Source organism: Notothenia rossii (genome assembly GCF_949606895.1).
Source record: "Notothenia rossii genome assembly, chromosome: 1".
NCBI lineage: Eukaryota > Metazoa > Chordata > Actinopteri > Perciformes > Nototheniidae > Notothenia > Notothenia rossii.
Window position 1 is genome coordinate 96,744,043 of NC_136912.1, and position 65,642 is coordinate 96,809,684.

General features: G+C 44.8%; 2 protein-coding genes and 1 long non-coding RNA gene across 5 annotated transcripts; 2 read left to right on the forward strand and 1 right to left on the reverse strand.

The window, feature by feature from the left end:
* Positions 1–12,060: 12,060 nt before the first annotated feature.
* Positions 12,061–17,900, reverse strand: LOC307024287 (mitochondrial import receptor subunit TOM70-like). The gene is made up of 2 exons (XM_079658318.1): positions 17,546–17,900; positions 12,061–12,489 (listed from the first exon to the last, which is right to left on the reverse strand). Exons 1-2 carry the CDS (start codon positions 17,777–17,779, stop codon positions 12,076–12,078), a joined length of 648 nt encoding a protein of 215 aa, XP_079514444.1. The 5' UTR covers positions 17,780–17,900; the 3' UTR covers positions 12,061–12,075.
* Positions 17,901–25,210: 7,310 nt separating this feature from the next.
* c1qtnf7 (C1q and TNF related 7) lies at positions 25,211–55,646 on the forward strand. 3 transcript variants are annotated; one of them, XM_079642872.1, is made up of 4 exons: positions 25,211–25,364; positions 45,912–46,145; positions 48,685–48,943; positions 52,569–55,646. In XM_079642872.1, the coding sequence occupies exons 1-4, from the start codon at positions 25,238–25,240 to the stop codon at positions 52,936–52,938; spliced, it is 990 nt and encodes a 329-aa protein (XP_079498998.1). In that variant the 5' UTR covers positions 25,211–25,237; the 3' UTR covers positions 52,939–55,646. The 3 variants fall into 3 exon arrangements, with proteins under 3 accessions (XP_079498998.1, XP_079499000.1, XP_079498999.1); XM_079642874.1 differs by having other exon boundaries at positions 25,226–25,364; positions 46,012–46,145; XM_079642873.1 differs by lacking the exon at positions 25,211–25,364 and adding an exon at positions 30,749–30,898.
* A 3,351-nt stretch (positions 55,647–58,997) lies between these two features.
* On the forward strand, positions 58,998–60,619 carry LOC307014768. The gene is made up of 2 exons (XR_013801313.1): positions 58,998–59,674; positions 59,788–60,619. It is a non-coding gene; the product is annotated as an uncharacterized lncRNA (long non-coding RNA).
* The last annotated feature ends 5,023 nt before the right edge of the window (positions 60,620–65,642 follow it).

The window sequence follows — 65,642 nt, forward strand, 5'->3', positions numbered from 1 at the left end:
GCTGTTAGCAGAGAGTCAGCCACACATTGACCACAGACTGCTGTTAGCTGAGAGTCAGCCACACATTGACCACAGACTGCTGTTAGCAGAGAGTCAGCCACACATTGACCACAGACTGCTGTTAACAGAGAGTCAGCCACACATTGACCACAGACTGCTGTTAACAGAGAGTCAGCCACACATTGACCACAGACTGCTGTTAGCAGAGAGTCAGCCACACATTGACCAGAGACTGCTGTTAGCTGAGAGTCAGCCACACATTGACCACAGACTGCTGTTAACAGAGAGTCAGCCACACATTGACCACAGACTGCTGTTAGCTGAGAGTCAGCCACACATTGACCACAGACTGCTGTTAGCAGAGAGTCAGCCACACATTGACCAGAGACTGCTGTTAGCTGAGAGTCAGCCACACATTGACCAGAGACTGCTGTTAGCAGAGAGTCAGCCACACATTGACCACAGACTGCTGTTAGCTGAGAGTCAGCCACACATTGACCAGAGACTGCTGTTAGCAGAGAGTCAGCCACACATTGACCACAGACTGCTGTTAGCAGAGAGTCAGCCACACATTGACCACAGACTGCTGTTAACAGAGAGTCAGCCACACATTGACCAGAGACTGCTGTTAGCAGAGAGTCAGCCACACATTGACCACAGACTGCTGTTAGCTGAGAGTCAGCCACACATTGACCAGAGACTGCTGTTAGCTGAGAGTCAGCCACACATTGACCAGAGACTGCTGTTAGCAGAGAGTCAGCCACACATTGACCACAGACTGCTGTTAGCTGAGAGTCAGCCACACATTGACCAGAGACTGCTGTTAGCTGAGAGTCAGCCACACATTGACCACAGACTGCTGTTAACAGAGAGTCAGCCACACATTGACCACAGACTGCTGTTAGCAGAGAGTCAGCCACACATTGACCACAGACTGCTGTTAGCTGAGAGTCAGCCACACATTGACCACAGACTGCTGTTAACAGAGAGTCAGCCACACATTGACCAGAGACTGCTGTTAGCTGAGAGTCAGCCACACATTGACCACAGACTGCTGTTAGCTGAGAGTCAGCCACACATTGACCACAGACTGCTGTTAGGAGAGAGTCAGCCACACATTGACCAGAGACTGCTGTTAGCTGAGAGTCAGCCACACATTGACCACAGACTGCTGTTAGCAGAGAGTCAGCCACACATTGACCACAGACTGCTGTTAGCTGAGAGTCAGCCACACATTGACCACAGACTGCTGTTAACAGAGAGTCAGCCACACATTGACCACAGACTGCTGTTAGCTGAGAGTCAGCCACACATTGACCACAGACTGCTGTTAGCTGAGAGTCAGCCACACATTGACCACAGACTGCTGTTAGCAGAGAGTCAGCCACACATTGACCACAGACTGCTGTTAGCTGAGAGTCAGCCACACATTGACCACAGACTGCTGTTAGCTGAGAGTCAGCCACACATTGACCACAGACTGCTGTTAACAGAGAGTCAGCCACACATTGACCACAGACTGCTGTTAGCTGAGAGTCAGCCACACATTGACCACAGACTGCTGTTAGCTGAGAGTCAGCCACACATTGACCAGAGACTGCTGTTAGCAGAGAGTCAGCCACACATTGACCAGAGACTGCTGTTAGCTGAGAGTCAGCCACACATTGACCAGAGACTGCTGTTAGCAGAGAGTCAGCCACACATTGACCACAGACTGCTGTTAACAGAGAGTCAGCCACACATTGACCAGAGACTGCTGTTAGCTGAGAGTCAGCCACACATTGACCACAGACTGCTGTTAGCTGAGAGTCAGCCACACATTGACCAGAGACTGCTGTTAGCAGAGAGTCAGCCACACATTGACCAGAGACTGCTGTTAGCAGAGAGTCAGCCACACATTGACCAGAGACTGCTGTTAGCAGAGAGTCAGCCACACATTGACCAGAGACTGCTGTTAGCAGAGAGTCAGCCACACATTGACCACAGACTGCTGTTAGCAGAGAGTCAGCCACACATTGACCAGAGACTGCTGTTAGCTGAGAGTCAGCCACACATTGACCACAGACTGCTGTTAGCAGAGAGTCAGCCACACATTGACCACAGACTGCTGTTAGCAGAGAGTCAGCCACACATTGACCACAGACTGCTGTTAGCTGAGAGTCAGCCACACATTGACCACAGATTGCTGTTAACAGAGAGTCAGCCACACATTGACCACAGACTGCTGTTAGGAGAGAGTCAGCCACACATTGACCACAGACTGCTGTTAGCAGAGAGTCAGCCACACATTGACTACAGACTGCTGTTAGCAGAGAGTCAGCCACACATTGACCACAGACTGCTGTTAGCAGAGAGTCAGCCACACATTGACCACAGACTGCTGTTAGCTGAGAGTCAGCCACACATTGACCACAGACTGCTGTTAGCAGAGAGTCAGCCACACATTGACCAGAGACTGCTGTTAGCAGAGAGTCAGCCACACATTGACCACAGACTGCTGTTAGCAGAGAGTCAGCCACACATTGACCACAGATTGCCGTTAGCTGAGAGTCAGCCACACATTGACCACAGACTGCTGTTAACAGAGAGTCAGCCACACATTGACCACAGATTGCTGTTAGCTGAGAGTCAGCCACACATTGACCACAGATTGCTGTTAGCTGAGAGTCAGCCACACATTGACCACAGACTGCTGTTAGCTGAGAGTCAGCCACACATTGACCACAGATTGCTGTTAGCTGAGAGTCAGCCACACATTGACCACAGACTGCTGTTAGCTGAGAGTCAGCCACACATTGACCACAGATTGCTGTTAGCTGAGAGTCAGCCACACATTGACCACAGACTGCTGTTAGCTGAGAGTCAGCCACACATTGACCACAGATTGCTGTTAGCTGAGAGTCAGCCACACATTGACCACAGACTGCTGTTAGCTGAGAGTCAGCCACACATTGACCACAGACTGCTGTTAGCAGAGAGTCAGCCACACATTGACCACAGACTGCTGTTAGCTGAGAGTCAGCCACACATTGACCACAGACTGCTGTTAGCTGAGAGTCAGCCACACATTGACCACAGATTGCTGTTAGGAGAGAGTCAGCCACACATTGACCACAGACTGCTGTTAGGAGAGAGTCAGCCACACATTGACCACAGACTGCTGTTAGGAGAGAGTCAGCCACACATTGACCAGAGACTGCTGTTAGCTGAGAGTCAGCCACACATTGACCACAGATTGCTGTTAGCAGAGAGTCAGCCACACATTGACCACAGACTGCTGTTAGCAGAGAGTCAGCCACACATTGACCACAGACTGCTGTTAGCTGAGAGTCAGCCACACATTGACCACAGACTGCTGTTAGCAGAGAGTCAGCCACACATTGACCACAGACTGCTGTTAGCTGAGAGTCAGCCACACATTGACCACAGATTGCTGTTAGCAGAGAGTCAGCCACACATTGACCAGAGACTGCTGTTAGGAGAGAGTCAGCCACACATTGACCACAGACTGCTGTTAGCAGAGAGTCAGCCACACATTGACCACAGACTGCTGTTAGCAGAGAGTCAGCCACACATTGACCACAGACTGCTGTTAGCTGAGAGTCAGCCACATATTGACCACAGATTGCTGTTAGCAGAGAGTCAGCCACACATTGACCACAGACTGCTGTTAGCTGAGAGTCAGCCACACATTGACCACAGACTGCTGTTAGCAGAGAGTCAGCCACACATTGACCACAGACTGCTGTTAGCAGAGAGTCAGCCACACATTGACCACAGACTGCTGTTAGCAGAGAGTCAGCCACACATTGACCACAGATTGCTGTTAGCTGAGAGTCAGCCACACATTGACCACAGACTGCTGTTAGCAGAGAGTCAGCCACACATTGACCAGAGACTGCTGTTAGCAGAGAGTCAGCCACACATTGACCACAGACTGCTGTTAGCAGAGAGTCAGCCACACATTGACCACAGACTGCTGTTAGCTGAGTCAGCCACACATTGACCACAGACTGCTGTTAGCTGAGAGTCAGCCACACATTGACCAGAGACTGCTGTTAGCAGAGAGTCAGCCACACATTGACCAGAGACTGCTGTTAGCAGAGAGTCAGCCACACATTGACCACAGACTGCTGTTAGCAGAGAGTCAGCCACACATTGACCACAGACTGCTGTTAGCAGAGAGTCAGCCACACATTGACCAGAGACTGCTGTTAGCAGAGAGTCAGCCACACATTGACCACAGACTGCTGTTAGCAGAGAGTCAGCCACACATTGACCAGAGACTGCTGTTAGGAGAGAGTCAGCCACACATTGACCAGAGACTGCTGTTAGCTGAGAGTCAGCCACACATTGACCACAGACTGCTGTTAGCAGAGAGTCAGCCACACATTGACCACAGACTGCTGTTAGCTGAGAGTCAGCCACACATTGACCAGAGACTGCTGTTAGCAGAGAGTCAGCCACACATTGACCACAGACTGCTGTTAGCAGAGAGTCAGCCACACATTGACCAGAGACTGCTGTTAGGAGAGAGTCAGCCACACATTGACCAGAGACTGCTGTTAGCTGAGAGTCAGCCACACATTGACCACAGACTGCTGTTAGCTGAGAGTCAGCCACACATTGACCACAGACTGCTGTTAGCAGAGAGTCAGCCACACATTGACCACAGACTGCTGTTAGCAGAGAGTCAGCCACACATTGACCACAGACTGCTGTTAGCAGAGAGTCAGCCACACATTGACCACAGACTGCTGTTAGCTGAGAGTCAGCCACACATTGACCAGAGACTGCTGTTAGCAGAGAGTCAGCCACACATTGACCACAGACTGCTGTTAGCAGAGAGTCAGCCACACATTGACCACAGACTGCTGTTAGCAGAGAGTCAGCCACACATTGACCAGAGACTGCTGTTAGCAGAGAGTCAGCCACACATTGACCACAGACTGCTGTTAGCAGAGAGTCAGCCACACATTGACCACAGACTGCTGTTAGCAGAGAGTCAGCCACACATTGACCAGAGACTGCTGTTAGCAGAGAGTCAGCCACACATTGACCACAGACTGCTGTTAGCAGAGAGTCAGCCACACATTGACCACAGACTGCTGTTAGCAGAGAGTCAGCCACACATTGACCAGAGACTGCTGTTAGCAGAGAGTCAGCCACACATTGACCACAGACTGCTGTTAGCAGAGAGTCAGCCACACATTGACCACAGACTGCTGTTAGCAGAGAGTCAGCCACACATTGACCAGAGACTGCTGTTAGCAGAGAGTCAGCCACACATTGACCACAGACTGCTGTTAGCAGAGAGTCAGCCACACATTGACCAGAGACTGCTGTTAGGAGAGAGTCAGCCACACATTGACCACAGACTGCTGTTAGCAGAGAGTCAGCCACACATTGACCACAGACTGCTGTTAGGAGAGAGTCAGCCACACATTGACCACAGACTGCTGTTAGCAGAGAGTCAGCCACACATTGACCAGAGACTGCTGTTAGCAGAGAGTCAGCCACACATTGACCACAGACTGCTGTTAGCAGAGAGTCAGCCACACATTGACCACAGACTGCTGTTAGCAGAGAGTCAGCCACACATTGACCACAGACTGCTGTTAGGAGAGAGTCAGCCACACATTGACCACAGACTGCTGTTAGCAGAGAGTCAGCCACACATTGACCAGAGACTGCTGTTAGCAGAGAGTCAGCCACACATTGACCACAGACTGCTGTTAGCAGAGAGTCAGCCACACATTGACCACAGACTGCTGTTAGGAGAGAGTCAGCCACACATTGACCACAGACTGCTGTTAGCAGAGAGTCAGCCACACATTGACCACAGACTGCTGTTAGCAGAGAGTCAGCCACACATTGACCAGAGACTGCTGTTAGCAGAGAGTCAGCCACACATTGACCAGAGACTGCTGTTAGCAGAGAGTCAGCCACACATTGACCACAGACTGCTGTTAGCTGAGAGTCAGCCACACATTGACCACAGACTGCTGTTAGCAGAGAGTCAGCCACACATTGACCACAGACTGCTGTTAGCAGAGAGTCAGCCACACATTGACCACAGACTGCTGTTAGCAGAGAGTCAGCCACACATTGACCAGAGACTGCTGTTAGCAGAGAGTCAGCCACACATTGACCACAGACTGCTGTTAGCTGAGAGTCAGCCACACATTGACCACAGACTGCTGTTAGCTGAGAGTCAGCCACACATTGACCACAGACTGCTGTTAGCAGAGAGTCAGCCACACATTGACCAGAGACTGCTGTTAGCAGAGAGTCAGCCACACATTGACCACAGACTGCTGTTAGCAGAGAGTCAGCCACACATTGACCAGAGACTGCTGTTAGCAGAGAGTCAGCCACACATTGACCACAGACTGCTGTTAGCTGAGAGTCAGCCACACATTGACCACAGACTGCTGTTAGCTGAGAGTCAGCCACACATTGACCACAGACTGCTGTTAGCAGAGAGTCAGCCACACATTGACCACAGACTGCTGTTAGCAGAGAGTCAGCCACACATTGACCACAGACTGCTGTTAGCAGAGAGTCAGCCACACATTGACCACAGACTGCTGTTAGCTGAGAGTCAGCCACACATTGACCACAGACTGCTGTTAGCTGAGAGTCAGCCACACATTGACCACAGACTGCTGTTAGCTGAGAGTCAGCCACACATTGACCACAGACTGCTGTTAGCTGAGAGTCAGCCACACATTGACCACAGACTGCTGTTAGCTGAGAGTCAGCCACACATTGACCACAGACTGCTGTTAGCTGAGAGTCAGCCACACATTGACCAGAGACTGCTGTTAGCTGAGAGTCAGCCACACATTGACCAGAGACTGCTGTTAGCAGAGAGTCAGCCACACATTGACCACAGACTGCTGTTAGCAGAGAGTCAGCCACACATTGACCACAGACTGCTGTTAGCTGAGTCAGCCACACATTGACCACAGACTGCTGTTAGCTGAGAGTCAGCCACACATTGACCAGAGACTGCTGTTAGCAGAGAGTCAGCCACACATTGACCAGAGACTGCTGTTAGGAGAGAGTCAGCCACACATTGACCACAGACTGCTGTTAGCAGAGAGTCAGCCACACATTGACCAGAGACTGCTGTTAGCAGAGAGTCAGCCACACATTGACCACAGACTGCTGTTAGCAGAGAGTCAGCCACACATTGACCAGAGACTGCTGTTAGGAGAGAGTCAGCCACACATTGACCAGAGACTGCTGTTAGCTGAGAGTCAGCCACACATTGACCACAGACTGCTGTTAGCTGAGAGTCAGCCACACATTGACCACAGACTGCTGTTAGCAGAGAGTCAGCCACACATTGACCACAGACTGCTGTTAGCAGAGAGTCAGCCACACATTGACCACAGACTGCTGTTAGCTGAGAGTCAGCCACACATTGACCACAGACTGCTGTTAGCAGAGAGTCAGCCACACATTGACCACAGACTGCTGTTAGCTGAGAGTCAGCCACACATTGACCACAGACTGCTGTTAGCTGAGAGTCAGCCACACATTGACCACAGACTGCTGTTAGCAGAGAGTCAGCCACACATTGACCACAGACTGCTGTTAGCAGAGAGTCAGCCACACATTGACCACAGACTGCTGTTAGCTGAGAGTCAGCCACACATTGACCACAGACTGCTGTTAGCAGAGAGTCAGCCACACATTGACCACAGACTGCTGTTAGCAGAGAGTCAGCCACACATTGACCACAGACTGCTGTTAGCTGAGAGTCAGCCACACATTGACCACAGACTGCTGTTAGGAGAGAGTCAGCCACACATTGACCACAGACTGCTGTTAGCAGAGAGTCAGCCACACATTGACCACAGACTGCTGTTAGCTGAGAGTCAGCCACACATTGACCACAGACTGCTGTTAGCAGAGAGTCAGCCACACATTGACCAGAGACTGCTGTTAGCAGAGAGTCAGCCACACATTGACCACAGACTGCTGTTAGCAGAGAGTCAGCCACACATTGACCAGAGACTGCTGTTAGCAGAGAGTCAGCCACACATTGACCAGAGACTGCTGTTAGCAGAGAGTCAGCCACACATTGACCACAGACTGCTGTTAGCAGAGAGTCAGCCACACATTGACCACAGACTGCTGTTAGCAGAGAGTCAGCCACACATTGACCAGAGACTGCTGTTAGCAGAGAGTCAGCCACACATTGACCACAGACTGCTGTTAGCAGAGAGTCAGCCACACATTGACCACAGACTGCTGTTAGCAGAGAGTCAGCCACACATTGACCAGAGACTGCTGTTAGCAGAGAGTCAGCCACACATTGACCACAGACTGCTGTTAGCAGAGAGTCAGCCACACATTGACCACAGACTGCTGTTAGCAGAGAGTCAGCCACACATTGACCAGAGACTGCTGTTAGCAGAGAGTCAGCCACACATTGACCACAGACTGCTGTTAGCAGAGAGTCAGCCACACATTGACCACAGACTGCTGTTAGCAGAGAGTCAGCCACACATTGACCAGAGACTGCTGTTAGCAGAGAGTCAGCCACACATTGACCACAGACTGCTGTTAGCAGAGAGTCAGCCACACATTGACCACAGACTGCTGTTAGCAGAGAGTCAGCCACACATTGACCAGAGACTGCTGTTAGCAGAGAGTCAGCCACACATTGACCACAGACTGCTGTTAGCAGAGAGTCAGCCACACATTGACCAGAGACTGCTGTTAGGAGAGAGTCAGCCACACATTGACCACAGACTGCTGTTAGCAGAGAGTCAGCCACACATTGACCAGAGACTGCTGTTAGGAGAGAGTCAGCCACACATTGACCACAGACTGCTGTTAGCAGAGAGTCAGCCACACATTGACCACAGACTGCTGTTAGCAGAGAGTCAGCCACACATTGACCACAGACTGCTGTTAGCAGAGAGTCAGCCACACATTGACCAGAGACTGCTGTTAGCAGAGAGTCAGCCACACATTGACCACAGACTGCTGTTAGCTGAGAGTCAGCCACACATTGACCACAGACTGCTGTTAGCTGAGAGTCAGCCACACATTGACCACAGACTGCTGTTAGCAGAGAGTCAGCCACACATTGACCAGAGACTGCTGTTAGCAGAGAGTCAGCCACACATTGACCACAGACTGCTGTTAGCAGAGAGTCAGCCACACATTGACCAGAGACTGCTGTTAGCAGAGAGTCAGCCACACATTGACCACAGACTGCTGTTAGCTGAGAGTCAGCCACACATTGACCACAGACTGCTGTTAGCTGAGAGTCAGCCACACATTGACCACAGACTGCTGTTAGCAGAGAGTCAGCCACACATTGACCAGAGACTGCTGTTAGCAGAGAGTCAGCCACACATTGACCAGAGACTGCTGTTAGCAGAGAGTCAGCCACACATTGACCACAGACCGCTGTTAGCTGAGAGTCAGCCACACATTGACCACAGACTGCTGTTAGCAGAGAGTCAGCCACACATTGACCACAGACTGCTGTTAGCTGAGAGTCAGCCACACATTGACCAGAGACTGCTGTTAGCTGAGAGTCAGCCACACATTGACCAGAGACTGCTTTTAGCTGAGAGTCAGCCACACATTGACCACAGACTGCTGTTAGCAGAGAGTCAGCCACACATTGACCACAGACTGCTGTTAGCTGCTCGGGCTTCCAAACAAGAGAGAGCCCAAACCCTGAACATACTCTGAGGATCTGATAACGTTTGTCACACTGCAATCATCTTCACTAAGTCACTTTTCCCAATGTTCTTTATTGACTTGTGAGCGTCTGAAACCAGTACATGTTCCCACTGAGGGATCAATAAACAGGTTATACGAATAACTGAAACATTCACTGCACAACTGCTAACATCACTTCCTTATCTCTGAACCTGTTGAGCCCTGAGCCTGCTTTTCAGGTCTCAGGCTCCAAAATCACATTCCCAGAACCAAAGACCATATCTTCTAAAAAGGGGAAAATTAATAATCTTTTTTCTCAAAGTAATGATAAACCTTTGAGTTGGATGTAGAAGAGTCAGAATCAATATAGATGTTTTTATTTTAAAGTAAATTCAGATTGAACGTAGTAAAAAAAAAATGTAAATGATTGTGTCGGTCCAAAAATAAAACGTGACTCTTTAGGGATGGGTACCGAGCCCCGGTATTAAACGGGCCCCGGGGCTGAATTAGTAAAGACCGTGGTACCGTTCAGCTCCGATGATATCGGTCTTTTTATCGGTACTGGAGACATTTAAAAAATATATGTTATGTATTATTGCAGTTTTAGTGTCGCCAACTCAGTTTCTAATACGCAAAAAGACTGCAAAATGCGTCCATGATTATTTTTAGTATTTTCGATCTTTCCAATCCAGACGAGAGATCTCTCTCCCCCTCTGTGTGTGAGGGGGTGGGACGGACACACACACACACACACACACACACACACACACACACACACACACACACACACACACACACACACAGTGTTAGTCTAGCAGGAAGGCCCCTCAGATTTTGAGATACCCCTACCCGAGGTAGAACAAATGACATCAATGATTTTTCTTATCTTTAGGGTCTCCCATTAATGAAATTGATTGTTGTCAAATTTTATTTTGGGGGAAAAAATGTTTTTTGGTTGTTCTTTAGAACTACCCCAATCCCTGAAAAAGAGCCAAATTAGACCAGGCCGAATGGGGATGGTGACTAAAAAGCCCATAACTTGAGAATGACAACTCCTATGAACCAGGTGGCTGTCCTACATCACCAAATAGTCAGACAATTATTTAACTAAAAAATACTGAATTATAGTTCTGTAAACTTAGCTTTAGTTTAGACGGAAATTGTACTTTTTGGTGATAGGAACATGGGACTCCATCACTTTTCTCTCATTTATCAGAAAAACTGAAATCCTGTCTAGGGTGCTATTGAACACTAACCAGTGGTTGTTTGGAAATATCTGGAACAGTTCTATTGAAAATTAGATTTCTTTAGACATAGGCCTTCCTCTTCTCTGAGACACTCACATTCAGAATGGGGGAGAAGTGGCAAAATAGCCTATAAGTTAAGAATGCTCACTCTGATGGTCATTATATTTGGAGAGGGAAATACCGGGTGGCTGAACTACATCACCAAATAGTCAGAATAAGAGTAACCCAATACAATAAAGTGTATTAGTTCTAAATTGCAAGCCTCCAAAACATAGGTGTAAATAGTACAGGTGTTATTGAAACTGGAACCTTAATTCAAAGTACAGAATACAAATCAACAAATAATTCAGTGAGAGGTCAGGTATATAGATACCAGAATATAATGTTAAACGTCAGGTTCCTCAGAAACGTTAGGGCACACATTTTGACATTCTGCACAGCAGGTGCAGAGCTCCTATACAGGGAAGGCCAACAGAGAGGCACTTTCCACTCTCTCCACACTTTGCACCTTTGCAATACAAGTGAGTAATGTCTCTCTCTTTTGTAGGTGCTGGGGGTTTTGTAAATAGCAATGGTTGAATGGCCCCATCTCTGACAATCCACCCCCTGCCAACAGGACTCCATAACAAGGGTTTGGGTTCGGCTGCGACACCATATCGCTGTCTGAAACATTGCTCTTTACATGTTGTTGAAATGCATCCTCTGTTGGCAGCAGATTTTCTGAGGCTGCATCTGTTGTTGATGCAGTTATGAACCTCAGTTCATCCAAGTGTGCACATCAGTCCAATTTCCTTTTTTCCATATAGCAGAAGCGCCAATTCTCTTGCGACTGTCGAAGACTCTTCCAAGCTGGCAGAGAGTCCACAATGGGCCAGATCTTTGAGCTCGCTGAGATGGGTCTGGAGTTTGGTGAATGCTGTTGTCTTTCCTATTCTGTACAAACTACTTGTTGTGCCACAGCCAGTGAGAGCACCACATGCTGGTTGACAGGTAGACATGGATTTTTTTCAATTTTCTCACATATGGTGTTGATGGGGACATGTCTCTCTCATTCCATGACCTGCATGCATGTACACTAGAGATGAACCAAACAAAGCTTCCTAATGTGATCTAATGGGGAGAAGCCTGCGAGCTAGTTCAGGCTGTCAACCGAGCACCAATGATGCATTTCCATTACTGTGAAGCCCTGGTCACTCCCTAATGTTCGAACTTTACTGTTTTTATTTGATCTTTGTGTAAAAAAAAGAAAAAGGCCTTTCGGACAGACAAACTTAAGATGTACAATTACTAAGTCTTGAAGAAACCCTGTAATTGCTGCCAAATGTAAATAAAAAACATAACAAGGCTTTAGTGTGAGTTTAGAGTGTCTGACCTGCTGCTCGTAGGCGGCCGCTCTGTTCTGGTAGAAGGTGGACAGGTCGGTCTTCTGCTCGGTGGGGCACAGCGCGATGGCCTCTGTGTAGCACTGGATGGCGTTCTCATACTTCCCAGCCTTGAAGTATTTGTTGCCTTTATTCTTCGCTGCCTGGGCGCGGTCCAACGGGCTCTGAGCGAGAGGAGGAAAGAAACAGTTTCATCAGAACCAGGTTTATCTCCAGGTGGGTTCACACGTACGAGGAATCTGACTTGGTGTCGTGGTGCTTAAAAGTAAAACAAAATAAAATGAAACACAGATAGAGAACATTATTAACAACACATTACAAAAAATATATAATTAACGCACAAGACGAAACACCGAAGCAGCCATCTTAGCTTATTATATCGACTGGGTGTTTGACAAAATAAAAAAATGGTATGTCAGGATTATTCTGGCTGTAGTAGGAGCTAATAACAAATGATCCTGATCAGGGGTTTTTCTAGAAGAATATAGCATGAGGGCGCTGACGTCACTTTGGTCTAAATAACGGAAACTCTGCTACACAACTCTTATCATTATTGAAACATGACCGGTAAGTTTCAAATTTGTCCGGTAAAATAAATTCTGTCCGGACATTTGACCCTGAAACCCACCAAGAATCAAAGCTGTCTCTGGCGTCTGACGCTCTGCTTGATGCTCATAGTACAGCGTCATAGTAAAACATATATAACCAGGGTCTACGCAGGAATCCTGAAGTCACATGGACGACCTTTTAAGACCTTTGAAGACCTTTCCATACATGTTAAGAGCTCATCTCCACTTGGAGTTTTAACCGGTTACCTTGGCGACGCACTTTACCTCACATTGACTCTATACAGTATTGATTGTCCTTCCTCCTTATCTTCCAACCATTTGGACGCAGACTTGCATTTCCCCATAACGATGTTGTTTAACAACCGGCGTAAACGGAGCTTCGCGCTGTCAAGCAGTGAGCGTGAGATGTCCTGTTCAGATGACGTCACACCCAACGGGATGCCGTCAATAAACTCCACAGAATCACACTACACACCAACGCCATGATTACATTCAGGCAGACTGTCGAACACAACCTCTCTGGACCATTTAGATACTTATTGAACACAAGCTACAAAATGTAACACCTTGGGAAATTATGTTTAATACTTTTTAATAGCCTTCATTTTCGCTAAATTGATTTATCAACTTTGAATACTTTGTAAGACCCCGCGGACCCCCTGCTACCATCTGATGCTCAGATTCCTGGATTAAAAAATATCCAAATCTAAAAAATATATTAAAAAGTATATCCAAAGCTGTCTCTGCGTCTGACGCTCCGTTTGATTCTCAGATTTCTGGAGGAATTAAACCGTTTCTGAGGAACAGACAATCTGCATTTTGGAGCCCCTGCTGATCATCCTCAAGCATGCTAAACACTCTTCGTCACACTGGCTTTATGTAGCCGTAGATTTAGTGGGAAATACCTTTTTTTTTATTGCAGATCGGACACATCTGTTCTGAGAGAATCTAATTTCCTCTGAGAAAACAAGCAAACTTAAAGAGGCTCTAATCTGCTTTCTGTGGCGCTCCCTCTCCTGTAGTGCTCTATAGGTGTTAGTGCATGTCAACGGTCTGCTACGTGTAATATTCCAACATTAAAGCATGGAAACATGTCACAGTAGAGGCACTCATATCAACCTGAACATGAGCAGATGATGTCCTCTTTAACTTCTCTCCTGCATTTTGTCCAAGTAATGTAGAAAAGCACTTTATAAACTAAACTATAATCACAATATTAGTCCTGATTTTGGCTTTCCACAACTACCCGTGCATGACTGATACCCCATTCACACCAACACAACTCCGGTTCAAGCTCCGTGCTAGAGCTTTTCAGGTTCAGAACCGGTTCTTCGGTCTAGCTCCGGCTCTTTTCACACTGCCCAGAGTCCGACTGGTGCTGCGTCATTGCGTCATCGTTTGCGTCATGACGTAAGCGTTTGCGTGCCTGCTTCATAAAGCCAAACCGCGCGGAAACCCCTCACAGCTGACACCCACAACAACAACAATGGCCGATTGTGTTCCAGCTTCCTCTGCACCTCTTCAGAAGACCAGATCCCCAGCAGGTAGCTGGTCTCTCCAGTGGACCACTGCTGCTTGTTAACTTTCTCCATCGTTGTACAAACTGGATAAAACGCAGGCTTCTTGTTGTTGTTCACGAGTTGATCCCGCCCCTGGCCCCGCCCCGCCTCTACCTAAGCGTGACGTATGTGGTGCTTTAGCTCTGGCCGGACAATTTTTTGGTGCTCGAAATGAACTGAATTCCGGAGCTAAGAGGCTGCTCCGCTGCGGTGTGAACAGGAAAACCCGGTGCTTTTTAAGCTCCAGCTCCGCCACAAATAAATCAATGTATGGGAAACACTGCAATAGTAGAAGAGTAGTGCACAATAGGGCTGTTGCCGAATATTCGGTCGTTGGCCTACTATTCGGTTTTCAGTTTTTCGTTATTCGTTTATTATTTTTAAACGTTATAGACTTAGGGTGCATTCACACCAGCCTTGTTTAGTCCGGTTGAATCGAACCATTGTTTGAATTACCCATTTGCTTTCGGGGGAGCCCTATTTTTCCGTGCACATCCTGCTACTAAATATATCACACGCGCGCTCTGTTGACTGGCGCAGCAGCGCGGATTCGATCAATTGCTAAAAAAATCACTGTTACTACTACAGACAGGGTCACCACGTTGGCGGCTGTGGCCATTGTTGAAGCCTCTTCAGGCTCCGCATCGGCAGGCCTCTCCCTCGGTGTGGAGCTTTCAAACTCGACCCTAACTCCGCTCACAGCCGGCCAACTAAAAGTTGTTCCGTTCACGTTGTCATTTTTAGACTCCTTCCCTTCTTTGCTTGTGAATCCAAAAGCTGCGACGCTTGGCTGTTTTCGTTTTGCCATATTTTTTTATTACAAAGACAGAGTTAAAAAATATATCAATATGAACATTTCAAATACCACGCCGGCATCGACGCCGTAACCATAGCAACGTAAGTAGCGTAAAGAATGAAGCGCCGCCACGTACAGATGGCAACACCCAGACATATTCAGAAACTGTAATGAACGACAACTATTATTTATTTCAAGAACTGTTATTTACAGAAACTCAACATTTCTAATCTGTGTGACACAAATATGCACAATTGTTTTGGGCTCCCCCTATTTATCTCAAAGTCGGCACTCAGGGGAGCTCCCTCCCTCTTCGGGGGAGCCAAGCTCCCCCTGGCTCCCCCCCCATTTCCAACAGTGAATCGAACCCTGCTGCGTTTAGCCGCTTGGTGCGGTTTGTTTGGGTCGGTGTGAACGCAGTCCGAGACCTCTTAAGTGAACTAAACAACCGGACTCTGGTCCACCTAAAGGAGGTGGTCTCGGAGCACTTGCTAGTGAACTCTGGAGCAGTTCATCTCTGGTGTGAACGCAGTCCGCACCAAAACATAGGAAGCGTAGTATTTACGCGTCACAAGAACGCGGATGTCTTCAAAATCTTTAGCGAAAGAGTGAAGCAGAATGAAGTGTTGAACAGTGTTGTGTAAAGTAAAAATGCTCCTTCAACTATACATTAAAGTCAGAGCCAGCTGTCGTCGGTGAAACGCCCTCCTGACTGCAGAACGTCTCTCATATGGGTTATTATGTTTGTTATCGCACGTTGTCTGATTGTATACTCATATGCGCCGTTGCTAGAGTCTGTTGATCTCCAGATTAACCGCAGCATGAAAATAACCTGCCGATGCTCCATGGCGGAGGCTCCGGTAGAAATTGCCGGGATTTGCCTTTTTAACCTTTAATGTCTGACCAATGGTTGAACAGCATTTCCGTGCACATGACTTGTGTTTAAAGTCCGTTTGAATTTTGCCCGTGTGAACGCAAACCGAACCTTCTGAAAAATTAAGGCACGCACCGAATATCCGGAGCCCGAAAAAATGGTATTCGGGACAGCCCTAGTGCACAATACATAACATTAAACAACTAAGAACAGACGAGAAATCTCTCAAACTGAATTCAAGTGAACATGAAACCTAGTTAGAGGCTAATTATGAAGCTAACTGTTGGGCAATAGGAATGTTGAAGAACCGGCACTAAGAGGATTATTTGTGGTTATTGTCCTGTCTACTGTAGATATGTATATGTACTAACTGCTATTCATTGTTTTCATTTTAATGTATTATGTTCAAACCAACATTTAATTATGTGAATGCCTGAACTCATTGATGCTGTTACTAAATCATTTCCCAATTTAGTAAAAATAAATATCTCTTCTGACAGAATAACAATATCTAACATTACATTAACAAAGGTACAGATTAACAAGTATTACCATGTTCCATGTTAGCATCTGGAGATATGCATGTGATGGTTTAACAGGTAATAAAGGCAATTTGTAAACAGGTTAGTTAGCCTAGCTAGCTGCTAACCTAGCTAATCCGGTGCTAGCTCAGTAAACTAGCTGTCACTGGGGGTAAAGGTTGAAATACTCCTGTCAATATATTGCTTTATTTTAATGTTATAATCGTTTTATTTGTTGGTCTTTTTATTACAATTGGTTTTCTTTACTGTGTTAATCCTGCTCCACGCGACCTTTGTAATCTGTTTAGATCTAGACTTTCATAAACTATTTGTCATATTTTATATCTCACTGAATTATATGTTGTGTAAATATTGTCTTCATTTACAATAGTTACAATAGTGTTTAAAATAGTAGCTTCTACAATAGTACTTATTTCTGTGTGTTTGTATGCAGTATTTATACCAAAACTAATTCCTCTCAACCTAACCATATTCTGTATCTAATTAGCCTAGCTAGCTGCTAACCTAGCTAATCCGGTGCTAGCTCAGTAGGCTAGCTGTCACTGGTGGTAAAGGTTGAAATACTTCTGTATATATTGCTTTAATTTAATGTTATAATAGTTGTATTGTTGGTCTCTTTTTTTACAATTGGTCTTCTTTACTGTGTTAATCCTGTGTGTTTGTAAGCAGCATTGATACCAATGCTAACCATAATTCTGTATCTAGTTAGCCTAGCTAGGTGCTAACCTATCTAATCCGGTGCTAGCTCAGTAAGCTAGCTGTCAGTAACGGTTGGTGTCCTTGAGGAAAACGACAGCTTTAGCCAGAAACCCCTCGGTGCTCCTCTCCCACAGGTAACACCCCCGTGATGGTTAAAATGCTATAGTGGTGTTGATGTTACCATGCTGTCCTGCTCCTGGCCCCGGGCCTCAGGGCTCGCGCTGCCCTCTGGTGTCTTCCTCTCCCCGGAGCTCCTCTCCCCGGAGCCGGGCTCTCTATCCCCGGAGCCGCTACCCTCCGACCGGCTGCGGTTCCACAGGTACACCGCCCCGACCCCCAGCACCAGCGGGGTCCCCACCAGCAGGGCCAGCTGCCAGCGGGGCATCTGGGTCTCCACTGGCTTAGAAGAAGCCATGATGTCCAACACAGCGACAGTGTTTTAGCCACAAACAGGCGGACAGAAAGCAGCAGCGTGAGAGGAGGAGGGCAGCTTCTTCTTATTCTTCTTCCGGATCGGAGAGGAGGTCACAGGGAAGGAAGAGCGCCGGCAGTGGAAGCAGGTTCTTAGTGGTCAGACGGTGGTACTACATCGTCCAGAAAATGTTTTATAGATAGATAGATAGATAGATAGATAGATAGATAGATAGATAGATAGATAGATAGATAGATAGATAGATAGATAGAGAGATAGAGAGATAGATAATAGAGAGATAGAGAGATAGAGAGAGATAGATAATAGATAATAGAGAGAGAGAGAGATAGATAGATAGATAGAGAGAGAGAGAGAGATAGATAGAGAGATAGATAATAGATAGATAGAGAGATAGATAGAGAGATAGATAATAGATAATAGATAGATAGAGAGATAGATAGATAGATAGATAGATAGAGAGATAGATAGAGAGATAGATAATAGAGAGATAGAGAGATAGAGAGAGATAGATAATAGATAATAGAGAGAGAGAGATAGATAGAGAGAGAGATAGATAGATAGATAGAGAGATAGATAATAGATAATAGATAGATAGAGAGATAGATAGAGAGATAGATAATAGATAATAGATAGATAGAGAGATAGATAGATAGATAGATAGATAGATAGATAGATAGATAGATAGATAGATAATAAATAGATAGATAGATAGATAGATAGATAGATAGAGAGATAGATAGATAGATAATAGAGAGAGAAATTGTTTTGTTTTGAGTAAGCTGCATCAGAAATGAGCTCCTGAACAAAAAATCGAAATTGGACCTAAAAAGTGAGACATTTTATAGGAAAATCTGCAGAATTAACTCCAAAGAAGAGTTAACGACATTGATCGACAGAAACCAGAGGAAGAAACGCAATTTTTGGATGTATTTTTGAGTTGAAACTACAAACTAGCTTTCAACTACCAATTGACAACTGTCAACCGTCTAGCTGTGGGCTGCTAGCTGTGGGCTGGCAGCTGTGGGCTGCTAGCTGTGGGCTGCCAGCTGTGGGCTGCCAGCTGTGGGCTGCTAGCTGTGGGCTGCTAGCTGTGGGCTGCCAGCTGTTACCTGCCACTGTTGGAAGGAGCTGCACCAAAGAAGGTAGAGGAACATTATAAACTGTGAATTATTTCATGAAGATAAAAAGAAAGGAAAAGAAAAGTATTTGTAAGCTAATTAATTAGCCTAGCCTCTCTTTGGAACAAAACAAGTGGTCGCCATGGAAACTGTCCAGCAGGCAAAAAAGAACTTCTCAGCTCTCAGAGCAGAGGGAAGAGAGATTGAATATCCTGCTAAATGCAAGAGTGTAAATGCGAAGGACAAACACAAGGAGAAGACACTGTGTGGAAACCCAGAGGTCCTCTTCACTGACTATGCCCAACAAAAAGGAGGAAAGAAGAAGAACAACCTCATATTCTTCACTGATTCCATCTACATCTGGAAAGATACTCTGTGCAGGAATTATGCATACGTATCCAGAGAGGGCATCGGCTCAGGAGGCAGATTAAAAATCTGTAAAGATGAACACCTTGACAAAGATGACCCTCTGCTCACCATCACATACTACACCAAAGGAAAGGTCATGGTCCAAGGGAATGAAGCCAACCTGGAGTCATTCCAAGAGGCATTCCCCCTGTTGAAAGCTGAGGTGGACACAAAGAGGATCAATGTCCCCTCTGATGTCCCCTCTGATGTCCCCTCTGACAGCGAAGGTGATGAGAGCCCAATAGAGAACCCCAACACCTTGTCCATCTCTGCCCCTCCCACACCGGCCAGCTCCAACAATCGGCTGAAGGAGAGTATGGCCCTGCTGGAGCTGGACTTTGCAGAATTCAAAGAGCGGACCCAGGCCAGGCAGTCTGGTCCCCCAGACAACACTCTGCAGCAGCTTAAAGAGGAACTCCAGCAGCTCAAGAGCGACAACGAGGCTTTGGCATCTGAGCTCAGAGGAAGTGTAGAGGCACTCAAACAGGAGAACAGTGTGCTCCGTGTTCAGTTAGCCAAGGTGAGGGAGGATGCTGAGTGTAGAGAGAAGAGCTTCACCAGGCAGGTCCAGCACCTGACAGAGAAACTCTCATCAGTCCTCACAATGACGAGTAGAGAGACAGACTCTTCCTGCCAGTGTCCCTGGCCCACCCTCTCTGCTCAGCACCCAGCCCAACAACACCCTGGCCCGTCCTGATACACCCACACAGCCAGCTGCCCACAGCCAGCTCTGCCCATCCCAGCCTCCCTCTACTCAGCAGGAAGAACAAGACCCACAAGTGGTCCTGCTGGCTGACTCAAACGGGAAGTTCCTGGACCCAAGAAAGCTTTTCCCTGATAAAAAGGTGCTGTCTAAACACTGCAGCCCCCCAGGCCAGGCCATGAAGCTGTTGAAAAAGGAGACCCTCAGGAGCCCTCAGTACCTGGTGATCCACACGGGAACAAATGACCTGCACACCCTCCGTAGGGACACTGCTGAGGCAGTGAGGAAAATGGCGGAGCAGGCCAGTAAGGAATTCCCTGACACCCGCATTGTGGTCTCCACCCTGCTGCCAAGGACAGACACCCCTCCTCATGTCATCCATGACATTAATATGGAGATCAGAAAAGGATGTGCCACCTTACCAAATGTCCACCTGGCCCTCCACTCAACCATTGGCCCCTGGGACCTCTATGATGGACTCCACCTACACAGAGAGAGGGTGGGGATATTTGCAAAGACCCTCAAAGATGCAGCCCTGGGACGCAGTCCTCCCACCCCCTCCTCTAGAGGCCTTATAGACCCTCCCACACCGCTTCCTCCCCATCACCACCCCAGGATCACCACCCCTGCTGTGAGGAGACACAACAGCTCAGCCTGGACCTCCCACTCCCCACGCCCCCAACACACCCAGAGGAGGCTGCTTTCACCCAGCTCAACACCTGCACAACATCAGCAGCAGAGATATGCAGCAACAGCTGCTCCTTGTCTCCCTCCCCGCCTACAGCAGCGGAGCTATGCTGCAGTTGTAGCCCAGCCTGCTGCCCCCCTCCCTCCCCCTGCTACCTCTGAACTGGGAGACATCAGGATGATGCTGCACACCCTGTGCACCCGACTTCTGTCCAGCTAAGACATTACATTTATATGTTATCGTAGTAATCAGTACAATAGCAATATTAGTGAAAATAGTTGTTTTATTTGTTGTTGTTTTTTTTTTTTTTTTTATATATTTGTCTCACTATACAGGTTCATTTTGATTGTTTTGTATTTTTTAAAAGATGCGTTCTTTTCATATAAGCTGTTGGAATATTCAGGGACTCCACTCCTCAACCTTTGAGGTTAAGAGTGAGAATCCAGAGTTCTTAGAATCTATCAAAGATGTTGATCTAATTATATTAACAGAAACATGGTGTAAAAATGATCTGCTCACTCACTGTCCTCCAGGTTATAATGAAGTCATGGTGCCCTCTATAAAATCAAAAAACATACGCAAGGGCAGAACATCGGGGGGGATCTTGGTGTGGTATAAAGGAGATCTTTGCCATCAGATCTCAGAAGTAAAACAAGGTAAATCACACATTTGGCTAAGGTTAGATCAAGCCCTGGGCATAACTGACAGGAATCTATACATGTGTGCTATTTATATACCCCCAGTAGATTCTCCTTATTCTGAAGAAGACATTTTTGAAACTCTCCATTCAGAAATAGCCTACTTTCAGGCCCAGGGAAATGTGCTTCTAACTGGAGATCTGAACGGACGAACAGGAATTGAACCTGATGTCATAGACCCACAGGGCAGCCACCATGTATTTGGTGAGCCCCCCCTGTTTACCACACCAACCGTCAGCCATCGGAACAGCCTTGACTCTGAAATCAATCAGAATGGCAAAGAGATAGTGCATCTCTGTCGGGCCTTAGGCCTGTACATAGTGAACGGGAGGTTCAGAGGGGACTCTTTAGGGAGATTCACATACTCCTCAGCTCTAGGGTCTAGTGTAGTAGACTATGCAATCACTGACATGGACCCCTCCACTATCAGTGCATTCACTGTCAGACAGCAATCCCCCTTTTCAGACCACAACCAAATCAATGTGTTCTTTAAAGTCTCAGGTCCAATGAGTGACACAACAAGGGGACCCAGTAAGCTGTATACATTAAATCCTACTTACAGATGGGCCCCAGACAGTGGAGACAAATTCACCATGGCCTTGAACTCACCTGATCTGATGAATGACATGTCACTATTTGACCAAAATCAATATGTTCCTACCAAAGATGGTGTGAACATGGCCATTGATTATATCAATATGATATTTCACAAGGCAGCTATTAAAGCTGACCTTGTAAAACAAAAGTGGAAGCCTGTTAAAAGGCAAAACGCTGACAAATGGTTTGACCAGGAATGACCATCAGAAAAGACCTGAGAAAAATAGCAAATGAAAAACATCGGCAACCAAACAACCCAGCCTTACGCATTAGATACAATGACCTTTTAAACAAATATAAATGTACAATAAGGAACAAAAAACAAAATTATACCCACATGAAACTTGAGGATATTGAGAAAGCCATTGATCAAAATCAATTCTGGGATCTGTGGAGCAACTTCAACACAAAACAACCGCAAGCATTACCCATCCAAAACGGTGACATCTGGAGAGAACATTTAGAAAGTTTGTACAAAGACATACCAATAAATCTAATGAATTCAGATCAATGTATTACAAAAGAGAAACTCCAAACATTAGAAGAAACTATTAAAGACCACCAGGACCCCCTTGATTTCCCAATGACTTGGGAAGAGTTGACCACACAGACACAATCTCTCCGGCCAAGGAAAGCTTGTGGCCCAGACAACATTAAAAACGAAATGCTCAGATGCAGCAGCCCAGAGATGCAGGGTACAGTATTAAAGCTGTTCAGTATCATATTGCAGTCAGGATGTTTCCATCTGGTGCAAAGGGCTCATCTCCCCCATTCATAAGAGTGGAGACAAATCAGACCCTAATAACTACCGTGGCATCTGTGTCAGCAGCTGTCTGGGGAAATTATTCTGTAGTATTCTAAATAAAAGAATACAAGATTTCCTTAACCGACAATCCATCTTGAGTCAAAATCAAATTGGCTTCCTTCCAAAACACCGCACCACCGACCATGTATATACCCTTCACACTTTAGTGAACAAACATGTACACCAAACAAAACATGGTAAGATATTCACTTGTTTCATTGATTTCAAAAAAGCTTTGGACTCTATTTGGCACGAAGGGCTCTATTATAGACTTCTACATTGTGGTATAGGGGGCAAAATGTACCATCTGGTTAAATCAATGTATTTAGGGAATAAGTGTGCTGTTAAAATTGGAGACAAACAAACTGAATTCTTCACCCAGAGAAGAGGTGTTCGTCAGGGTTGCAATTTAAGTCCCACTTTATTTAATATATATATAAATGAACTTGCTGTTCAGTTGGATCACTGTGCTGCTCCTGGCCTCTCCCTCCTAGAGAGAGAGGTGAAGTGTCTGCTTTATGCTGATGACCTTGTTCTGCTGTCTCCTACTGAACAAGGACTACAACAACAGCTGGACATAGTAGACCAGTACTGTAAGAACTGGGCCCTGGCAGTCAATATGAAGAAAACTAACGTCATGGTTTTCCAAAAACGCCCCAGATGTCAGGAGAACAAATACCAGTTTACCATAAATAATCATATCATGGAACATAGTATGAGTTACACCTACCTCGGTTTAACCATAACAGCATCAGGAAGTTTCAACATGGCAGTGAATGCACTCAAAGAAAAAGCCAGAAGAGCTCTTAATGCAATTTAAGAGAACATTTTATAATGTCCAAATTCCAATTCAAATCTGGCTCAAAATCTTTGATAGTGTGATCCAGCCCATTGCGCTGTACGGTAGTGAAGTATGGGGTCCACTCAGTCACCAGAGCTATACCCGCTGGGACAAACATCCAACAGAGTCTTTCCATGCAGAATTCTGCAGATACATTTTACGTGTTCAGAGAAAAACACCAACAAATGCATGTAGAGCAGAATTAGGCAGATACCCACTGATCATTAACACTCAAAAGAGAGCACTGACATTCTTTAACCACCTTAGATCCAGCCCCCGAGACACCCTCCACTCCAAAGCCCTCCAAAGCCAAGAGCTAACCCCAGAGAAGAGTCCCCTATGTCAGCTGGTGCTGAGGCTAACTGCCCCCTCTCAGAGCCACTCTGACCAGTCTCTCAACAACACTGCTCTCCAAACACCAATCACAGTCAAACGCATTATAACACAATGTAAAGACAACTATTTACAACATTGGGAAGAAGAAACTAAAAGCCAAAGTAGATTAGAATGTTACCTGGCTCTAAACAGAGAGTATGAGCTGGCAGAGTATCTCTCTACTGTCAGCGATAGAAAGCAGAGACAGATCCTAACCAAGTACAGGCTCAGTGACCACAAACTGCCAATCGAAACAGGAAGACTCAAAAGATCCTGGCAACCAAAAGAGAACAGAACATGTGGTCACTGTACGACAGGTGAGACTGAGACAGAGATGCACTTCCTCCTGAAGTGCCAAACATTCAACGAAGTAAGGAGCATTTATTGGAACAAGTTGAACTCTGTAATCCCAGGTTTCAAGGAGGTTGATGACCTCTCAAGACTGAGAGTACTCCTAGGAGAAGGAGACAAGGCACACCTTGCTGCCCAATATGTATACACATGCCACAACCTGAGGGACAGTGAATGAGACTCACACACACACACACACACACACACACACACACACACACACACACACACACACACACACACACACACACACACACACACACGTGTTGAAATGTAATTGTATCACTGTATATATATATCATCAATAATATGTAAAAATTTGAAATGTCTGTTAATGTTGTTAATTATTTTGTATTGTGATGCTTTGGCAACATTGTTTAATTTAACTTTCATGCCAATAAAGCCCCTTTGAATTGAATTGAATTGAATTGATAATAAATAGAGAGAGAGAGAGAGAGAGAGAGAGATAGATAGATAGATAATAAATAGAGAGAGAGAGAGAGAGAGAGAGAGAGAGATAGATAGATAGATAGATAGATAATAAATAGATAGATAGATAGATAGTAGGGCTGTACCCGAATATTTGACTATTCGAATATTCGGGTTTCAATTTCATTATTCGGATATTCGTTTTTTTTGGTTTTTTTCAACAAATTTTTTTTTTTCCTGTATGCTATAAATAAAGGCGAATTGCCATATTCTTATACTATATTTATACTTTTGAATTGCACTGTTAAAATGCAGAAATATATACAATCTCAGCCTAGGTGCTCCTGACATCGCGTTCACTCGCAGTCACGATCGCAAACGGCACGCTTCACCTCGCTTCACCTCGCTTCACACACCTGAACACAAAATGCTGAAGACTTCAGCTGTGTGGGACCATTTTAAATTGGACGACGGTAAGAAGAATATGTGCCAAATGCGACAAGAAACTGGCCTACCACGGTGGCACAACAACTCTGAAAAGTTACCTGGATGCTGTAAGTAGTAGCCTAGCTTAGCTTAGCTGTTGTCAAGTTGCCATGATGAAGCTGCTTTATCCGCCGTTTAAACAGTAACGTTACACATGATAAAATCGTGCTCTTACTTTGCTTGGAAAATAGTTTCAAGCAAATTCTTTTTTGTGACCAACTTTTTATTGTTGTTTTTTTGTTTTCTTTGCCCTCACAAAAGGGACTTATACAGATACAAATGATATAGACAATATGGACAATACAAAAAGAAAAAGAAAAGACAAAGAAAGAAAAAATATAGGGACTCCCTTTCCCATGCCACCCCGTCCCCCCCTCTTCCCACCCATCTTGTCATTTCACAGAAAATCCTACCTGATGTTTTTTAGCAATCGTCTGAGTTCATCTATATATTATATATATTATAGCATAACAATTTATAGCATAACAATTTATCCACATAAAATACATTCATACCTTTTTATTTTCCACATAACATTTCATCTGTTTAAGCTGAATTGAGTTTAACTCCTAATAATCCACAATTGCACCAAGGTGTGCGTATATGTACAATCATCATTTACATGAATGATATGACCAGATCAGCAGCTCTTTGAACAGCCTCTAATGTTTCCCCCTCAGCCTTATTAGCAGAAACGATTGACAGCTCTGAGATCAGTAGGTCATGGAAGGATGATATCCATTGCTTAATAAATAAAGTATGTGGGGGTTTCCATCGTATTACAATTATTTGTTTGGCTGCTGTTAGACCAGCGAAAAGCACCCTTTTCTGATGGTTCTGTAGGTCAAGAGAAGAATCATCATCCAACAATACAATATTTGGGAGACAGGGTGTGTGAACTCCAATAATCTCAGATACAATGTCAATAACCTGTTTCCAGAACGTTCTTACTGCAGTACATTCATAAACCATGTGTACGTGCCAACAGTCTTTTGGATACAGAGAAGGCATGGGGCTTGGAATCGTCCTTGATTGACAGCATGTTCTGGTGCTTTCATCGATCCAGTTTCTCAACGCTCGAAGCGTGAAGGAATAACCCTAACCCATTAAGGCCTCCACTGTTTTTGTCATATTGTAGAACTTTGTATCTGATTCCTGGGTATTGGTTTTTCCAAATATATTTTGAAATCCTATTCTGAAGTTTGTCCCAGAAAACCCCTGGTGGAGATAAAGGTACCATACTAGCTAAGAAATGGACTCTTGGTAGAACATTCATCTTTATGTTTGAAATTCGTCCTGCTAAAGACATTGTTATATTAATCCACTTTTTCAGGTCATCTTTAATTGTTGTATAGATTCTTTTGTAGTTCTTTGCTACCATTGTGTCTAATGAGGCATATCTATCGATTCCCAAATACTTAAAGTGTTGGACGATCTGCAATTCTGTATTTAGGTTTAGTTCAACCACGGCATTATTGAGGGGTAAAAGACATGATTTATTCAAATTGATCTTGTAACCATATATTGAACTAAATTGGGTAAAGATATGTAACAGCTTAGGAAGCGTAGTTGGTACCTCGTCCAAGTACAGAAGCAGATCATCCGCATATAACGAAACGTTGTGGTCTGTCTCTTTTACAACTATATGTTTTACTTCTTTGGATAGTCTTATTTTCTGTGCAAGCGGTTCTAGAGAAATTGCAAACAGAATCGCGGAGACAGGGCAGCCTTGCCATGTGCCACGTAGAATTTTAAATCTAGGTGTTTTAGGTGAATTGTTTTTGTGTGGGAACATCTGGGGCTAAGGCAATTATTGGCATACAGTTCATTCATTTACTTTTCGTTCTTCATTTATTTAAATCGATAACAAGTATTACACTGTTAGGCCTACTGTTACGGCTGTGTTATTAAAATAATTGTTGTTATAACAGAAATATGTGTTTTGTATCTTCAGGTTGTAAAACGTTATAGAGCAGACCGGGCGCTGCACTGCGGCTGGGTTAAATGCAGAGGACACATTTAGTTTTAATGTATGCGAGTACTGAGACAATACATACATATGCTCTTTCTGAGCTTCTGCTTAACAGCGTGTTGTCAGGTGTCTCGGATTCGGAGCGTGTTGTGAAACCTTTTGGAAAAAAAAACGTTATTTTAAAAAAAAAAAAAAAAAAAAAAACTCTCCGCAGGGAATATTCTAATAATAGCCTAGAAATGTATTCCTATCAAATAGTTATGGACAGTGCAGTTAGCAGAATACATACATGATGACAAGTTTGTGCAGACCACGATAATGACGTTGTATATGCACGTTAAAGAGAGAGAGAGCAAACAATACAAATACGTAAATTGCATTAAATCAAGGAGGCAATTAAAAGCACCCCGCAAACTATTATCCAGTGAGCATATTTCCAGCACGTAAACACTTTCAATAACAGCCCATACCGCCGTTCAAGTCCCCCTATCATGATGAATGAAAACAATCTGCGTGTTGATGGAATGTACTTTCTTTCTATTGACGAACACGTCCTCATCTTTTGATGGCGCAATTATTTTTATGTGCGTCCCGTCAATAGCACCGACCACACCGGGCATACCTGCATTGCCATGAAGTTGGCTTTGATCCTGTGTAGTTGTTGATTGTCCAAAGGAAACCGGATAAACTGTTGGATGATATGTGGTCTAGAGAGCGCGTTGATGGTTTGGTTTATGGCACGGCTGACTGATGGTTGCGATATCCCTAAATCGTGGGCATTGCAAAGTTGCATTTTCCCTGTTGCTAAATATCGTAGTGTTGCCAAACATTTTATTTCCGGACTAATCGGGTTATTCCTGTTAGTCGGGGATGTTATTGCATCCCGCACTAATTCCACAACAAGTCTGATACCCTCACGATTTAGCCTATATCTCTTGATCAATTCACAGTCTTCCATTGTCTCCAAAACATTTCGTCTAGCAGCCATTTTCAGATTCTTTGTGAATAGGTCTTACTGAGTTAGGAGTCCTCTCGAGGACTTTTAAGCTCTCCTAAACTTAGGTGCTACTTTTAGGCCTAAAATACTTTGTGAATTGCTCTTAGTGAATACAATTAGGAGTCCTAAATTTAAGACTGACACGCCCATTATGTTTAGGAGTTTCTCCTAAATTCGCCAGTTAGGAGCTACTTTTAGCCCAAAGATCCTTTGTGAATACGGCCCCTGAACATCAGCAGGAGAGGACTCTTTAAAGTAGAGACACTACATACTGATATACACCTGAACATCAGCAGGAGAGGACTCTTTAAAGTAGAGACACTACATACTGATATACACCTGAACATCAGCAGGAGAGGACTCTTTAAAGTAGAGACACTACATACTGATATACACCTGAACATCAGCAGGAGAGGACTCTTTAAAGTAGAGACACTACATACTGATATACACCTGAACATCAGCAGGAGAGGACTCTTTAAAGTAGAGACACTACATACTGATATACACCTGAACATCAGCAGGAGAGGACTCTTTAAAGTAGAGACACTACATACTGATATACACCTGAACATCAGCAGGAGAGGACTCTTTAAAGTAGAGACACTACATACTGATATAAACCTGAACATCAGCAGGAGAGGACTCTTTAAAGTAGAGACACTACATACTGATATAAACCTGAACATCAGCAGGAGAGGACTCTTTAAAGTAGAGACACTACATACTGATATAAACCTGAACATCAGCAGGAGAGGACTCTTTAAAGTAGAGACAATACATACTGATATACACCTGAACATCAGCAGGAGAGGACTCTTTAAAGTAGAGACACTACATACTGATATACACCTGAACATCAGCAGGAGAGGACTCTTTAAAGTAGAGACAATACATACTGATATACACCTGAACATCAGCAGGAGAGGACTCTTTAAAGTAGAGACACTACATACTGATATACACCTGAACATCAGCAGGAGAGGACTCTTTAAAGTAGAGACAATACATACTGATATACACCTGAACATCAGCAGGAGAGGACTCTTTAAAGTAGAGACACTACATACTGATATACACCTGAACATCAGCAGGAGAGGACTCTTTAAAGTAGAGACACTACATACTGATATAAACCTGAACATCAGCAGGAGAGGACTCTTTAAAGTAGAGACACTACATACTGATATAAACCTGAACATCAGCAGGAGAGAACTCTTTAAAGTAGAGACACTACATACTGATATACTGTACACCTGAACATCAGCAGGAGAGGACTCTTTAAAGTAGAGACACTACATACTGATATAAACCTGAACATCAGCAGGAGAGAACTCTTTAAAGTAGAGACACTACATACTGATATACACCTGAACATCAGCAGGAGAGGACTCTTTAAAGTAGAGACACTACATACTGATATACACCTGAACATCAGCAGGAGAGGACTCTTTAAAGTAGAGACACTACATACTGATATACACCTGAACATCAGCAGGAGAGGACTCTTTAAAGTAGAGACACTACATACTGATATATACCTGAACATCAGCAGGAGAGGACTCTTTAAAGTAGAGACACTACATACTGATATACACCTGAACATCAGCAGGAGAGGACTCTTTAAAGTAGAGACACTACATACTGATATACACCTGAACATCAGCAGGAGAGGACTCTTTAAAGTAGAGACACTACACACTGATATACACCTGAACATCAGCAGGAGAGGACTCTTTAAAGTAGAGACACTACATACTGATATACACCTGAACATCAGCAGGAGAGGACTCTTTAAAGTAGAGACACTACATACTGATATACACCTGAACATCAGCAGGAGAGGACTCTTTAAAGTAGAGACACTACATACTGATATAAACCTGAACATCAGCAGGAGAAGACTCTTTAAAGTAGAGACACTACATACTGATATGCACCTGAACATCAGCAGGAGAGGACTCTTTAAAGTAGAGACACTACATACTGATATACACCTGAACATCAGCAGGAGAGGACTCTTTAAAGTAGAGACACTACATACTGATATAAACCTGAACATCAGCAGGAGAAGACTCTTTAAAGTAGAGACACTACATACTGATATGCACCTGAACATCAGCAGGAGAGGACTCTTTAAAGTAGAGACACTACATACTGATATACACCTGAACATCAGCAGGAGAAGACTCTTTAAAGTAGAGACACTACATACTGATATACACCTGAACATCAGCAGGAGAGGACTCTTTAAAGTAGAGACACTACATACTGATATACACCTGAACATCAGCAGGAGAGGACTCTTTAAAGTGGCTCTAGCTTTCTACAGGATCCAGCTGCTTTGAATGACTCATTAAAGCAATTTTCTCACATGACATCATGCAGTTTGTTCTGAATGATTGCTGTTAGTGAGGCGGAGAGAAGGGAGTGGATATACAGAGGAAGAGGAGGAGGAGGAGGAGGAGGAGGAAGAGTGGAAACAGCTGCATTACACAACACTTCATGCAGACATCTGAGAGCTGAGAGGATTCATAAAAATGTTGAAAACTAACGAGAGAACTCCCGATGAAGACCTGAGCGGATAACACAGACTTTATCAGGCGTGGAGATGAACCGCTGCCGGCTGAGGGGTAAGACCTTCTCTTAACGCTCGATCAATAACTCAATGCTGATTAGACAGAGTTTCTTTAACGGAGAGTATTAACAACAAGTCATTTTTAAGGTTGCAGAGTGAATCCCTGGCTGAGGGTGTCAGTGTGGGACTTCTCAGTGTGGACATGAGAGGTCTAAAAAAAGTCTTATTTACTTAAAAAACTCCTAACTTGAGGACCTGCTGCGAGAAACATCTAAACTACAGAGTTCAGTGACGCCAGAACACAACGCGGAGGCCACACACACACACACACACACACACACACACACACACACACACACACACACACACACACACACACACACACACACACACACACACACACACACACACACACACACAGAACACACACACACACAGAACACACACACACACACACACACACACAGAACACACACACACACACACACACACACACACACACACACACACACACACACACACACACAGAACACACACACACACAGAACACACACACAGTTACATACACACAGTTACACACACACACACACACACACACACACACACACACACACAGAACACACACACACACACAGAACACACACACACACACACACACACACAGAACACACACACACACACACACAGTTACATACACACACACACACACACACACACACACACACACACACACACACACACACACACACACACACACAGAACACACACACACAGTTACACACACACACACACACACACACACCCACACACACACACACACACACACACACACACACACACACACACACACACACACACACACACAGGAAGTTTTTATGTATTTCTCGTTTTAAGAATGAAGTCAAACATTTCTAAATAAAGTGGAACATTTCAGAATACAGTCAAAAAACATTTTGAGATAAAGTTAAATGTTGAGAAGTTTAAATGTGGAGAATAAAGTTAAATATATTCTAATAAAACATTCAGCATAATGTCGACAAGTCTAAATGTGTAAATTCAGGATTCATGTTTCCTGACTGGGATCGAACGCCTTCAGACGAAAGACGATCTACTTCTCAAGAGGAGAAATCGCTCTCACTGAAATGTTTTAAGTCCCAGACGGGGATCATCTCATCTTTCATTAAGTCTTACAGAGGGGCTCATGTTGGTCTCATCCCTCAACTCTTCAAAACTTTTATTTTTACAGTAAATCTTAAAGAAAGGTAAATATTGAGGGATTTCAGGATGTCACTTCAAATCTGTCAACTATTTTTCTGTAGCTGTTCCAAATGTCCAACTATGAGTTTAGGAAAGATTTGGATTTTCAAATACCTGGTGGTCTTTAAGGTGTTTGCATCACCTGACCTGAGTCAAGGATGTGAGGCTGGAGGAAGTCAGAGAGACAGGGAGGGGCAGGATGTTGAAGGTGAGGAGTGAAGTGGGGAGTATTGGAGTACAAATACTTCGTTACCTAAGTACATGTTTCTGGTATCAGTACTTTACTCCACTGCTTATTTTGAACACAAATACCTGTACTTTCTACTTCTCACATGTTGAACACAAATACCTGTACTTTCTACTTCTTACATGTTGAACTCAAATACCTGTACTTTCTACTTCTTACATGTTGAACTCTAATACCTGTACTTTCTACTTCTTACATGTTGAACTCAAATACCTGTACTTTCTACTTCTCACATGTTGAACTCAAATACCTGTACTTTCTACTTCTCACATGTTGAACTCAAATACCTGTACTTTCTACTTCTCACATGTTGAACTCAAATACCTGTACTTTCTACTTCTCACATGTTGAACTCAAATACCTGTACTTTCTACTTCTTACATGTTGAACTCTAATACCTGTACTTTCTACTTCTTACATGTTGAACTCAAATACCTGTACTTTCTACTTCTTACATGTTGAACTCTAATACCTGTACTTTCTACTTCTCACATGTTGAACTCAAATACCTGTACTTTCTACTTCTTACATGTTGAACACAAATACCTGTACTTTCTACTTCTTACATGTTGAACTCAAATACCTGTACTTTCTACTTCTTACATGTTGAACTCAAATACCTGTACTTTCTACTTCTCACATGTTGAACTCAAATACCTGTACTTTCTACTTCTTACATGTTGAACTCAAATACCTGTACTTTCTACTTCTTACATGTTGAACTCAAATACCTGTACTTTCTACTTCTTACATGTTGAACTCTAATACCTGTACTTTCTACTTCTTACATGTTGAACTCAAATACCTGTACTTTCTACTTCTCACATGTTGAACTCAAATACCTGTACTTTCTACTTCTTACATGTTGAACTCAAATACCTGTACTTTCTACTTCTTACATGTTGAACTCAAATACCTGTACTTTCTACTTCTTACATGTTGAACTCAAATACCTGTACTTTCTACTTCTTACATGTTGAACTCAAATACCTGTACTTTCTACTTCTCACATGTTGAACTCAAATACCTGTACTTTCTACTTCTCACATGTTGAACTCAAATACCTGTACTTTCTACTTCTCACATGTTGAACTCAAATACCTGTACTTTCTACTTCTCACATGTTGAACTCAAATACCTGAACTTTCTACTTCTTACATGTTGAACTCAAATACCTGTACTTTCTACTTCTCACATGTTGAACTCAAATACCTGTACTTTCTACTTCTCACATGTTGAACTCAAATACCTGTACTTTCTACTTCTCACATGTTGAACTCAAATACCTGTACTTTCTACTTCTTACATGTTGAACTCAAATACCTGTACTTTCTACTTCTCACATGTTGAACTCAAATACCTGTACTTTCTACTTCTCACATGTTGAACTCAAATACCTGTACTTTCTACTTCTCACATGTTGAACTCAAATACCTGTACTTTCTACTTCTCACATGTTGAACTCAAATACCTGTACTTTCTACTTCTTACATGTTGAACTCAAATACCTGTACTTTCTACTTCTTACATGTTGAACACAAATACCTGTACTTTCTACTTCTTACATGTTGAACTCAAATACCTGTACTTTCTACTTCTTACATGTTGAACTCAAATACCTGTACTTTCTACTTCTCACATGTTGAACTCAAATACCTGTACTTTCTACTTCTTACATGTTGAACACAAATACCTGTACTTTCTACTTCTTACATGTTGAACTCAAATACCTGTACTTTCTACTTCTTACATGTTGAACACAAATACCTGTACTTTCTACTTCTTACATGTTGAACACAAATACCTGTACTTTCTACTTCTCACATGTTGAACTCAAATACCTGTACTTTCTACTTCTCACATGTTGAACTCAAATACCTGTACTTTCTACTTCTTACATGTTGAACTCAAATACCTGTACTTTCTACTTCTTACATGTTGAACCCAAATACCTGTACTTTCTACTTCTCACATGTTGAACTCAAATACCTGTACTTTCTACTTCTCACATGTTGAACTCAAATACCTGTACTTTCTACTTCTTACATGTTGAACTCAAATACCTGTACTTTCTACTTCTTACATGTTGAACTCAAATACCTGTACTTTCTACTTCTTACATGTTGAACTCAAATACCTGTACTTTCTACTTCTTACATGTTGAACTCAAATACCTGTACTTTCTACTTCTTACATGTTGAACCCAAATACCTGTACTTTCTACTTCTCTCATTTTCCAAACAGGCTGGTTCCTTTAGTCTGAATGTGTGTTTGGTGGCGTGATCATTATTATTTAGAGTCATTGCGTGCCTATTGATTTGAACACGATCCGTGTATCCATCATTTCCTGGTCTTCTCTAAAGAAGAGGGACCAATGGAAACGTTGTCATGTTGCCGTTGGTCACCATGGAAACATTCATTAGCTAACAATGACATTATTGTTCTATTAATATAAAGGGAGGTCAGGTACTCTTTAAAACAGCTGCTAGTTATGGGTACTTTTTACTGAAGTACATTTCAAAGCCTCTTTACTTTGACTTGAGGAAAGAAGTTTAGTCAGTACTTCTACTTTCACCAGAGTATTTTTAAACACGAGTATGTGTACTTCTACTTGAGTAAAGGATGTGTGTACTTCTACTTAAGTAAAGGATGTGTGTACTTCTACTTGAGTAAAGGATGTGTGTACTTCTACTTGAGTAAAGGATGTGTGTACTTCTACCTGAGTAAAGGGTGTGTGTACTTCTACTTGAGTAAAGGGTGTGTGTACTTCTACTTGAGTAAAGGGTGTGTGTACTTCTACTTGAGTAAAGGATGTGTGTACTCCTACTTGAGTAAAGGATGTGTGTACTTCTACCTGAGTAAAGGGTGTGTGTACTTCTACTTGAGTAAAGGATGTGTGTACTTCTACTTGAGTAAAGGATGTGTGTACTTCTACTTGAGTACAGGATGTGTGTGCTTCTACTTGAGTAAAGGATGTGTGTACTTCTACTGGAGTAAAGGATGTGTGTACTTCTACTGGAGTAAAGGATGTCTGTACTTGTACTTGAGTAAAGGGTGTGTGTACTTCTACTGGAGTAAAGGATGTGTGTACTTCTACCTGAGTAAAGGATGTGTGTACTTCTAGTGGAGTAAAGGATGTGTGTACTTCTACTTGAGTAAAGGATGTGTGTACTTCTACTTGAGTAAAGGATGTGTGTACTTCTGCTTGAGTAAAGGATGTGTGTACTTCTAGTGGAGTAAAGGATGTGTGTACTTCTACCTGAGTAAAGGATGTGTGTACTTCTAGTGGAGTAAAGGATGTGTGTACTTCTACTTGAGTAAAGGATGTGTGTACTTCTACTTGAGTAAAGGATGTGTGTACTTCTGCTTGAGTAAAGGATGTGTGTACTTCTACTTGAGTAAAGGATGTGTGTACTTCTACTTGAGTAAAGGATGTGTGTACTCTGGTATCTCTGTGGGGAGGGATGTTTTGATTCTGTATTCGACTGGGAGCCAGTGGAGATTGAGGACTGGAGGGATGCTTTCTCGGCAGGTGGAGGTGAGCAGGAGGAGGTGAGCAGGTGGAGGTGAGCAGGTGGAGGTGAGCAGGAGGAGGTGAGCAGGTGGAGGTGAGCAGGTGGAGGTGAGGAGGTGGAGGTGAGGAGGTGGAGGTGAGCAGGTGGAGGTGAGCAGGTGGAGGTGAGCAGGAGGAGGTGAGCAGGTGGAGGTGAGCAGGAGGAGGTGAGCAGGTGGAGGTGAGCAGGTGGAGGTGTGGAGGTGAGGAGGTGGAGGTGAGCAGGTGGAGGTGAGGAGGTGAGCAGGAGGAGGTGAGCAGGTGGAGGTGAGCAGGTGGAGGTGAGGAGGTGAGCAGGTGGAGGTGAGCAGGTGGAGGTGAGGAGGTGGAGGTGAGGAGGTGAGCAGGTGGAGGTGAGCAGGAGGAGGTGAGCAGGTGGAGGTGAGGAGGTGAGCAGGTGGAGGTGAGCAGGTGGAGGTGAGGAGGTGAGCAGGTGGAGGTGAGCAGGTGGAGGTGAGGAGGTGGAGGTGAGCAGGTGGAGGTGAGCAGGTGGAGGTGAGCAGGTGGAGGTGAGCAGGTGGAGGTGAGGAGGTGAGCAGGTGGAGGTGAGCAGGTGGAGGTGAGGAGGTGAGCAGGTGGAGGTGAGCAGGAGGAGGTGAGGAGGTGAGCAGGTGGAGGTGAGCAGGTGGAGGTGAGCAGGTGGAGGTGAGCAGGTGGAGGTGAGCAGGTGGAGGTGAGCAGGTGGAGGGTGTTCATGAGTTGGTCAAGAGACCGTTTTGGGGATGTGGTTTGCTACATGTTTGATTTATTCTAAAACTCTGACAGTATTTCATTTCCCCCTGGCTCCTCATGCTCCCCCTGGCTCCTCATGCTCCCCCTGGCTCCTCATGCTCCCCCCTGGCTCCTCATGCCCCCCCTGGCTCCTCATGCTCCCCCTGGCTCCTCATGCTCCCCCTGGCTCCTCATGCTCCCCCTGGCTCCTCATGCTCCCCCTGGCTCCTCATGCCCCCCCTGGCTCCTCATGCCCCCCCTGGCTCCTCATGCTTCCCCTGGCTCCTCATGCTCCTCCTGGCTCCTCATGCTCCCCCTGGCTCCTCATGCCCCCCCTGGCTCCTCATGCCCCCCCTGGCTCCTCATGCCCCCCCTGGCTCCTCATGCTCCTCCTGGCTCCTCATGCTCCCCCTGGCTCCTCATGCCCCCCCTGGCTCCTCATGCCCCCCCTGGCTCCTCATGCTCCCCCTGGCTCCTCATGCTCCCCCTGGCTCCTCATGCTTCCCCCTGGCTCCTCATGCTCCCCCTGGCTCCTCATGCTTCCCCCTGGCTCCTCATGCTTCCCCCTGGCTCCTCATGCTCCCCCTGGCTCCTCATGCTTCCTGCTGGCTCCTCATGCTTCCCCCTGGCTCCTCATGCCCCTCCTGGCTCCTCATGCTCCCCCTGGCTCCTCATGCTCCCCCTGGCTCCTCATGCTTCCCCCTGGCTCCTCATGCCCCCCCTGGCTCCTCATGCTCCTCCTGGCTCCTCATGCTTCCCCTGGTTCCTCCGTGTCTCCTCCTTGTTTCCTCCGTGTCCCCTCCGTGTCTCCTCCTTGTGTCCTCCATCTTTCTTCTGTGTCTCCTCCTTGTGTCCTCCGTGTCTCCTCCCTGTCTCCTCCGTGTCTCCTCTGTGTCTCCTCCGTGTCTCCTCCGTGTTTCCTCCGTGTCTCCTCATTGTTTACTCCGTGTCTCCTCCGTGTCTCCTCCGTGTTTCCTCCCTGTCTCCTCCTTGTTTCCTCCGTGTCTCTTCCATGTTTCCTCTGTGTCTCCTCCCTGTTTCCTCCCTGTTTCCTCCGTATCTCCTCCTTGTTTCCTCCGTGTCTCCTCCTTGTTTCCTCCGTGTCCCCTCCGTGTCTCCTCCTTGTGTCCTCCATCTTTCTTCTGTGTCTCCTCCTTGTGTCCTCCATCTTTCTTCTGTGTCTCCTCCTTGTGTCCTCCATCTTTCTTCTGTGTCTCCTCCTTGTGTCCTCCGTGTTTCCTCCCTGTTTCCTCTGTGTCTCCTCCCTGTCTCCTCCGTGTCTCCTCCGTGTCTCCTCCGTGTTTCCTCCGTGTCTCCTGCTTGTTTCCTCCTTGTCTCCTCCGTGTCTCCTCCGTGTTTCTTCCCTGTCTCCTCCTTGTTTCCTCCGTGTCTCCTCCATGTTTCCTCTGTGTCTCCTCCTTGTGTCCTCCCTGTTTCCTCCCTGTTTCCTCCGTGTCCCCTCCGTGTCTCCTCCGTCTCTCCTCCTTTTTTCCTCCTCGTCTCCTCCTTGTTTCCCCCGTTCCCCTCTGTGTCTCCTCCGTGTTTCCTCCGTGTCTCCTCCATGTTTCCTCCATGTTTCCCCCGTGTCTCCTCCATGTTTCCTCCGTGTCTCCTCCATGTTTCCTTCGTGTCTCCTCCATGTTTCCTCCATGTCTCCTCCATGTTTCCTCCATGTTTCCTCATTGTCTCCTCCGTGTTTCCTCCGTGTCTCCTCCGTGTTTCCTCCGTGTCTCCTCCGTGTCTCCTCCGTGTCTCCTCCGTGTATCCTCCGTGTCTCCTCCGTGTTTCCTCCGTGTCTCCTCCGTGTTTCCTCCGTGTCCCCTCCGTGTCTCCTCCGTGTCTCCTCCGTGTCTCCTCCTTGTTTCCTCCGTGTATCTTCCTTGTTTCCCCCGTGTCCCCTCTGTGTCTCCTCCGTGTCTCCTTTTTGTGTCCTCCGTGTTTCCTCCGTGTCTCCTCCATGTTTCCTCCGTGTCTCCTCCTTGTTTCCTCCGTGTCTCCTCCTTGTTTCCTCTGTGTCTCTTCCTTGTTTCCTCCGTGTCCCCTCTGTGTCCCCTCTGTGTCTCCTCCGTGTCTCCTCCGTGTTTCCTCCGTGTCTCCTCCGTGTCTCCTCCGTGTCTCCTCCATATTTCCTCCGTGTCTCCTCCGTGTCTCCTCCATGTTTCCTCCGTGTCTCCTCCATGTTTCCTCCGTGTCTCCTCCATGTTTCCTCCGTGTCTCCTCCATGTTTCCTCCTTGTTTCCTCCGTGTCTCCTCCATGTCTCCTCCGTATCTCCTCCATGTTTCCTCCTTGTTTCCTCCGTGTCTCCTCCATGTCTCCTCCGTGTCTCCTCCTTGTGTCCTCCGTGTTTCCTCCGTGTCTCCTCCGTGTCTCCTCCGTGTCTCCTCCATATTTCCTCCGTGTCTCCTCCATGTTTCCTCCGTGTCTCCTCCATGTTTCCTCCGTGTCTCCTCCATGTTTCCTCCTTGTTTCCTCCGTGTCTCCTCCATGTCTCCTCTATGTCTCCTCCATGTTTCCTCCTTGTTTCCTCGATCTTCCCCTGACGCTGTTTTGTCAGATCGGAGGAATGTTTCTGGGAGTGTTTCGGAGAGGAAGAGCAGGGTGTGAAAGGATGAAGAGTCACATCTGGCCTCCTGCTGCAGATCTATCCAGTAATGATTCAGTCTGCAGCCATGGCAACAGTGCTGTTTACAAACTGGAGATATCTGCACAGACGAGAACTCTGATAGAGGATGGATATCCTCGTGGATTCATCTTCTTCTTACAGACTCATGCATTTCCTAACATCTGGTCTTTCCTAACATCTGGTCTTTCCTAACATCTGGTCTACCGACGCTGTAAATCTTTTATCTCTTGATTTCCACACGGCATCTACTGCACGTCTGTCCGTCCTGGGAGAGGGATCCCTCCTCTGCTGCTCTCCCTGAGGTTTCTCCATGTTCCCCTTTAAACTGTGGGTTTCTCTGGAAGTGTTTCCTTGTACGATGTGAGGGTCTAAGGACAGAGGGTCTGAGGACAGAGGGTCTAAGGACAGAGGGTCTGAGACAGAGGGTCTAAGGACAGAGGGTCTGAGGACAGAGGGTCTAAGGACAGAGGGTCTAAGGACAGAGGGTCTAAGGACAGAGGGTGTCGTATTGTCATACTGATATTCTGTACAAACTGTGAAGTCCACTGAGACAAATGTAACATTTGTGATATTGGGCTATATAAATAAACATTGATTGATTGATTGATCGATTGATAGATTGATCGATTGATTGATAGCAGCTGATCGCTCACTTTCATGTCTCTCTCCGTCACTCTGAAACATCAGCACACAAAATGATTCATAAATTAAAGAGTCCTTAAAGACACTAAAGGACTACAGAGAGACACTAAGGGACTACATAGAGACACTAAAGGACTACATAGAGACACTAAGGGACTACAGAGAGACACTAAAGGACTACAGAGAGACACTAAAGGACTACAGAGAGACACTAAAGGACTACAGAGAGACACTAAAGGACTACATAGAGACACTAAGGGACTACAAAGAGACACTAAGGGACTACAGAGAGACACTAAGGGACTACATAGAGACACTAAAGGACTACATAGAGACACTAAGGGACTACAGAGAGACACTAAAGGACTACAGAGAGACACTAAAGGACTACAGAGAGACACTAAAGGACTACAGAGAGACACTAAAGGACTACATAGAGACACTAAGGGACTACAAAGAGACACTAAGGGACTACAGAGAGACACTAAAGGACTACAGAGAGACACTAAGGGACTACGGAGAGACACTAAGGACTACAGAGAGACACTAAAGGACTACAGAGAGACACTAAGGACTACAGAGAGACACTAAGGGACTACAGAGAGACACTAAGGACTACAGAGAGACACTAAGGGACTACAGAGAGACACTAAGGACTACATAGAGACACTAAGGGACTACAGAGAGACACTAAGGACTACGGAGAGACACTAAGGGACTACAGAGAGACACTAAGGACTACGGAGAGACACTAAAGGACTACAGAGAGACACTAAGGACTACGGAGAGACACTAAAGGACTACAAAGAGACACTAAGGACTACAGAGAGACACTAAGGACTACAAAGAGACACTAAAGAACTACAGAGAGACACTAAGGACTACAGAGAGACACTAAGGACTACGGAGAGACACTAAGGACTACATAGAGACATTAAAGGACTACAAAGAGACACTAAGGACTACAGAGAGACACTAAAGGACTACAGAGAGACACTGAGGACTACAGAGACACACTAAAGGACTACAAAGAGACACTAAGGACTACATAGAGACATTAAAGGACTACAAAGAGACACTAAGGACTACAGAGAGACACTAAAGGACTACAGAGAGACACTAAGGACTACAGAGAGACACTAAAGGACTACAAAGAGACACTAAGGACTACATAGAGACATTAAAGGACTACAAAGAGACACTAAGGACTACAGAGAGACACTAAAGGACTACAGAGAGACACTAAGGACTACGGAGAGACACTAAAGGACTACAAAGAGACACTAAGGACTACATAGAGACATTAAAGGACTACAAAGAGACACTAAGGACTACAGAGAGACACTAAGGACTACAGAGAGACACTAAAGGACTACAAAGAGACACTAAGGACTACAGAGAGACACTAAAGGACTACAAAGAGACACTAAAGGACTACGGAGAGACACTAAAGGACTACAAAGAGACACTAAAGGACTACGGAGAGACACTAAGGACTACAAAGAGACACTAAGGACTACAGAGAGACACTAAGGACTACAAAGAGACACTAAAGGACTACGGAGAGACACTGAAGGACTACAGAGAGACACTAAGGACTACAGAGAGACACTAAGGACTACAAAGAGACACTAAAGGACTACGGAGAGACACTAAGGATTACAAAGAGACACTAAAGGACTACAAAGAGACACTAAGGACTACGGAGAGACACTAAAGGACTACAGAGAGACACTAAAGGACTACAGAGAGACACTAAGGACTACGGAGAGACACTAAGGACTACAGAGAGACACTAAAGGACTACAAAGAGACACTAAGGACTACGGAGAGACACTAAGGACTACAGAGAGACACTAAAGGACTACAAAGAGACACTAAGGACTACGGAGAGACACTAAAGGACTACGGAGAGACACTAAAGGACTACAGAGAGACACTAAAGGACTACAGAGAGAAACTAAGGACTACGGAGAGACACTAAAGGACTACAAAAAGACACTAAAGGACTACAGAGAGACACTAAGGACTACAGAGAGACACTAAAGGACTACAGAGAGACACTAAGGACTACAGAGAGACACTAAGGGACTACAGAGAGACACTAAAGGACTACAGAGAGACACTAAGGACTACGGAGAGACACTAAGGGACTACAGAGAGACACTAAGGACTACGGAGAGACACTAAGGGACTACAGAGAGACACTAAGGACTACAGAGAGACACTAAGGACTACGGAGAGACACTAAGGACTACAGAGAGACACTAAGGACTACATAGAGACACTAAGGACTACATAGAGACACTAAAGGACTACAGAGAGACACTAAGGACTACAGAGAGACACTAAGGGACTACAGAGAGACACTAAAGGACTACAGAGAGACACTAAGGACTACAGAGAGACACTAAGGACTACGGAGAGACACTAAGGGACTACAGAGAGACACTAAGGACTACAGAGAGACACTAAGGACTACATAGAGACACTAAAGGACTACAGAGAGACACTAAGGACTACAGAGAGACACTAAGGGACTACAGAGAGACACTAAAGGACTACAAAGAGACACTAAGGACTACAGAGAGACACTAAGGACTACAAAGAGACACTAAAGGACTACGGAGAGACACTAAAGGACTACAAAGAGACACTAAGGACTACAGAGAGACACTAAAGGACTACGGAGAGACACTAAGGACTACAAAGAGACACTAAGGACTACAGAGAGACACTAAGGACTACAAAGAGACACTAAAGGACTACAGAGAGACACTAAGGACTACAGAGAGACACTAAGGACTACAGAGAGACACTAAGGACTACAAAGAGACACTAAAGGACTACAAAGAGACACTAAAGGACTACAGAGAGACACTAAGGACTACAGAGAGACACTAAGGACTACAGAGAGACACTAAGGACTACAAAGAGACACTAAAGGACTACGGAGAGACACTGAAGGACTACAAAGAGACACTAAAGGACTACGGAGAGACACTAAGGACTACAAAGAGACACTAAGGACTACAGAGAGACACTAAGGACTACAAAGAGACACTAAAGGACTACGGAGAGACACTGAAGGACTACAGAGAGACACTAAGGACTACAGAGAGACACTAAGGACTACAAAGAGACACTAAAGGACTACGGAGAGACACTAAGGATTACAAAGAGACACTAAAGGACTACAGAGAGACACTAAAGGACTACAAAGAGACACTAAGGACTACGGAGAGACACTAAAGGACTACGGAGAGACACTAAAGGACTACAGAGAGACACTAAAGGACTACAGAGAGACACTAAGGACTACGGAGAGACACTAAAGGACTACAAAAAGACACTAAAGGACTACAGAGAGACACTAAGGACTACAGAGAGACACTAAAGGACTACAGAGAGACACTAAGGACTACAGAGAGACACTAAGGGACTACAGAGAGACACTAAAGGACTACAGAGAGACACTAAGGACTACGGAGAGACACTAAGGGACTACAGAGAGACACTAAGGACTACGGAGAGACACTAAGGGACTACAGAGAGACACTAAGGACTACAGACAGACACTAAGGACTACGGAGAGACACTAAGGACTACAGAGAGACACTAAGGACTACATAGAGACACTAAGGACTACATAGAGACACTAAAGGACTACAGAGAGACACTAAGGACTACAGAGAGACACTAAGGGACTACAGAGAGACACTAAAGGACTACAGAGAGACACTAAGGACTACAGAGAGACACTAAGGACTACGGAGAGACACTAAGGGACTACAGAGAGACACTAAGGACTACAGAGAGACACTAAGGACTACATAGAGACACTAAAGGACTACAGAGAGACACTAAGGACTACAGAGAGACACTAAGGGACTACAGAGAGACACTAAAGGACTACAGAGAGACACTAAGGACTACAGAGAGACACTAAGGGACTACAGAGAGACACTAAGGACTACGGAGAGACACTAAGGGACTACAGAGAGACACTAAGGACTACGGAGAGACACTAAGGACTACAGAGAGACACTAAGGACTACGGAGAGACACTAAAGGACTACAAAGAGACACTAAGGACTACAGAGAGACACTAAGGACTACAAAGAGACACTAAAGGACTACAAAGAGACACTAAGGACTACAGAGAGACACTAAGGACTACATAGAGACACTAAGGGACTACAGAGAGACACTAAGGACTACGGAGAGACACTAAGGGACTACAGAGAGACACTAAGGACTACGGAGAGACACTAATGGACTACAGAGAGACACTAAGGACTACGGAGAGACACTAAAGGACTACAAAGAGACACTAAGGACTACAGAGAGACACTAAGGACTACAAAGAGACACTAAAGGACTACAAAGAGACACTAAGGACTACAGAGAGACACTAAAGGACTACAGAGAGACACTAAGGACTACAGAGAGACACTAAGGACTACGGAGAGACACTAAAGGACTACAAAGAGACACTAAAGGACTACGGAGAGACACTAAAGGACTACAAAGAGACACTAAGGACTACGGAGAGACACTAAAGGACTACGGAGAGACACTAAAGGACTACAAAGAGACACTAAGGACTACAGAGAGACACTAAAGGACTACAGAGAGACACTAAGGGACTACAGAGAGACACTAAGGACTACGGAGAGACACTAAAGACTACAAAGAGACACTAAGGATTACAGAGAGACACTAAAGGACTACAGAGAGACACTAAGGACTACAGAGAGACACTAAGGGACTACAGAGAAACACTAAGGACTACAGAGAGACACTAAAGGACTACAGAGAGACACTAAAGGACTACAGAGAGACACTAAGGACTACAGAGAGACACTAAGGGACTACAGAGAGACACTAAGGACTACAGAGAGACACTAAGGACTACAGAGAGACACTAAGGGACTACAGAGAGACACTAAGGACTACAGAGAGACACTAAGGACTACAGAGGGACACTAAAGGACTACAGAGAGACACTAAGGACTACGGAGAGACACTAAAGGACTACAGAGAGACACTAAGGGACTACATAGAGACACTAAAGGACTACAAAGAGACACTAAGGACTACGGAGAGACACTAAGGACTACAGAGAGACACTAAGGACTACAGAGAGACACTAAGGGACTACAGAGAGACACTAAGGACTACAGAGAGACACTAAGGGACTACAAAGAGACACTAAGGGACTACAAAGAGACACTAAGGACTACAGAGAGACACTAAGGACTACAGAGAGACACTAAGGGACTACAGAGAGACACTAAGGACTACAGAGAGACACTAAAGGACTACAGAGAGACACTAAAGGACTACAGAGAGACACTAAGGACTACGGAGAGACACTAAAGGACTACAAAGAGACACTAAAGGACTACAGAGAGACACTAAAGGACTACATAGAGACACTAAAGGACTACAAAGAGACACTAAAGGACTACAGAGAGACACTAAAGGACTACAGAGAGACACTAAGGGACTACAGAGAGACACTAAGGACTACGGAGAGACACTAAGGACTACAGAGAGACACTAAGGACTACAGAGAGACACTAAGGGACTACAGAGAGACACTAAGGACTACAGAGAGACACTAAGGGACTACAAAGAGACACTAAGGGACTACAAAGAGACACTAAGGACTACAGAGAGACACTAAAGGACTACAAAGAGACACTAAGGGACTACAAAGAGACACTAAGGACTACAGAGAGACACTAAGGACTACAGAGAGACCTCTCCTGTCGCCCTTGTCTCCTAGTGTCTCTTTCTGCTTACAGTGTGTGTGTGTGTGTGTGTGTGTGTGTGTGTGTGTGTGTGTGTGTGTGTGTGTGTGTGTGTGTGTGTGTGTGTGTGTGTGTGTGTGTGTGTGTGTGTGTGTGTGTGTGTGTGTGTGTGTGTGTGTGTGTGTGTGTGTGTGTGTGTGTGTGTGTGTGTGTGTGTGTGTGTGTGTGTGTGTGTGTGTGTGTGTGTGTGTGTGTGTGTGTGTGTGTGTGGACAGACCTGAGGATGTGGACCCTGATGGGAGTGTGTGTCCTGCACTGTGTGTCCGCTCAGCTGTTTGACTCCAAACTGAAGGGATCCCCTCGTCTGATCTGCAGCGTCTCCGGACCCCCGGGACCTCCAGGTGGACCGGGTCCCATCGGACCCCTGGGGAGCGAGGGGAGGCCGGGGAGAGATGGGAGGGACGGGAGAGACGGGATGACGAGGGAGAAGGGAGAGAGCGGAGACTCAGGTACAAAACACCTTAAGTCCAAGCCTTTGATGTAAAAGGGATCCTGATGTAAGTGTTGAATTGGGATCACCACGTAACGAGGGGGGGGCGGGGGGGTTGCTGAGGACGGAGATCTCCACTGTTGGGAGGGCTGTTTGATTTGAAACAGGTTATAAGTTAAAGAGGAACAGGTGAACTCAATCAGGTGATCAAACACAGAGACAGGAAGTAAGAGCAGGCAGTGGGGGGGGGGGGGGGGGGCACACCTTTCAGAACAAAACGGGAAAACAAAGACAGATCTTGAGACAAAATAAAACACAGAGCGATCGTGACAACAGAGACGTCCTTATGTCCTCTATCTGACAGCTCAGATTGTCCTGAAGAGGACGGTGTGTTACGTGATGAGACATTTTACACATGGCTACCAGGAGAACCAATCATATGGAAGCTCTCAGACCTCAGAGGGCCTCACGCACTATTTATTCTCCTCTGGTTTGGTTTGTGTCATTTTTAACTTCTGCAAACAAGCTTTAAACTCTAATCTAAATAAATCAGTAGTCCAGCGTCTCGTCTCTTGCAGCATTACAGCATCAGTGTATTTATAACCAGCTCTGATATCTGTCAGCGAGATCATTAAACGTCATGTTTTCCACGATGTCAGGAAACAGGAATTCAGACAAGAAGCTGCACGAGGAACAACACTCAGTCTGATGTTTGAACCACAGGAGAGGTACTCTGGTCTGGTACTTGAGTAAAAGTAGAAGTACTCAGATCTTGTACTTGAGTAAAAGTAGAAGTACTCAGATCTTGTACTTGAGTAAAAGTAGAAGTACTCAGATCTTGTTCTTGAGTAAAAGTAGAAGTACTCAGATCTTGTACTTGAGTAAAAGTAGAAGTACTCAGATCTTGTACTTGAGTAAAAGTAGAAGTACTCAGATCTTGTACTTGAGTAAAAGTAGAAGTACTCAGATCTTGTACTTGAGTAAAAGTAGAAGTACTCAGATCTTGTTCTTGAGTAAAAGTAGAAGTACTCAGATCTTGTACTTGAGTAAAAGCAGAAGTACTCAGATCTTGTTCTTGAGTAAAAGTAGAAGTACTCAGATCTTGTTCTTGAGTAAAAGTAGAAGTACTCAGATCTTGTACTTGAGTAAAGGTAGAAGTACTCAGATCTTGTACTTGAGTAAAAGTAGAAGTACTCAGATCTTGTACTTGAGTAAAAGTAGAAGTACTCAGGTCTTGTTCTTGAGTAAAAGTAGAAGTACTCAGATCTTGTACTTGAGTAAAAGTAGAAGTACTTAGATCTTGTTCTTGAGTAAAAGTAGAAGTACTCAGATCTTGTACTTGAGTAAAAGTAGAAGTACTCAGATCTTGTTCTTGAGTAAAAGTAGAAGTACTCAGATCTTGTTCTTGAGTAAAAGTAGAAGTATTCAGATCTTGTTCTTGAGTAAAAGTAGAAGTACTCAGATCTTGTTCTTGAGTAAAAGTAGAAGTACTCAGATCTTGTTCTTGAGTAAAAGTAGAAGTACTCAGATCTTGTACTTGAGTAAAGGTAGAAGTACTCAGATCTTGTACTTGAGTAAAAGTAGAAGTACTCAGATCTTGTACTTGAGTAAAAGTAGAAGTACTCAGGTCTTGTTCTTGAGTAAAAGTAGAAGTACTCAGATCTTGTACTTGAGTAAAGGTAGAAGTACTCAGATCTTGTACTTGAGTAAAAGTAGAAGTACTCAGATCTTGTACTTGAGTAAAAGTAGAAGTACTCAGATCTTGTTCTTGAGTAAGAGTAGAAGTACTCAGATCTTGTACTTGAGTAAAAGTAGAAGTACTCAGATCTTGTACTTGAGTAAAAGTAGAAGTACTCAGGTCTTGTTCTTGAGTAAAAGTAGAAGTACTCAGATCTTGTACTTGAGTAAAGGTAGAAGTACTCAGATCTTGTACTTGAGTAAAAGTAGAAGTACTCAGATCTTGTACTTGAGTAAAAGTAGAAGTACTCAGATCTTGTTCTTGAGTAAAAGTAGAAGTACTCAGATCTTGTTCTTGAGTAAAAGTAGAAGTACTCAGATCTTGTACTTGAGTAAAGGTAGAAGTACTCAGATCTTGTACTTGAGTAAAAGTAGAAGTACTCAGATCTTGTACTTGAGTAAAGGTAGAAGTACTCAGATCTTGTACTTGAGTAAAAGTAGAAGTACTCAGATCTTGTACTTGAGTAAAAGTAGAAGTACTCAGGTCTTGTTCTTGAGTAAAAGTAGAAGTACTCAGATCTTGTACTTGAGTAAAGGTAGAAGTACTCAGATCTTGTACTTGAGTAAAAGTAGAAGTACTCAGATCTTGTACTTGAGTAAAAGTAGAAGTACTCAGATCTTGTTCTTGAGTAAAAGTAGAAGTACTCAGATCTTGTTCTTGAGTAAAAGTAGAAGTACTCAGGTCTTAGTGTAGGAATACTCTGTTACAGTCCTGCATTCAATATCAAATATAGTTAAAGTAGCGACAGTAAAAGTAGTCATGGTGCAGATTGGTCCATAAATTGTTTGTAATATCTTCGTAATATTCGTCTCTGTCTCAGGACTGAAGGGCCGGCTCGGGCCCTCCGGTCTGATCGGGGTCAGAGGTCACCGCGGAACCCCGGGGAAGCGAGGCCCGGCTGGAGAGCAGGGAGACCCTGGTCTGCATGGTCCTCCGGGGCTGGAGGGGCTGCAGGGGGTCAGAGGAACCCGAGGAACCAGAGGAACCTCAGGAACCTGCAGGTGTGGTTCCCTCACGCCCAGATCCGCCTTCTCTGCAGGCATCACCAGCAGCTACCCGGCAGAAAAGACCCCCATCAGGTTTGTAACTTCAAATCAGCTGCTGTCTAGAGAAAGTGATGAGTTGGGCAAATATGCAAAGAAACACAATATGAATATGAAGTCTTTTAAGATTTGTGTAATGCTTGCAAGCATGACGGCTCCTTCTGAGTGTGACAGACTCTCTTATAGGGAGACATCAAATATCATTTGCATGACAGCAACATGTGGTCCACGTGGATCACAATAAGCAAAACTCACACCCTACAAAGAACAGTTTGGTGTCGCAGCTCCCCCAAGAGCAAATCTCTACCTGTAGTGTCATAAAACCCTTTGTGAACACATCTGTTATCACACATCCATTTCTATGCTATTCCCAGTGTGAGGGAAACTTCTGAAGCAAGAGGAGTCAGGACTCAGAGAGACACGAGGAGAGCTGGAGCTCTGATGGAGTCAGGACTCAGAGAGACACGAGGAGAGCTGGAGCTCTGATGGAGTCAGGACTCAGAGAGACACGAGGAGAGCTGGAGCTCTGATGGAGTCAGGACTCAGAGAGACATGAGGAGAGCTGGAGCTCTGATGGAGTCAGGACTCAGAGACACGAGGAGAGCTGGAGCTCTGATGGAGTCAGGACTCAAAGACACACGAGGAGAGCTGGAGCTCTGATGGAGTCAGGACTCAGAGAGACGAGGAGAGCTGGAGCTCTGATGGAGTCAGGACTCAAAGACACACGAGGAGAGCTGGAGCTCTGATGGAGTCAGGACTCAGAGACACGAGGAGAGCTGGAGCTCTGATGGAGTCAGGACTCAAAGACACACGAGGAGAGCTGGAGCTCTGATGGAGTCAGGACTCAGAGAGACACGAGGAGAGCTGGAGCTCTGATGGAGTCAGGACTCAGAGAGACACGAGGAGAGCTGGAGCTCTGATGGAGTGAGGACTCAGAGACACGAGGAGAGCTGGAGCTCTGATGGAGTCAGGACTCAGAGACACGAGGAGAGCTGGAGCTCTGATGGAGTCAGGACTCAGAGACACGAGGAGAGCTGGAGCTCTGATGGAGTGAGGACTCAGAGACACGAGGAGAGCTGGAGCTCTGATGGAGTCAGGACTCAGAGACACGAGGAGAGCTGGAGCTCTGATGGAGTCAGGACTCAGAGACACGAGGAGAGCTGGAGCTCTGATGGAGTCAGGACTCAGAGAGACACGAGGAGAGCTGGAGCTCTGATGGAGCCAGGACTCAGAGAGACACGAGGAGAGCTGGAGCTCTGATGGAGTCAGGACTCAGAGACACGAGGAGAGCTGGAGCTCTGATGGAGTCAGGACTCAGAGAGACACGAGGAGAGCTGGAGCTCTGATGGAGTCAGGACTCAGAGAGACACGAGGAGAGCTGGAGCTCTGATGGAGTCAGGACTCAGAGAGACACGAGGAGAGCTGGAGCTCTGATGGCAAACACTGACGGTTTATTTGGAGCTTCGGCCGGAGAATTCACAAGACAGGTCACGAGTCACGAGTTGACACGTTGAACTTGAGATGCCATTCCAACTCTGAAGATCTGTACCCCAGACCCATGTATTTAATAATAATAATAATAATAATACTAATACTTCATTTATTTTATGTAGGCGCCTTTCAAGACTCTCAAGGTCGCCGTACAAACATACAAAAAAACAAGATACACAATACATAACGCCAGCATAAGAAACATAAACAAGACAATACAGTTTATAAAAAATCGAATAAATAAAACAGAGGATGTGTGATGGATAATGATCAGGGTGGATATGCGAGTGTGAAGAGATATGTTTTGAGACGTGATTTGAAAATGGGGAGAGAGTCAGTGTTGCGGATGTCAGGTGAGAGGGAGATCCAGAGGCAAGGTGCTAGTTCAGAGAGAATAATCAACATTGTGCATAACAAGATAGAACCATAACACCTCTATCAGCTGACGCCAGCAGGCAGGACAGGGAGACAGAGCACTGAGAGCCTCCAAGGTTACAGGTGCCTGCGCTCAGTCAGGACAGAACGGATAAACTGGGTCAAAGTTATGGGCCTTGGAAAATATTTCCCCAACACCCAACACCCAGGATACAGCAGTTACATTTCATTAGGATTACACTTTCAAGCTTGAATAACCTAATTGCCATAAAAATCAGATGGGGAAAGAAGAGGAGTACAAATACTTTGTTACTGTACTTAAATACATTTTTCTGGTATCAGTACTTTACTCCACTACTTTTTACTTTGACTTCTTACATGTTGAACACAAATACCTGTACTTTCTACTTCTTACATTTTGAACACAAATACCTGTACTTTCTACTTCTTACATGTTGAACACAAATACCTGTACTTTCTACTTCTTACATGTTGAACACAAATACCTGTACTTTCTACTTCTTACATGTTGAACACAAATACCTGTACTTTCTACTTCTTACATGTTGAACACAAATACCTGTACTTTCTACTTCTTACATTTTGAACACAAACACCTGTACTTTCTACTTCTCACATGTTGAACTAAAATACCTGTACTTTCTACTTCTTACATGTTGAACACTAATACCTGTACTTTCTACTTCTTACATGTTGAACCCAAATACCTGTACTTTCTACTTCTTACATGTTGAACACTAATACCTGTACTTTCTACTTCTTACATGTTGAACACAAATACCTGTACTTTCTACTTCTTACATGTTGAACTCAAATACCTGTACTTTCTACTTCTTACATGTTGAACCCAAATACCTGTACTTTCTACTTCTTACATGTTGAACTCAAATACCTGTACTTTCTACTTCTAACATGTTGAACCCAAATACCTGTACTTTCTACTTCTTACATGTTGAACTCAAATACCTGTACTTTCTACTTCTTACATGTTGAACCCAAATACCTGTACTTTCTACTTCTTACATGTTGAACTCAAATACCTGTACTTTCTACTTCTTACATGTTGAACACAAATACCTGTACTTTCTACTTCTTACATGTTGAACACAAATACCTGTACTTTCTACTTCTTACATGTTGAACCCAAATACCTGTACTTTCTACTTCTTACATGTTGAACCCAAATACCTGTACTTTCTACTTCTTACATGTTGAACCCAAATACCTGTACTTTCTACTTCTTACATGTTGAACCCAAATACCTGTACTTTCTACTTCTTACATGTTGAACCCAAATACCTGTACTTTCTACTTCTTACATGTTGAACCCAAATACCTGTACTTTCTACTTCTCTCATTTTCCAAACAGGCTGGTTCCTTTAGTCTGAATGTGTGTTTGGTGGCGTGATCATTATTATTTAGAGTCATTGCGTGCCTATTGATTTGAACACGATCCGTGTATCCATCATTTCCTGGTCTTCTCTAAAGAAGAGGGACCAATGGAAACGTTGTCATGTTGCCGTTGGTCACCATGGAAACATTCATTAGCTAACAATGACATTATTGTTCTATTAATATAAAGGGAGGTCAGGTACTCTTTAAAACAGCTGCTAGTTATGGGTACTTTTTACTGAAGTACATTTCAAAGCCTCTTTACTTTGACTTGAGTAAAGAAGTTTAGTCAGTACTTCTACTTTCACCAGAGTATTTTTAAACATGAGTATCTGTACTTCTACTTGAGTAAAGGATGTTTGTACTTTGCCCTCTCTAACAGGTTCAACAAGGTGCTGTTGAACGAGGGGGGGAACTACGACCCTCAGACGGGGAAGTTCATGTGCTCCCTCCCCGGGATCTACTTCTTCTCCTACCACATCACGCTGGCCAACAAGCACCTGGCCATCGGGCTGGTGCACAACGGGCAGTACCGCATCAAGACCTTCGACGCCAACACGGGGAACCACGACTCGGCCTCGGGGTCCACCGCCATGTTCCTGAACCCCGAGGACCAGGTGTGGCTGGAGATCTTCTTCAAGGACCAGAACGGCCTGTTTGCAGAACCGGGCTGGAGCGACTCGCTGTTCTCCGGGTTCCTGCTGTACGCTGACACCGACTACATGGACACACTGGCAGAGGAGTACTCCTAGAGACAGAGAGGGGACCCTGAAGGCAGCATCGAATACTCTTAGATACAGAGGGGACCATGAAGGCAGCATCGAATACTCAGAGACACACACCTAGAAACAGAAGGATACAGAGGGGACCCTGAAGGCAGCATCGAATACTCAGAGACACACACCTAGAAACAGAAGGATACAGAGGGGAGCCTGAAGGCAGCATTGAATACTCTTAGAGACAGAGGGGACCATGAAGGCAGCATCGAATACTCTTCGAGACAGAGGGGAGCCTGAAGGCAGCATCAAATACTCATAGAGACACACACCTAGAAACAGAAGGATACAGAGGGGACCCTGAAGGCAGCATCGAATACTCATAGAGACAGAGACAGAGGGGACCCTGAAGGCAGCATCGAATACTCAGAGACAGAGACAGAGGGGACCCTGAAGGCAGCATCGAATAATCATAGAGACACACACCTAGAAACAGAAAGATACAGAGGGGACCCTGAAGGCAGCATCAAATACTCTTACGGCCCGTCTACACTACAGGCATCAAAAAATCTTGAAGCTGGGCGTGTCTGAAGCTTGGCGATTTTTTGCGAGCAACGCGACCAACAACCAATCACATGAATCTCCCGCCCCCGACATACAAAGCAATAGCAATGTTAAAACGAGGTAAACTGGATATAAACTCTCCAAACAGGAGAAAACCTACCAGTTTCACCCACTGTCTCTGCCACCTCCCTCCATGCCTGGTTCCTCCGGTTTGTATCCCGGTAAATAGTTCTGGTTGTAAAGAACCGGGTGATTTGCTACCGTAATTTCTCGTTTGGAATATGAGGAAATGAACTGCGGTCTGGCTCTCCCAGCTTGCACGCGGTTTGATTGGCTGCGCTTGCACTAGTGGGATTTGCATAAACGGGATTTGATTGGCTGATGCCAAGCATCGAGCCTCAAAAGTTGAACAATGTTCAACTTTTGAAGATTAAAAATTAAAAAAAGATTAAAAATCTTCTACGTCACCCCATTCAAGTGAATGGGCGAAGCGTTGAAAGCATTTTTGGATGCCTGTAGTGTAGACGGGCCGTTAGAGACAAGAAAGAGTGGACCCTGAAGGCAGCATCAAATACTCATAGAGACACACACCTAGAAACAAAAATATACAGAGGGGACCCTGAAGGCAGCATCGAATACTCATAGAGACAGAGACAGAGGGGACCCTGAAGGCAGCATCGAATACTCATAGAGACAGAAACAGAGGGGACCCTGAAGGCAGCATCGAATACTCATAGAAACAGAGACAGCGGGGACCCTGAAGGCAGCATCGAATACTCATAGAAACAAAGACAGAGGGGACCCTGAAGGCAGCATCGAATACTAATAGAAACAGAGACAGAGGGGACCCTGAGGGCAGCATTGAATACTCATAGAGACAGAAACAGAGGGGACCCTGAAGGCAGCATCGAATACTCATAGAAACAGAGACAGAGGGGACCCTGAAGGCAGCATCGAATACTCATAGAAACAGAGACAGAGGGGACCCTGAGGGCAGCATTGAATACTCATAGAGACAGAAACAGAGGGGACCCTGAAGGCAGCATCAAATACTCATAGACACAGAGACAGAGGGGACCCTGAAGGCAGCATCGAATACTCATAGAAACAGAGACAGAGGGGACCCTGAAGGCAGCATTGAATACTCATAGAGACAGAAACAGAGGAGACCCTGAAGGCAGCATCAAATACTCATAGAGACAGACTGAGACAGAGGGGACCCTGAAGGCAGCATCGAAAACTCTTAGAGACAGAGGGGACCCTGAAGGTGGCATTGAATACTCTTAGAGACAGAGGGGACCCTGAAGGCAGCATTGAATACTCTTAGAGACAGAGGGGACCCTGAAGGCAGCATCAAATACTCTTAGAGACAGAAACAGAGACCCTGGCCTGAACTAGAAGCCCTACTAATAAAAATCTGAATATGTAAGAAATCTAGTCGTAGTTCTGGACCCCGACCTCAATTACAAAACACACATTCACACAATTACTAAATCAGCATACTATCACCTGAAATACATAGACTTAGAACACTCATGTCTCAACAAGACCTTGAAAACCCAATTCACACATTTGTGTTCAGCAGGTTTGATTACTGTAACAGTGTTTTACTCGTCTCTGTAAAAGAAACGTTAAAAAACTGCAACTAATCCAGAGTCCTGACCAAAACAAAAAGAGTAGATCTCAGATCTGGCTACCAGGAGCTCACAGAATAGATGTAACATTTGTATTGCTAACTTTTAAAGCATTAAATGGTTTGGGACCCCAATATATGTCCGATATGCTGCTCTGTGACGAGCCGATGAGTCTTACTCGTTGTCCCCGGCTCAGAACCAAACCCTCTGACGCTGCTTTAGTTTTCATGCTCCCCACTAATGGAACAAACTTCCCGAAAACCCGAGGTCTTCTTCACCAGCGCTGAGTTCTTTTAAATCGAGGCTAAAGACTTTTTTTTAGCTGCCTACCCAGAAGTATTTTAACTTGTTTTAGCACCTACTGTATTTACAGTGTTGTTTTTAAACCATCTCTTTTTTGCATGGCTTTTATGGATCTGTTATTCCATTGTGTTTATTTATTGTGTTCCTTTCTTTTGTTTTCTTATTGTGGGATTTAAAGTACTTTGAATTGCCTCTGTGTCTGAAAATGTGCTTTATAAATAAACGTACCTTACCTTACCTGAAGGCAGCATCTCCTGGTCCAATGGGATTCCTTCATGTGGTTCTGGATTACGTCAGGACATAATAACAATCAGCCAAAGGGGAGATGCTAAACTAAGCTAAGCTAATTCCACCGTGATGGCACCATGTTCTGGATGTAAACAAAAGAGTCAATGAAATTATTTTTGATTTGTCTCGTGAGCTCCTTCTGTTTTGATTTATTAAGGAGGATTTTATTTTTTTGTTGTTTTATGTTGGAGAGGTCGTGGTGGAGAGGTTTGTGAGCCCCGATGAACCTGGGGGCTGTGCTGTCTGGAGCCCTGATGAACCTGGCTCTGTGCTGTCTGCAGCCCTGATGAACCTGGCTCTGTGCTGTCTGGAGCCCTGATGAACCTGGGGGCTGTGCTGTCTGGAGCCCTGATGAACCTGGCTCTGTGCTGTCTGGAGCCTTGTGGTCCTGGCTCTGTGCTGTCTGGAGCCCTGATGAACCTGGCTCTGTGCTGTCTGGAGCCTTGATGAACCTGGCTCTGTGCTGTCTGGAGCCTTGATGAACCTGGCTCTGTGCTGTCTGGAGCCTTGTGGTCCTGGCTCTGTGCTGTCTGGAGCCTTGTGGTCCTGGCTCTGTGCTGTCTGGAGCCCTGATGAACCTGGCTCTGTGCTGTCTGGAGCCCTGATGAACCTGGCTCTGTGCTGTCTGGAGCCCTGATGAACCTGGCTCTGTGCTGTCTAGAGCCCTGATGAACCTGGCTCTGTGCTGTCTGGAGCCTTGATGAACCTGGCTCTGTGCTGTCTGGAGCCTTGATGAACCTGGCTCTGTGCTGTCTGGAGCCTTGTGGTCCTGGCTCTGTGCTGTCTGGAGCCTTGTGGTCCTGGCTCTGTGCTGTCTGGAGCCTTGATGAACCTGGCTCTGTGCTGTCTAGAGCCCTGATGAACCTGGCTCTGTGCTGTCTGGAGCCCTGATGAACCTGGCTCTGTGCTGTCTGGAGCCCTGATGAACCTGGCTCTGTGCTGTCTAGAGCCCTGATGAACCTGGCTCTGTGCTGTCTGGAGCCTTGTGGTCCTGCTAGGGTCTCCCATGGCAAATTCATCTCAGGCAACGGGCCAGACTAAGATTGGTTCAAAGACCTCATGAAAGACGACACAAGAAGTGAGGATACCCGGCCCGGAGGAAGCCCAAGTCCCGGAGGAAGCCCGAGTCCCGGAGGAAGCCCGAGTCCTCCTCCTGGACCCAGGCCCCGAAAGAGGACTCGTCGGCGATGTCACAAGTTCGGCACATTTATAGTTGTTTTTTGGTTTGGCACATCTTAACTCTCCTTCCAATCAGCTCGCTCCCCTCACCAGGTCTCCCCAGCCCCTCCCCTCACCTGGTCTCCCCAGCCCCTCCCCTCCCCTGGTCTCCCCAGCCCCTCCCCTCACCTGGTCTCCCCAGCCCCTCTCCTCACCTGCTACTCATTCCCTCATTAGCTCCAGAGTATACACACCACCTCACTCTCACTCGTCCTCTGACAGATTGTCTTGTGTATTCGGCCAAGCTCTCCAGCGTTTCAATATCTTTTGTCCAGTTATCTGTCCTTGACCCTGCCTGTTATCGGACCTCCAGTTTCCTGCCTGCCCCCCTTCTTGGATTTGTTTGCCTGACTGCTGGATCTCCTGGTTTTCACCCTGCTTGTCCCTGACCCGACTAAACAGAACATTCTGAACACTGGTTGTTTCTGTGTCGTGCTGTTGGGTTCTGATCGGTACCTGTGAGCGTGACAGTACAATCTGACTAACATGAACCCAGCCGACTCAGCGACGCAAGAGGTCATGTTACAACGTTCTAATGATGTCATGGTGTAAGTTCAGTGTTTTGGTCTATCACAGTGTATACTCACTCAAACTCATTTACTGCACATCAGTGCAATATACAACTTCTTACAACAACAACAACAACAACAACAACAAATAATAGAAACATTTTAAAAATAAAAATATAAAAAGAATGAATATATGAATTCTAATTATATCTAACTATATTTAGTTCGTAGTATGTTGGTCTATTATATACTCACTCGTACAGTTCTTTATATGGTGTATTCTCAAAATATTATTCATATCGTTTTTACTCTTAATGTTTATTTTTTATTCTATCTGTATCTCTTATATTATATTATAAATGAATGAATGATATGTAATCTGATTATTATCGTGTGTGTGGGGGGGATTATTGATCAGCACACACACACACACACACACACACACACACACACACACACACACACACACACTGCTATCACTCTGTAGTTGCAGCACTCATTGTTTGCATTTCAGCAAAGAAATGTGTTTATTTAAATGTTTTGTTAAACATAGCATCAACCCTTTAGGAATCAGACATAACTGGATTTCTATCAGGAGAGACACAAGCTCCATATGGTGTGTGTGTGTGTGTGTGTGTGTGTGTGTGTGTGTGTGTGTGTGTGTGTGTGTGTGTGTGTGTGTGTGTGTGTGTGTGTGTGTGTGTGTGTGTGTGTGTGTGTGTGTGTGTGTGTGTGTGTGTGTGTGTGTGTGTGTGTGTGTGTGTGTGTGTGTCTCCCCCTCTCCCCCTGATTGTCTCCCTCCAGGTGCAGCCTCTCCCTCAGGTGCTCCCAATCCCCAACCAGGGCCTCCACAAAGGCCCAGAGGAAGGCTGCAGTCTCTCTCTCTCTCCTTCTCCTCTGGGCTGCATGGATGGCAGTGGGTGATCTGTAGTGATGGCAGTTTGACACTGAAGCTTCGATGCGTGCTTCAAACCCTGGACTTCCTATTCCATAGAAGCAGTGATTCCAAGCTTGCTTCAAATCACGTGACATGTGACGTCCGAAGCAGCAACTGCTTCATTTCCTGAATCAACTCACTGGTTCGCCGTCCAATCAGGTGATTCAATGCACTGCCTCGTCTCGAATCTGACTGGTTGAAACAGTTTCAATTTGAGCGTCACTTAGTAAGTGACACTTACTTTATAACCGTTCAAAAAAATGCACAATGTGTGGGTTGTCGTCGTAGTTTGCATTGTTGCTGTTGAGTTGTTGGTATTGTGTTGGTATTGGATCATTATGGAGCCAGCCAGGAAGAACACTTCAATCTGATTGCGCATGATAAGGTAGGTCAGCTGGTTGTTATGTAACGTAAGAAAAGTAACGTAGACATCAGTAAATGTATACGTTAAATACTACAGTATTATAGCTATGGTCTATATTAAGTAGCATTGGAGTAAAATCATGCATATGACCAATGTAGCCATTAGGCTAGCTTTATAGACTCAAATTGTATTTTTATTTCCAACTGGCTTTCTCCACGGGTCCAGGGCTTGGTGTGTTCAACTGAACTGAAGTATCATGGGAAATACTTCCTGCTGCTGTGAACCAGGGGAACACAAGGGGCACGTATTATATTAGTATTCACTAGTAACACTAACACAATATGCTATGACTGTATTCCATGACTCACAAGTCTGCTTCCTTTGAGTGCAATTTTACATACATCCTTATTTCCTTTTTTTGGGTTTTGTTTTTATTCTTTATGTTTTCAAAGAGAGGCCGTCAGTGGGAGCAGCTCTTTCGACGCTGTAAACAGACGTGAGACCTCTGTCCTCTGAGGACTATGACACAGCGGACGCATGCCTGCAAATGCTCGCCCCCTTTTTCCAGACAACAGTGGAACTCTCCGAGGAGAAAAGAGTCTCAGGGTCAAAGGTCATCCCAATGACGAAGATGTTAATGCTATACTTGTACGACACAATTGGAAAAACAAGCCACGACACAGCGAGACTACTGGGACAGAACATGGTGTCAATTATGCAGAACAAGTTTGACACCACGGAGAGCCAAACTGCATTGACCCTTTCAACACTGCTGGATCCTAGATTCAAAACAATTGGATTCTATAATCAAGCGCAGGCAGCGGCATCAGTTAAATGACTGACAGCACTTTGCACACAACTGAGGAAAAACGCACCACCTGACACACCTACAGAAGAGCAGCCCCCACATCAGCTCAACCGGCACCAGCAAGTGTTGGCAATCCATCATCCACAGGTAATGTTATAAATAGTTCATTGATCAAATGCAGGGCAAAATAAGTCCAAGTAAAAAAGCACACACATTGAAAGCTCTCAGTACTGATGATTACAGTCGTGTTTGTCTTTCAGGTCTTAACCTTTGGGAAACTCTGGGCAGAGATGCTTCTGAAGCGAGGAGGGCAAGGAATGCCACAGCAGATGCTACAGCGGAGGTGCAGCGGTACATGACTGATCCACCGCTGGAAAGATCACAAGACCCTCTGGAGTACTGGGTGCACCACCAAAATGTGTAACCTAATCTCTTCAAACTGGCCGAACCATTTGTATACATGCCAGCATCATCTGTTCCATGTGAGCGAGTGTTTTCCAAATGCGGGGAAATTGTTAGCAAGAAAATAAACCGGCTCAATCCGAAAAATAATGTACCTGAATAAAATTCTTTGAGTGTTCCCGAACCCACATGAACACCCCCTGCCATAATGACACACCACAACCTGTGCCATATGTTCCCAGAACCCTCTCCTCAATAACACAATGCACACGTTCATCCAGCTTGATTTGTAAATGATATTCATGATATATACAGTTCATATGTCTTAGTGTGTGTGTGAGTATCAGAATTATTTTCATGGCAAAGCTCCTTTAAATCCACTGCAGCCTTGCACTTCGCCAGGAGAGGGCGCTGTAACTGAAGCTTCGAGAAATGAACCCATTTCCGACACAATTGGCCCGAGTGGTTCGATGCTTCATTTGCCCATCACTAGTGATCTGTGTAGTTTGTTGTTGTCTATGTTGGACGTGCAACTTGTAGAAGTTCTGACCAGTGTCTTGGTTTACTGTTGTCGCTTTCTTTTATGAGAAAGTTGTTTTGGTTTGTCGTAAGTTTGCATTTCAAATTGGCTGGTGAGGCTCTTTACTCTCTTTGACTAATTAAAACATTGCCTTGTGGCTTCAGCAATCACTTTCCTCTCCTTTTCTCTCTTCCCTTTGTACCCCTAGTCCAGGAGGGAAGGTAACACACACACACACACACACACACACACACACACACACACACACACAGAGAGAGACACCCCCCCCAATTGCATTACCTGCAATACTCTGATGGACAGGTGTGTGTGTGTGTGTGTGTGTGTGTGTGTGTGTGTCTGTGTGTGTGTGTGTGTGTGTGTGTGTGTGTGTGTGTGTGTGGTCAATGATCCAGATGCTCTGTGTGAACAGCAGGTGCAGGAGGAAATGAAGACGGATGTATTTTAAATGTTCAGATTGAATTATTAATTAATAAATATGTATCTCATCAAACTGCTAAACAGAAGTAACAAATATGAATGAATGTATAAAATGAAATTAAACTGCATCATTATAAGAGATAGTCCTCTATCCTTTGAGGTGATGAGGTTGAATGATTTATTCATGTGTTTATTTAGTTTTTTTCTGTTTTCTTTAGTGTTTTTTGGTTTTGATTTAGATTTTTTTAGGCTAATTAAATTAAAATGCAGTCTTTTTTTCATTGGGTGTTTTCTACTTGTTAATGAATGATATGCCTGTTTTATCATTTATTGTTAGTTTGTGAAAAGCAAAGCAGCAGCACAAACTGAAACAGCTGCAGAGCGTAACACTGGCCACCAGGGGGCAGTGTCTTCATTCAGTAAACACATGGAAAAACAAATACTATAAGACGCGGTGCTGTTATTGAAATGTTGTGATTTGTCTCATCAAGAGAAACCCTGAGAGTGTTTCCTCTCAGCTTCGCTCTGACAGGTGAAGGCCAGGTGGAAACAACCTCTCCTCCTCCTCCCTTCCTCCCTTCCTCATTCTTTCATTCCTTCCCTTGAACCCTCACCTCCTCCCTCTCCTCCCTGTGATGCCTTCTATGTCACATTCAAACCAAACTTCACACAGAGATGTTTGCTCAGTGGTCAATTGTAATAACAGGTTATTATTTTACAGTCCATCGTTTTTTTAGGGTTGACCAAAAGAGTTTTTGTTTTCATTCTGACTTTAAACTCTTCTATTCTGAGATGTTGCCCCAATGTGATTCAGTAGGCCGGTTATACCATGGCCCTTAGCTGTGATATAATGACCATATACCACAGCCCTTAGCTGTGATATAATGACCATATACCACGCCCCCTAGCTGTGATATAATGATCATATACCACAGCCCCTAGCTGTGATATAATGACCATATACCACGGCCCTTAGCTGTGATATAATGACCATATAACATGCCCCTTAGCTGTGATATAATGACCATATACCATGGCCCTTAGCTGTGATATATGACCATATACCAAGCCCCCTAGCTGTGATATAATGACCATATAACACGCCCCTTAGCTGTGATATAATGACCATATACCATGGCCCTTAGCTGTGATATAATGACCATATACCACGCCCCCTAGCTGTGATATAATGACCATATACCAAGCCCCCTAGCTGTGATATAATGACCATATAACACGCCCCTTAGCTGTGATATAATGACCATATACCATGGCCCTTAGCTGTGATATAATGACCATATACCACGCCCCCTAGCTGTGATATAATGACCATATACCACGCCCCCTAGCTGTGATATAATGACCATATACCACGGCCCTTAGCTGTGATATATGACCATATACCACGCCCCCTAGCTGTGATATAATGACCATATACCAAGCCCCCTAGCTGTGATATAATGACCATATACCACGCCCCCTAGCTGTGATATATGACCATATACCACGCCCCTTAGCTGTGATATAATGACCATATACCAAGCCCCCTAGCTGTGATATAATGACCATATACCAAGCCCCCTAGCTGTGATATAATGACCATATACCACGCCCCCTAGCTGTGATATAATGACCATATACCAAGCCCCCTAGCTGTGATATAATGACCATATACCAAGCCCCCTAGCTGTGATATAATGACCATATACCACGCCCCCTAGCTGTGATATATGACCATATACCACGCCCCTTAGCTGTGATATAATGACCATATACCACGGCCCTTAGCTGTGATATAATGACCATATACCATGGCCCTTAGCTGTGATATAATGACCATATACCACGCCCCCTAGCTGTGATATAATGACCATATACCACGCCCCCTAGCTGTGATATAATGACCATATACCATGGCCCTTAGCTGTGATATAATGACCATATACCACGCCCCCTAGCTGTGATATAATGACCATATACCATGGCCCTTAGCTGTGATATAATGACCATATACCACGCCCCCTAGCTGTGATATAATGACCATATACCACAGACCTTAGCTGTGATATAATGACCATATACCACGCCCCCTAGCTGTGATATAATGACCATATACCACGCCCCCTAGCTGTGATATAATGACCATATACCACGCCCCCTAGCTGTGATATAATGACCATATACCATGGCCCTTAGCTGTGATATAATGACCATATACCACGCCCCCTAGCTGTGATATAATGACCATATACCACGCCCCCTAGCTGTGATATAATGACCATATACCATGGCCCTTAGCTGTGATATATGACCATATACCACGCCCCCTAGCTGTGATATAATGACCATATACCACGGCCCTTAGCTGTGATATAATGACCATATACCACGCCCCCTAGCTGTGATATAATGACCATATACCACGCCCCCTAGCTGTGATATAATGACCATATACCACGGCCCTTAGCTGTGATATAATGACCATATACCACAGACCTTAGCTGTGATATATGACCATATACCACGCCCCCTAGCTGTGATATAATGACCATATACCACGGCCCTTAGCTGTGATATAATGACCATATACCACGCCCCCTAGCTGTGATATAATGACCATATACCACGCCCCCTAGCTGTGATATAATGACCATATACCACGCCCCCTAGCTGTGATATACTGAGCATATACCACGGCCCTTAGCTGTGATATAATGACCATATACCACGCCCCCTAGCTGTGATATAATGACCATATACCATGGCCCTTAGCTGTGATATACTGACCATATAGCACAGTCTGTTGTGAGCTATTGCTTAAATATATGTAGATATATCTCACTGGTACTGTATGTACTTTGGCCGTGTTGCTTTGACAACTGCTTCTATATTACTCTCTGTGGTAAAGTTGTAAAGTAATAAAGTAATAAAAAGGTTTCTCCAAAGGTGTTGTTTATTTGCTTCTTCTGTTGTAAATACCAAACTAAACTGACCTAGTTCTGGGTTTAATGTTTGATTTAAATACAGATGATAAATGATGAGTTTAGTTTATTAGTTTAGTATATAAGTATTTAGCAGAGATGTAAAGTAACTAAGTAGATTTACTCAAGTACTACTTCTACTTTTACTCAAGTACAAGACCTGAGTACTTCTACTTTTACTCAAGTACAAGATCTGAGTACTTCTACTTTTACTCAAGTACAAGACCTGAGTACTTCTACTTTTACTCAAGTAGAAGATCTGAGTACTTCTACTTTTACTCAAGTACAAGACCTGAGTACTTCTACTTTTACTCAAGTACAAGATCTGAGTACTTCTACTTCTACTCAAGTACAAGATCTGAGTACTTCTACTTTTACTAAAGTACAAGATCTGAGTACTTCTACTTTTACTCAAGTACAAGATCTGAGTACTTCTACTTTTACTCAAGTACAAGATCTGAGTACTTCTCCCCCTCTGTGTACAAGCATTACTTCGCGTTGTAATACCTGTGTTATCCTGTGAACACCAGAGGGCGCTGTTGCATCAGTTTCTAACCCCTCCCTGCAGACTGCTGTCCGCTCTCTATAACTCTGAATGAATGATATGGTTTTTAAATGTTTTAAAGATAATTTAAAATGTTCAGTACAAGAGAAATTAATTTACAAAAAATACCATAAAATATAGAAGTATATGTGAGTGTTTTAAATCTCCCTGCTTTCTCTAAAAATCATAATTTATATATATGTTTCTAAATAAACAGTAGATTTGATGATGCATCTCCTCCTCATGCTGTTTATCAAATATATCATATTCCAATGACTTGTTTATAGACTCTTTTGCAACTCTATATTATTGATATCCTATTTTATTTGTATTTACTTGCAGTATTTTAACTATTGTATCTGTGTTACTGTGTTGCTCTGTTGGAGGAGCCTCAGATGTTACACTGCAGTATGTACACATGACAATAAAAGCCTTGAACCTTGAATCATGCATGTCTGCAGGGGGGGGGGGGCAGGAAACAACAGCTCCCCCCTCCCCCACCCCATACATCCTGCTCCCCTGTTATCTCAGGTAAACATTTACTGTGGGGGGGGGGGGGGGGGTTTCCATCTGATCATTGTTTCTGTCACACCTCACACACAGAGACTCTAGCACCAGGGGAAGTGTGTGAGAGCGTGTGCGCGTGTGTGTGTACGTGTGTGTGCGTGCGTGAGAGAGTGTGTGCGTGCGTGCAGGTATCAGCCCGGGGGGGTGCGTGCCTCCCCAGAGAGAGTTATAATTTGCAGCATCAGAATAAATAAAGAGAGAGCTGGGGAAACCCCCCCCTCAGATTTATGACTTCTTTTAAAAACTCTGCATTGTGTATGTGTGTGTGCGTGTGTGTGTGTGTGTGTGTGTGTGTGTGTGTGCGTGCGTGTGTGTGTGTGCGTGTGTGTGTGTGTGTGTGTGTGTGTGTGTGTGTGTGTGTGTGTGTGTGTGTGTGTGTGTGTGAGAGAGAGAGAGAGAGAGAGAGAGAGAGAGAGAGAGAGAGAGAGAGAGAGAGACAAAATAAAATAATATATCTTTTCTGAAATGATTTTGTTTTTTGTTTTCCTGAAAGTCTGAGGATTCTGCTTTTAATCTTAGGAATCTAGGAACATGCTTTTCCTTTTGTATCTGAACATTTTAGGGAAACCAATTATCTATAGAAATATCTTTCTACATATTTTTCTGATTTATTGTATTTTTCTATGAGTCTCTTTTTGTTGAGTCCTCCTCTCAGAGAAGAAG

Coding starts and splice junctions, on each gene's coding strand:
- LOC307024287 (XM_079658318.1), bottom strand. CDS start 17,779: ATGGCTTCTTCTAAGCCAGTGGAGACCCAGATGCCCCGCTGGCAGCTG. Junction 12,490..17,545: donor GCCAGGAGCAGGACAGCATG/GTAACATCAACA, acceptor CCTCTCGCTCAG/AGCCCGTTGGACCGCGCCCA.
- c1qtnf7 (XM_079642872.1), top strand. CDS start 25,238: ATGCTGAAGACTTCAGCTGTGTGGGACCATTTTAAATTGGACGACGGT. Junction 25,365..45,911: donor TGAAAAGTTACCTGGATGCT/GTAAGTAGTAGC, acceptor GTGTGTGGACAG/ACCTGAGGATGTGGACCCTG. Junction 48,944..52,568: donor GCAGAAAAGACCCCCATCAG/GTTTGTAACTTC, acceptor CCTCTCTAACAG/GTTCAACAAGGTGCTGTTGA.